The 70,900-nt window shown below is 39.9% G+C and overlaps 5 protein-coding genes across 7 annotated transcripts; 2 read left to right on the top strand and 3 right to left on the bottom strand.

Annotated features, from left to right (window-relative positions):
• Positions 1 to 28,691: 28,691 nt before the first annotated feature.
• On the bottom strand, positions 28,692 to 32,605 carry si:dkey-109l4.3 (uncharacterized protein LOC559137 homolog). The gene is made up of 4 exons (XM_053506368.1): positions 32,340 to 32,605; positions 30,341 to 30,532; positions 29,869 to 29,951; positions 28,692 to 29,166 (listed from the first exon to the last, which is right to left on the bottom strand). The coding sequence occupies exons 1-4, from the start codon at positions 32,491 to 32,493 to the stop codon at positions 29,128 to 29,130; spliced, it is 468 nt and encodes a 155-aa protein (XP_053362343.1). The 5' UTR covers positions 32,494 to 32,605; the 3' UTR covers positions 28,692 to 29,127.
• Positions 32,606 to 32,848: 243 nt separating this feature from the next.
• tomm5 (translocase of outer mitochondrial membrane 5 homolog (yeast)) lies at positions 32,849 to 34,283 on the top strand. Its single transcript, XM_053506352.1, has 2 exons — positions 32,849 to 33,049; positions 33,932 to 34,283. The coding sequence occupies exons 1-2, from the start codon at positions 32,929 to 32,931 to the stop codon at positions 33,964 to 33,966; spliced, it is 156 nt and encodes a 51-aa protein (XP_053362327.1). The 5' UTR covers positions 32,849 to 32,928; the 3' UTR covers positions 33,967 to 34,283.
• Positions 34,284 to 34,511: 228 nt separating this feature from the next.
• Positions 34,512 to 40,330, bottom strand: grhpra (glyoxylate reductase/hydroxypyruvate reductase a). The gene is made up of 10 exons (XM_053505339.1): positions 40,225 to 40,330; positions 40,034 to 40,118; positions 37,831 to 37,961; positions 37,219 to 37,291; positions 36,800 to 36,916; positions 36,616 to 36,704; positions 36,057 to 36,158; positions 35,754 to 35,889; positions 35,305 to 35,435; positions 34,512 to 34,728 (listed from the first exon to the last, which is right to left on the bottom strand). Exons 2-10 carry the CDS (start codon positions 40,114 to 40,116, stop codon positions 34,607 to 34,609), a joined length of 984 nt encoding a protein of 327 aa, XP_053361314.1. The 5' UTR covers positions 40,117 to 40,118; positions 40,225 to 40,330; the 3' UTR covers positions 34,512 to 34,606.
• A 782-nt stretch (positions 40,331 to 41,112) lies between these two features.
• si:ch211-203d1.3 (protein phosphatase Slingshot homolog 3) lies at positions 41,113 to 57,115 on the top strand. Of its 3 annotated transcripts, none has more exons than XM_053505338.1 (16): positions 41,113 to 41,518; positions 43,600 to 43,716; positions 48,589 to 48,626; positions 48,784 to 48,958; positions 49,923 to 50,038; positions 50,175 to 50,243; positions 51,576 to 51,641; positions 52,953 to 53,226; positions 53,622 to 53,750; positions 54,060 to 54,106; positions 54,232 to 54,378; positions 54,648 to 54,848; positions 55,124 to 55,301; positions 55,445 to 55,531; positions 55,902 to 55,997; positions 56,661 to 57,115. In XM_053505338.1, exons 2-16 carry the CDS (start codon positions 43,669 to 43,671, stop codon positions 56,826 to 56,828), a joined length of 1,839 nt encoding a protein of 612 aa, XP_053361313.1. In that variant the 5' UTR covers positions 41,113 to 41,518; positions 43,600 to 43,668; the 3' UTR covers positions 56,829 to 57,115. The 3 variants fall into 3 exon arrangements, with proteins under 3 accessions (XP_053361313.1, XP_053361310.1, XP_053361312.1); XM_053505335.1 differs by having other exon boundaries at positions 41,116 to 41,518; positions 55,124 to 55,310; XM_053505337.1 differs by lacking the exon at positions 41,113 to 41,518 and adding an exon at positions 41,960 to 43,483 and having other exon boundaries at positions 55,124 to 55,310.
• Positions 57,116 to 60,391: 3,276 nt separating this feature from the next.
• On the bottom strand, positions 60,392 to 66,156 carry mrpl18 (mitochondrial ribosomal protein L18). Its single transcript, XM_053505340.1, has 4 exons — positions 65,966 to 66,156; positions 63,662 to 63,836; positions 62,957 to 63,191; positions 60,392 to 60,527 (listed from the first exon to the last, which is right to left on the bottom strand). Exons 1-4 carry the CDS (start codon positions 66,048 to 66,050, stop codon positions 60,456 to 60,458), a joined length of 567 nt encoding a protein of 188 aa, XP_053361315.1. The 5' UTR covers positions 66,051 to 66,156; the 3' UTR covers positions 60,392 to 60,455.
• Between the last annotated feature and the right edge of the window lie 4,744 nt (positions 66,157 to 70,900).

Here is a 70,900-nt window from a genome sequence, read left to right as displayed (position 1 = left end):
TTCGTAAAGAGCGATTTCTGCCAGAAAATGGTCATTCTGTGACCGACAAGAAGTGGGTGTATGGATTTGAAGAGAGCTTTGAAGAGGACAAGGAGTTCTCAGCTAGCGTACAATGAGTTTGCGGTGAGAACGAGGAACAGCTGGAGATCTCATGGTTTTGTGAACGGTGAGAATGAGGAGTACTCGTACAGGAACGTGGAGAGGAGACGAGTGCTTGACGAGAGGCCATCGACTACGCGGAGAGATTGGCGAGAATGTGTTTTAAGGGACACAGCAGAGAATGTCTTCACTTTTTTTATTTTTCTGCCACAAGATGGGAAAATACTAGGAGATCCCAACGATTTAAGGGAGTGCCCAGAGTTCCAGGAGAGTGTTACTAGAAAAATCTTTTTTTTTACTCCTGAATAGTCTATGGATTAGAATTGGGATGTCCAATAATTTTGTAGCTTTTCGTTGAAATGGAAGAGAGTCTTGGGGAGTGTAAAGAGAGCTCTACAAGAGCCCTGCAGTTCCAGGAAATTTCCAAGAGAGTGCCAATTTCCTCGCCACAATCGCTCTCTTAGAGAACAGGAAATGTAACAATAAATGTATTTTTAAGATCTACTGTATATTTATAACACTACTCAGTAGACTAACACACAGTCTGATTCGGTTGGGTTGTATCTAAGATGTAGATAACCATGATTAGATATGATGAACATCAATACGGAGCTCAAACGTGTGAAGTCCACTCTGAAGAGACTCAGACATGAAGAACATTACATGAAGATCTTTTGTTTGACTAACGAAGCCATACATTACATGTGATTCTCCTGCGTCTTATTTAAAATTAGAGAATAAATCCTTTCCATTTGCAGGCTCCATGCTGTTCCTAAACTCAACCCAGATCTCCCGCATGATTAAACGTGAGTCTGGTCCTCCGAATGCACGCTGCGTTTTTGATTGATTTTCCTTTAGGAGGCGAAATGCCAGCACCTCACCGCTCATCCCTCATACAGAGCTGGATTTGCATAAGTGCATAATGTATGCGAGGTGCATGTCGAGGAGACAAGAAGCTCTTAAGAGAGAAGACTTATTTGCTTTTTTATATATATACATATGCACATGAGGGGAGGGGAATTCTGAAAACAATCATGTCTAAAAACGATGGACCGTGTCATTCCAACACAGAATACAGAACACACCAAACAGTGATCAATAAGAGTGGCTCTTCTCTTCATTGGCTGAGACAAGTTACAGTACAACCCTTTTCCCTGGACCAGGGTACCAGTCCATTGCAGGACACAGAGACATTACAGTAGACACTTGGTCTAATCTGCATATCTTTGGACTGTGGGAGGGAACCCACCAAGCACGGGGAGAACATGCAAACTCCACACATTCAGTACAGACCCGATTGGAACCCTCGACCCTGGAGGTGCAAGGCCACAGTGCTAACCACCAGCCTGTTGTGCTACCACAAAGATGATTTTTTTTGTTACAGAATAATATACTCTTTAATTTATAGTTTTAGCAATTACAATTATTTATAGAGTCTTTAGTAGTGCTTCATACACAATAAACTTAACAAATACACTACATACAGGAGGACAGTTTTATAAAACATTTATGTAAGGATTCTCCACTGTATTTCCACTATATTTAACAGTTCACTACATTCACAGTCTTTAGTACAGAGGAGTCATCATGAAATGTATCTATAAACACAATATGTTGCACTTTATTAAACAGTACAGAGTTGTTTCTGAACTGCTGCGGTATAAGAAGAATAAAATGCTTTTCTTCTGGAATGGTGCAAATCAACCCAACATATCACTGATTAATTTCCTGTTAACACAACCTGGTGTTCCCTGTCAAGACAGCTGTCAATTATTGTATTTATTATTATTATTATTCCATATTATTTTATATAGATTGCATATTTTAATGCATTCATCTTTATGTTGCTAATAATTGTTGTTAAAACAATAATGCAAGAAAAAAAAAATAATTTGGCAAATGGCAGTGAAGCGTCTTGTTGTTTCCCGGTACTTACTGATGACTGAAGCAATGATTTGATTGGTGCAAACGTTTTAAAGAAGGCTGTACGTCCATAAATGACAATGTAGAGAAATAAAGGGAATTTGTTCTACCGCAACTGTGTCCTGTTGTTCTGTACAATCTAAATTCTCGCTTTGACTTGAACGCCCCTTGTAATAAGCACTGATTCTAGAACTGTTCTTCTTCATCTCACCAAAGTCTAAAGAAACTTCCTAAAATTAAACAAAGCCCTTCCCCCGTTTGATGTGTGAAGTTCACATCAGGCATGTGAGTGACGTTATCCGGGTGTCCAAATCCCTGTTACACACTCCGCTGTCCTCAGCGCTAATGATATACAGTGCTTTGTTTGTTATACGAAATGAACTGTCTCACAGGTGTATTGGTGTTTGTGTTTCTGCCTATGGAATTGTGTCAGTATTTCGTAGCTGTTGGCTGAGGACAAGCATGCAATTGTTTTGTCCTCGTGCTCGGTGCGACTCGAGAGCCGGAGCTGATATCTATCTGCATGATGGATGACTGAGCCAGACTCGGGGGAGGGAAGAGGGCCGAGTTTGAGTGAGAGATCAGACAGATGGCATAGCAGGAGAAGAAGTCTCAGCAAGTCTGTTGGGGTGGGTGGAGATCACACAGACAGCATCAAGTTTGGGAGGAAAAAAAAAGTTCTTAGACACGTTTCTTGTGTCTTGTCCTGTCGGATGGGGCGACTCTGGATTTTATAGTAATCCAACTGTTATTCATTTAGCATCTGTGTAATGGCAGGGATGCAGGTTTTTTTTTTTAAATGTTGGAACTGTGAATTCCAACATTCTACAAACAATGCCTTATAATGACAACATGAAAGAACTTTGTTTAAAATCTTTACAAAATTATTTAAGGATCTCCTCTCTTCACAGAGAAACGCTGGAGCTCTTTCAGAGTGACCGATGGGTTCTTGGTCATCTCTCTGACTAAGGTCCTTCTCCCCAGTCGCTCACTTTGGCCAGACGAGTCCTGGTGGTTCCAAACTTCTTCCATTTATGGTTGATGGAGGCCACTCATCTGGACCTTCAATGCTGCAGAAATTATTCCATACCCTTCCTCAGAACTGTGCCTCGATACAATTCTGTCTGAGAGGTCTACAGACAATTCCTTGTAGTGATGGGAAGTTCAAATCATTTTAGTGACTCCGTTCTTTAAATCCTGTTCATCAAAATGAACGAATCTTTTTTTGAGTCATTCAGTTCTTTTAGTTCTTTTGATAAAAAATAAAATAAAATGTTGACTTTTCAACAAAAAGACCCTCAGTACGTCTACATACACAAATTCTGGCTATAGTTCCAGTAATGAAAATATTACAATTCAGCTAAGGACATATTATAATAAACCGAATGAGCAGCTCACCATCATATCTTCCAGTCTGAGTCGTTCGTTCTTTTGAATCTACAGTATATCGTCTATGGGAGTCATTTAAAAAGAATCGCTCAAGTCTGTTTCCTGTACATAACCTACGAGGGGGTTGCGATGATTTGCGCATGCGGGCCCAGTAGAAAATGAACGAATCCCTCTCCGAGATACTCGTTCTTCTGAGTCACGTTAAAGATTCAACAAATGAACAGCTCATGAACAGCTCATGAACGACCCATCACTAATTCCTTTGACTCCTGGCTTGGTTTGTGCTCTGACTTGCACTGTTAACTGTGAGACCTTATGTAGACAGGTGTGTGTCTTTCCAAATAATCTCCAATCAAATAAATTTACCACAGGTGGACTCCAGTCAAGTTGTAGAAACATCTCAAGGATGATCAGGGGAAACAGGATGACCCTGAGCATAATAGTGAATAGCATTTTTTGCTAGCTTACTAGCTAATAAGAGCTAACCAGGTAGGATTTCTGACAGAACTTTTTAAATCATATTCATAAGTGTTCATATTAGTTTTGCTAACGCTTACGCCTACTAACAGACATGAACTAACCTGACAGAATTTTAAAGTCAAAGACACAAATATCATAATATTCATGGCTAATGTTAGCTAGCTAATTAACAATTGTCCACTTACCAGGATTTCTAACAGGATTTTAAGTCATATATAAATATTTATATGATTTAAGTCACATAAATATTCATATTTTTAATGCTAACACTCGCTCAGAGGCATGATATTTTTATCCAGCTCATTAATAATTGGTCACTTAAAATTTCTGACAGGATTTTTAAGTCATATTTAAAAATATTCACTGTTAAAGCTTACCTTCTAGCTAACATGAGCCAATCTGACAGGATTTTTGACTGATTTTTTTGAAAGATATTCAGGATTATGCATACATTTTACTGCTAATACTAGACAACTCACAAACATGGAGGAACCTGACAGAATTTTACATCATATTCAGAAATGTTAAAAAGTTTCACTGCTAAAGCTAACCTGCTAGCTATCAAGAGCTAACCTGACCGAAGTTTTAATCAGGTCATAATAGTTTCATTAATGTTTATAGATAATGTTAAGTAAATAATTAATAATAGGCCACTTAACAGACATTTAGGACAGGATTTTTGACAGTCATAAATGTTTAAAATATTCACTGCTCAAACTAGCATGCTAATTAATATAAGCTAACGTGACAAGATTTGTAAGTCATACACATAAATGTTCATATTTTCATGCACAAAACTGGTCTACTAGCTAAAACCTTATTTTTAAGTCATATTTATTTAAATGATCATAAAATTTATTCCAGAAAGTTGGCCCTAAATTTTTAATAAAAACATTTCGGTAGTTGTAAGCCCTAATGCAAAACTAAAGACACCTTAAGAAACTTTAAGAAACATTTATAACCTTCTTGTATAATGAGGGTACATTTGACCAAACTTTAGCAAGAAATAATTTTCCATAGTCGTACCTGAAGTGAAAATGAATGTTTTTACATTCTCATGATGGACTCTCTTCATGGCCGAGTGCCGCCGTGTGACGGTTTTCAATCCCAAACATTCTGCTTATAATTAAAGTGTAAATGGATGAAGCGGCAAAACAGCAACGTGCTCATTTAATTCCTAACGACACAGCAGCTAAGTGGACGCGTGGCCCCCAAAGGCATTGCCGTGGAGGAAGCTCATTTAAAAATGCATGGCTGCTTTCTCTGTGTGTGTGTGTGTGTGTGTGTGCGTGCGTGCGTGTGTGGCTCTTTATCTGCCACTGCGATTAGGAGTGTGTTCAAAGGAAACAGCGGACACGTGTAGCCGAGGGGAAGCGCAGCAGGTGCTCCTGTTGAGCAATGCAAATGGGGGAAAAAGCAAATATAAGCCAAAAAGGCCCAGATGCCTCTGAAACACAATCCCAGTGCTTTTCAGAGAAAAAGAAAAGATTAGCACTGATTAGCAGTTTTTTAAAAGGACAAACTTAACATTCCTTGTTTATACATAGTACACTTTGAAGCAAATGATGGCTTCCAGTTTCTACATGGAAGCCTTCAATTAGGGAAAAAGGAAATATGCCGTTCATACATATGTACTGTACACTTTTATACACTGATAACAATTATCAGAGGATTTGTTCATTGCTAATGAGGGCTAACCCAACAGAATTTTGGATCGGCCTTTAAGTAATAATGTTTAGCAAAACCATTTATAATATTCACTGTTAATGCTAGACAGCTAACTAACATGAAAATACTCGCTAGATCTTCTAAACAGGCATAATGAACTTTCATAATATTAACGGTTAATTCATCTATTTTAAGCAAAGCTTGACAGGATTTCTTATCTTTAAAAAAATGGTAATCATTTTTAATTTCAACATTATCTTACAATGTAATGAGCTAATCTGACAGGATTATCAATCATCACTACTAACTGTTCTATGTTAATTTAAGCCTAGCATGTTAAAATTAGCTCATCTGACAAAAGGTCTGCCCTAGAAAAGAGATTATTTTTTTTCTTTTAAGAGATTTTAAGTTACAGTGGAACCTTGGATTACGAGCATAATACATTCCTGAAGTGGGCTCGTATTACATAATCCAAATTAAATTTTCCCATACGAACTAATGGAAACTCAAATTATTCGTTCCACAGCCTAAAAAAATAAATACATAAAAATTATTAACAGAAAATATTAAGTAAAAATAAAACAAATTAACCTGCACTTTACACAAAAAAAGTAAAAATAAATCCCAACAGACAAGTGTCTCCGTTTATGCGCGAAGGCGCTGTGTGTGTGTGTGTGTGTCTCAAATTACGCACGCACACACATGACAGAGGCTAAGACTTTATTACACAGTAAACCTTTCTTATTTGAATTTCACATAAATACACATTAACGGAAAGACTGTTTTGTTGGAAAAAGTATCAAGGAACATTCAATTCAATTCAATTCAATTTTATTTGTATAGCGCTTTTAGCAATTTTCATTGCCGTAAAGCAGCTTTACACAGTCAAAAGAATTATTTAAGTTTGTATGAAATGTGAATTTGTATGAATCAAAATGGTCAGTTTGTCCCTGGTGAGCAAGCCGAGGGCGACAGTGGCAAGGAAAAACTCCCTGAGATGGTAATAGGAAGAAACCTTGAGAGGAACCAGACTCAACAGGGAACCCATCCTCATTTGGGTGAAACAGAAAGCAGTAAATGATCTGCATTTATACAGTGTGTAGGGTGGGAGGCAGTTCAGCTATAATAGCTGATGTTAATTGATGTTAATATGGAGTCCAGGTAGTTATTGAAGACCCAGGTAGACTTGTAAGAAGTTCCAGTTATGAACTATCGAACTGTCAAGTCCCCAGAGAAACAGTTGCCAACACCAGTCAAGGCCAGAACCATTTTCTAGGTAGAGAGAATCATTCCCAGACACCGGACGCATCCCAGAGAGACACACGGGGCATCCATGTGACGAGATCTTCAGCCAGAAGCGGGGCACCAGGATGGGTCAGACAGGTCCGGAGGGCAGAGGGAGTCTGGATCACTGGCAGCTCAGGAACGACATGTGTAGCTCGACAGAGAGAGAGAGAAAGAGTGAAAGGGGGAGACAGAAGGAGAGAGGAAAAAGAAAGAGGGGGGAAAGAGAAGAAGAGGAGAGATGGCAGTTAGGTATGGTCACAGTCACACGATGTATAATGTGAATGTATATTAACTGTAGAGTGCAAGCAGAGACTCCGGCAGGACTAACTATGACAGCATAACTAAAAGGGAGAGCCAGAAGGAAACACAAACATGAGGGCTTCCTGACATGTAAAGCAAACAATCACCTCACCGTCAGCAAACCTGAGTGATCAATGAGAGTGAGGAAGACAGCATCCAAACATACCAGTTCACCATAATACTCTACGTCCATGAGTCCCCCAGATCTGCTCCTTTACCTATGGCAAATCTATTTATAAAAATGCTTGGCTAAATAAATAGGTTTTTAGCCTGGACTTAAACACTGAGACTGTGTCTGAGTCCCGAACACTATTTGGAAGACTATTCCATAACTTTGGGGCTTTGTAAGAAAAAGCTCTGCCCCCAGCTGTATTTTTCGTAATACGCGGTACTGACAAGCAGCCTGCATCCTTTGATCGAAGTAGGCGTGGCGGATCGTAAGACACTAGCAGTTCGCTCAGGTACTGCGGCGCGAGACCATTTAATGCTTTATATGTCAAGAGTAGTATTTTAAAATCAATGCGAAATTTCACAGGGAGCCAATGGAGTGAAGATAAGATAGGGGTGATGTGCTCATATCTTCTGGTTCTCGTGAGGACTCTCGCTGCTGCATTCTGGACTAGCTGAAGCTTATTTATGCATCTAGCTGAACAACCAGACAGTAAGGCATTACAATAGTCCAACCTAGAGGTGATAAAAGCATGAACTAGTTTTTCTGCGTCGTTTAGCGACAATAAATTTCTTATTCTGGCAATATTTCTGAGGTGAAAGAATGCTATCCTGGTAGTTTTATCTACATGTGCTTCAAATGAAAGGCTGGAATCAATAATCACACCAAGGAACATCACCAATGAAACTCGTGTGAGCGCTTAATAACTGCTGTAAAGTAAAAACAAACAAACAAACAAATGAACCAAAGTTTACCTTTGAAAGAAATCGCGACCGAGCAGTGTTTCTATGAAAAGCAGAAAGTGTGTGTGTAGGCGAGAGAGAGAGAGAGTGTGACCTGGCACAGTGTCAAATTACATGCGCGCACACACATAAGCTCACACAGGCTTAAACAGAGAGGCTAAGGGAGAAAATGGATTTTTAACCCTTTAATGAGACTTTTTTTTTTTGCTTTACACGTGCGCACACACGTGTGTTATAAAAAACAGTACATGCGCACTGTACACACGCGCTTACAAACACAAAGTAAAATATGTTTTACACACACACGTGGTCACAGTGTTATAGTAGGCAGTACACACATGCACGGATCTTGATTATACCAGTAAGAGATGGGCGCTAAGACCCAGCAGGGGAGAATATTTAACCACAATCCCGCAGCGCAAGAGAGAGAAAAAACGCTGACTCAATTCTGATCACGTGACGCTCGGCATCAAAGCAAGAAGCGCATGCGTGATACATGATACTCGGCACTCGTAAACCAAAACTTGCTCGTTTTTCAAGTCAAAATTTATTTAAAATAGTTGCTCGTCTTGCGGAACACTCGCAAACCGCGTTACTCGTAATGCGAGCCTGTTAGCTAACATGCATAAACCTGACATAATTTTATGCATGTTAGCATAAAAGCTAGCTGCCAGAATATTAGGACAGAAAAGTAAGTTATTTTTTTTTTATAAAACATAATTAACACTAGCATTAAAGTTTATCTTTATTGCCAAGACTAGCAAACTGGCTAACATGTGCTAACCTGGTATGATGAAATCACAGTCATAAATAATTTTCACTGTTAACGATCCAGTCTTCCAGCTAAGAGGTCACAACAGAGAGTTCTTTATCACCAACGGGACTAGCTTGGTTTTAACCTTTTATATATTCTCAGTTTTCTCTTTCAGTCCACTGTGTTTATCTATTTTCTTGTTTTTTTTTATTTTATTGCTTGAGATATCACATAATTTATACATCATTGTTTATAATAACAAAACTCCCTTTCTGTATGAAGAAAACTGATGATTCCAAGCTACGCGCTCTTACCTAAGATGTCTATTTTTCTTTCAGTTTGCCTCACTCCCATGCAATAATTCATGAGTGAAATAAAATATTTAGCACTATGCTAGCCTCTAGATGTTTGCCCTAGCGATTCATGCAATCGACCATGCTCTGAGATTCAGGTCAGGTTCAATATGAGCGCTGTAAAAAAAAAAAAAAATGATGCAAATGCTGAAAAGCCATAGACATGTGTCTATAGCGCATGCTATACAAGCCATGCATTATAAACAGGCAAAGCGGGAAGTCGTGGAATGAATTAGAAGAATGCGAAATAATTAAAGTGGAACGCTGTAGTGCTGTATTCCCACCACAGAGGTGAGAGTTAATATTTAATAAGGTGTCTGCCTCTTTACTCTTAGAAGCCAAAGCTTTCTAACCTCAAATCAAGCAAAAAAAAAAAATCAGAAAAGTTATTTTTCTCATTTCAGAAATGTACAGAATACATGTAGTCTGTGTGCAAATATATACAACACAGTATATAAAATCGCATGCAAGACCCCACACTGGCTCCTGAATTTTAACCACATGGAATCATAATACAGGACCCAGTAGGGGTTTCAGTTTTGGAAGGAATTTTAGTTGTGATCTAATGGACTACAGGGGCTTGAGTTATCCTTTAAGTAGGGTTCTGGACTTTATTCATGACTTAATGTACAAGTCATACCATATGTACTGCAACTAGGATCGTTCTGAAATGCAATTTATGCAGATTAATATTGATTGTAATACTTGCTTTCTTTCAATCTATTTGTTGAGAGAGGTTTTAGTAATGACATCATTAGGGTTTGGTTTGATCGTGATTTGATAATACATTTAATGGAATAAATGGTGTTTTGCTTATGATATTGTGTATTAGGACATTTATTCATGACAATGTACAATACTGAGCAAATCCCAGAAGCTTCCATTTTGTTTTGTCTGTAAAATGGTTGTTTGTATAATCTAGAATAAAAATATTTTTCTGTAATGTTTAATTTTGTGGTGGAATACTGGAAATTAGCCTTTTTTTTACCAAATAATAAAGACATAACAGGAAAAAAAAAACATCTATAACAGAGTAAAAAAAAAAAAAATCACAGATTGTCCAAGACTTTTGCACAGTACTGTATTTTACCTATGATGAAACATAATTAAAAGCAGTTATGGTCATAACATCGTAAACACTATATTTAAAAAATTACGTGCACTTCTGACCATCACATATAGTATATATGTAATCCTGTACACTAAAAAAGTGATGTCACTAATTAGTGTGAAGACACCGAAAAACTAACTGTGACCAAGTTGTTCAGCGCCTGGAGCTATGAGCCTGAGGCTTGGTGAAGAAGGCAGGAACAATCAAGAAACCATCTTCTGAAAATGATCATCAAGGAAGCAATCATGCTGGCATGGATTGAGCAATGAACACCAGACTACTGCAAACATCTTATTGTCTCTATACCCAGCTGCATCCAGCATGTTTCGAAAAATAATTGACTTTTGCCCAAAAGTGGGGCAAAAAAGTATTTAGTCAGCGACCAATTGTGCAAGTTCTCTCACTTAAAAAGATGAGAGAGGCCTGTCATTTTTATCAAAGGTATACCTCAACTAATAAAGAATTATTATTTTTTTAATGAAATTATTAGCAAATTATGGTAAATAATAAGTATTTGGTCAATAACAAAATTTCATCTTAATTTAAACACTTTGAATGTGTACCATTTGTTGGCAATGACGGAGGTCAAACATTTTTTGTAAGTCTTCTTACAAGCACACTGTTGCTGGTATTTTGGCCCGTTCCTCCATGCAGATCTCCTGTAGAGCTTTAGTGATGTTTTGGGGCTGTCACTGGGCAAAATGGACTTTTAACTCCCTCCAAAGATTTTTTATGGGGTTGTGATCTGGGGAACTGGCTAGGACACTCCAAACCTTGAAATGCTTCTTACGAAGCCACTCCTTCGTTGCTTTGGGCGCTGTGTTTGGGATCATTGTCATGTTGAAAGACCCAGCCACGTTTAATCTTCAAAGCCCTTGCTGATGGAAGGAGTTTTTCACCCAAAATCTCACAATACATGGCCCCATTCATTCTTTTCTTTACATGGATCAGTCATCCTGGTCCCTTTGCAGAAAAACAGCCCCAGAGCATGATGTTTTAACCCCCATGCTTCACAGTAGGTATGGTGTTCTTTGGGTGCAACTTGGCATTCTTTCTCTTCCAAACACGACAAGTTGAGTTTTTTACTAAAAAGTTTTATTTGTGTTTTATCTGGCCATATGACATTCTCCCAATCCTGTTTTGGATCATTCAAATGCTCTCTAACAAACTTCAGACGGGCCTGGACATGTACTAGCTTAAGCAGGGGGACACGTCTGGCACTGCAGGATTTGAGTCCCTGGCGGCGCAGTGTGTTACTGATGGTAGTTTTTGTTACTTTGGTCCCAGTTCTCTGCAGGTCATTCACTAGGTCCATCCGTGTGGTTCTGGGATTTTTGCTCACAGTTCTTGTGATCTTTTTGACCCCCGCAGGGTGAGATCTTGCGTGGAGCCCCAGATGGAGGGAGATTATCATTGGTCTTGTATGTTTCCATTTTCTAATAATTGCTCCCACAGTTGATTTCTTCACACCAAGCTGCTTACCTACTGCAGATTCAGTCTTCCCAGCCTGGTGCAGGTCTACAGTTTGTTTCTGGTGTCCTTTGACAGCTCTTTGGTCTTGGCCATAGTGGAGTTTGGAGTGTGACTGTTTGAGGTTGTGGACAGGTGTCTTTTATACTGATAACAAGTTCAAACAGATGCCATTAATACAGGTAATGAGTGGAGGACAGAGGAGCCTCTTAAAGGAGAAGTTACAGGTCTGTGAGATCTTGCTTGTTTGTAGGTGACCAAATACTTATTTTACCGAGGAATTTACCAAGTGAGTGAGCTTGTATATAAGTTGTTTATGGATTGGATTGTGGTTACCCTGTATTTGTAAAACACCAATTAGCCATAACATTATGATCACCTTCCCAATATTGGATACTTTCTCCCTTTTGACACCATAATAGTGATGCACTGTGTGTTCTGACATTCTTCTATCACAACCAGCATTAACCTTTTCCTCAATTCGATCTACTCTAGCACTTCTATTGAATTGGCAGCCCATGATTCTGTCACCAGTTCACCGGTTTTCCTTCCTTGGATCACGTTTGGTATGTCGTGACCACTGCAGCCCAGGAACATCTGACAAGAGCTGCAGTTTTTGAGTCGCTCTGACCCAAACTTCCCACCAACTTCCAGCTGCCCGTTTTGAAAATGTAGCTACTGTGAGATAGGCCAAATTGTGATAGCCAGACGACTGGGTCAGAGCCACTCCAAAGCTTCAGGTCTTGTGGGATATTTTCAGGCTGCAGTGTCAGGACATATGAAAAGTGATCCAAGAAAATTGAGGAAAAGGTTAAAGCTGGTTCCAATAAAAAGGTGTCAGAACACACAGGTCATAACTGTTTTGGTGGCAAAAGAGGGACCTACTCAATATTAGGCGAGGGGGTCATGATGTTATGTTATGGCTGATTGTATATGTACTGCATGAAATCTGACCTTTATCTTATGATGATGTAATGTAAAACTAAAAAATGTACTTGTTCAGATCCTAAACTATGCATTGACTTGGCTAGAAAACAACAAGACAGGATAAAGAGAAAGGCTGATCATGTGCTGAAAACTAAGACTTTGCACATTATAACCACTGTCACAAGGCACATCGTCAGTGAGACTAGTGAGCACTAACAGTCTTTTAACAGAACACACACAAAGAAACCCCCTGACCTTTTTAGCACGGTCATGTCAGTTAATCACTTATAAAACAAGCAGCGTGATGCTCGTGCAGAATATCGGCGCCGTCCCGGTGCCACTCGGACCTCATTATCTCTGGCAAATAAGACAGATTTGCCGCATGGCACTCCGTGGGCTACACACCGTAACGAGGCCAACACAGATAAACTAATTACAGCGTGCAGCTAGATGATGGAGTCTGATGAGCATGGGGTCTCGCATCACACTGCAGTGAAGCTGGGAACTCCAGCCCTACGTTATTACTAGTGGAGCATGAGTGAGTGAGTGGACGTGTGAAAACGCTCACCAGTGATACAGACTCGGGTTTAGCACATAATCTCACAAGCTTTGCAGTCTTTCCGTTTCTCTTCATGTTTTCCTCTAATTATGAGTTAATGGGCCGATCTGAGCTCATTTATCACAGCCAGTGGAGCAATAAAGAGGCCACGAATTAGGATATGACCGCGTAAAATGAGCTTAACCTTCTGTGACTTAAGCAAAAGGCGCTAAACGGTGAACTTGCAGCTGAAATCTACTGTACACTCAGTGCAATATTATGCAGTATTATTAGGACATTATACTATGACAGAAGAGCATTGGTGACCCAGTGGGAATTCTTTTCCCTTGCATTTTCGAAGGCCTTGGTTTTCACCCCAGCCAATGCCTGGCATCTCGTCACTGGATTTGTAGCCAGAGGTGGAAGGTAACTCAGTTACTGTACTTTCAGTAAATAATTCTTTTACTCTATTCAAACATACAGCAAATATCTGTACTCCTACTTAAGCTATTTCTGCATGGTGTTGCGTTGCATAACCTCAATGGTGTGGAGCATTTGAAGCACCACCTGCTGACTATTATGTGTTAATGAAACTAACATTTTGCCTTTCCTTGGAGACACGCTTTATAATGCAATAGCTGTGAATAGACAGCTGTTCTCTGAGGACTGATGACTGCCATCGCTCGATGGTTCAGGACTGGAGTTTCCTACAGTCTACTCGAGCCTCCAATAACAAACTGGCCTCCATTTTAACCTAAAGAAATTGTCTGTTATACTAAACTTCCAGCCTCCTAACACACACAGTATGAGTGCAGATCAATCCCTGCTTTTCGTTATCACCCAAATGAGGATGGGTTCCATGTTGAGTCTGGTTCTTCTCAAGGTTTCTTCCTATTTCCATCTCAGGGAGCTTTTCTCTCAGCATCGTCGCCCTCGGCTCGGTCATCAGAGACAATCTGAACATTCACATTTCATACAGACTTCCATATTTTCTTTTTAATAGGCGCTTTGCGACAATTACAATTGTTAAAAGCATTATATGAATAAAATGTAGGTACTTATGTATACAACTAAACTTTGATCAGTACTTTGATTTATACTCAATTAATATTTGCCCTATGGATCCTTGACTTTTACTTAAGTACAGTACAGTCTTTTGTATTTTGCTACTTTTTGGTTGGACAGCACCAAGTCCTAGATCACCTCTGGTCTCCACTCCTGTGCTTGGTGGGTTACCTCTGGGTACTCCGGTTTCCTCCCTTAGTCCAAAGAGTGTAGGCCTACTGGGTGTGTGACCCCCTTCCTACCCCATCCAGAATACACCCTACCTTGTGCCCTAAATGATCCTAAACAAGATAAACAGTGTGGTAAAATAATGGACGCATAGATTCAAGACTGCACCCCCTAATGGAAGCAACTAGAAGAAGAAAAAACGAACAACGGCAACATATACAATCAGCAGCCGTAGTGGAAAAGCATAAGCCAGGGGGCGCTGCAGAACATGCCCAGAACATGTTTTAAATTTATTGTATTTACATGGGTCATGCTCATCATCACTGGCTCACACATAACAATAATCAACCCCAGTGTGGTGTGATGAGGCGTTACACAAAGCAGAGTTACTGTTATCACCCCGAAGGTGATTGTTTTTCTTATGACTGCATCCCCTGACGTGATGTATTCCACTTTAAAGAGTTGCTGCATGTTTTTAAGCTTTATGGAAACTGTCATGACCAGAGCTACGCTGTAATCAGTTTCAAACTGACAATTTGTTCGTCTGAACGTGTTAATCATGTGTTGTATTTCTATCACTCATCTATTTTATCGCACTCATAAAGAATTCACAGTTCAGCTTAGGGGTTATCGTAGCTATACAGATGTCGTGCTGCAAAGCCTCAGATGAGCTGTTTGGCACGTAACGCTCACAGCTGTTTAAAAATAAGCACTCGAATCCTCTGTGGTTTCTGAGTGACATTCCAGGAAGACGCTTAATTAGTTGTCAGAGGAAATCAGATGTTTGGGGCGGAGGATTCTTTAAAATAAATGAGGAAATAGTATGAAGTGTGAGATGTAGAGCAAGTGTCCTGTAGCTCCAGATGTGAACCTGATTGCTCCATATTTTATAAAACAAATGTGACAGCCGGTTTTATAATATACTTACATTTTTAGTGTTTTCTCAAATTTCTCAGAAAATTACACAAGCAGTAATCCATAGTCCACACAAACCTCATGAAAGCAAGATAAATGAACAACGGCATGTCATTGTGTTTTGATTTTTTAAACATGTTTAAAATGTTATTCCAAACTTAATAACAAAATTGAAAATTAAAAACTTTTCATTCATTCATTCATTCATTCATTCATTCATTCATTGTAAATAAAGTTTCTTTGCCCACCTGTAGCGCTAACACAGTCCACTTTGTTACCATAGTGGTTTACTTTGAAGAAAACCACTATGCTTTTATTTTTATTTTTATTTGTTGTAGGAGTCTCCAGTGTCTTTGCGATCTCTAATTGCCTGACATCTTTTTTTGTTTGTTTATTTGTTTATTTCTCAAGAAAGTGAAAGCTCAGAGGAGCTGCTAAGGAGCTACACTGCGGATAAGTGAGAACAGGAGCTGACTTGTTTCATGGTCATTACATAACATTAAACATAATTATAAACTGATAAAATGTTCATATAGACGTTTTATAAATAAAAGTTGTTAGTGTTGGCAAACTGCTGTGGTATAAAGAAAGTAAATCAATGTTCTCTTATAGGTAAATAATTAATGATAGATTAGTATCAGAAAACAGTCAGAGGTCATTGATTATTTTCCTACAAATGCACAACACAAGGTGCTGGATCGCTCAGTTAATAGAAATTATTATTAATTCGAATGAAATGTTTAACATTTCTAAATGTCCTTGAGTTAAGTCCAGCTTACTACTGACTGAATTAACAGATTTAGGATTTAAATGTTTTGGACATTTGCCAAAAGAATTTAGAATATTTATTTATTTATTTATTTACGTTTGCATGAATGGAACACAAATCAGAAGGTCTACAGGAACAGAAAATGTCCTTGAGTGAAATAATAATATTCTATTAAATCAGAGTATAAGATTAAATCTCATAAACATAATAATTAAGTAAAAGTTTCCAAATAGAGATCTCGGGTTTATAGGGCAAAATAATGTTACTCATTTGTTTGAACTGTAATAAAGTCATCTTTATCTTTTCACCTTGAAATCTGTCTCACATCTACCTGCCTGTCTGTCTGTCTGTCTGTCACTAACCCTCTGTCATCTCATTCTGTCCAAATTACATCAATCATATGTGTGGTGGAACTTTAACACAGCTATACACATATTAAATTACTGTGTGTGTGTGTGTGTGTGTGTGTGTGTGTGTGTGTGTCTGCAATGTGTACAAGTAACTGAGAACACAATCTAGCTTGTTTTGGGGACTAAACATAAAATATAAGAAAAACCAAGCAGGAACTTTTGGTTGTCAGGACATTGTGCCAAGGTTATTTTAGTAACATTACACTGGACATTGGAACGCTGTTGGTGTTGAGTTGTTTTTACGATGACTTTGATTAATTGATGCCGTACCAACAGTGAGTAAGTGACATTGAGATAATAATGAACCAATCATCTAGACTGAATGTTGCAAACATGACTTTAAATTAAAATTGATTAAAAGCATTGATTTTTTTTATCTATTGTAACTGAAATACATCCTTGAAGTGCTGAACTCAGGCCCTGTTAGGGGAACTTGCTGCTGAGGAAAAGAACTCCTTTAAAGAACTCCTTTAATCCCAAACAACTGTAATTTACAGTGAGGTCTGTGCAGCTTACTGTAACATGTGAGATCTGTTCTGAGAAACTGGATGTTTTACAGCATGGACATTAAGGATGAGTCAAAAATTATCCACACTAAAGCTTCTGCTGGCCTGCACTGTCTTATCTGCAGTAATAGTGCAGTAATTCCTGTTCTTCTTTTGCGGTCTGAGGGTGTACAGTACGTGGTGTCGAAACAACTCACGGAAGAACATAAACAGAAGCGCTTGGATATCTCCAAATAAAAAATTTGGACTGATACGCTAAGAAATGTGAAAGTCTCGTAAAGTGAATCATTACTGGTGATGAGACACGGATTCATCACTACGAGCCTGAGATAAACGGCAGGGTATGGAACGGAAATATCGATCACTGATTACAGTTTTTAGGGATTCTCAAGGGCCAGAAGTATTGGAGCATTATCAAGAAAAAGGTTCAACAATCAACAGTGCTCGTTACAGTGAGACACTTATTGAAGAGCTAAAGACTAAACTTGAGATTAAACACAGAGGACCGATATCCGAGGGTGTCGTGATTTTGCGTGGCGATGCACGTCTACACACTTCTACCCAAACTGTCAATCTCACTCCATCAGACTTTCACTTGTTTGGTCCCCTGAAAGCAGAACTACGAGGACGAATATTGACTTCTGATGAAGAAGTGAAGACAGCAGTGCATTCGTGGCTCGCAGCTCAGAATAAAACATTTTTTAATGAGGGAAAATAGAGGCTTTTTGACAGTTTGACAAAGTGTATTGAAAAGCAAGAAGATTGTCAAAAAGTTATGTATTATATTGTATATAACACTACAACACCCAAGAGACACTCAAGCACATGTGTATGTGAGATACATGTGCTGTGTGCAGAAAGTTTTTGGTATTTTTGCGCTGTGTTACAAACATAAGGGATCGTTATAACGGGTCAGATGGACATACTGTAAACTGGCATAAATGAAATAAATAAGATTTAATATTATGTTGTTTAAAGGTTATATTTGCAACACTGTATCAGGGAATTTAATTTAACATTATCTTGACATTAGTTCATTAAAGTCATTCTAACTTTGAACTTTCAACATTGTCCCTATGTTGTGTTTGGCTGGATGATGTCACAACCTGATTAAAACTATATGACAATATCATAAAACGTTAATATTCTTGCTAAGTATGGAATATACGTATAATAAAGCATAACAGAGTTATTGTATTTCAATGCCTTGTACCATACACGTGAAATGACAATAAAGTTTAATCTAATTTAATTGAATAATGCTAATGCTAATCTAAAAAGTTTCAAATGTTGGGCTTTGTTTGTCAAAAATTCAGTTCATGACTGGAGTGTTAACGTATAAATATGAAGAAATATCCATGATACCAAGTCACTTGTTGAATTCAGGGACTTAACTTTTTCCCCCTAAAATATCTCAACCTGCTGCATCGTCTCCGCTATAAAACCTTTATCACGACAACAAACTACAAATCAATATAAAAGCATCTCTCTTATTCAGACTGGAGTTTTGGAAACCAGATTGTGGTTACGGACAAGTCCAGATGTATTAATGGCACGTTTATTCCCCGACCAGTTACGCGCATGACAGGTTATTTTCTGCATGGGCTCACAAAAGTCGATACGGCCGTGTAAAGACAAATACCAGATAGCGCTTCTCTCCTAACTGATGCCATTTTTCTGAGGCAACATTAATCAAAGAGGCTGGATGAGGCAGCCCGCCCAGTCAGTCTTTAATAAAGGAGGCAAGATGATCTATGAATGAATTCATAGCAGGAGCTGCCTTCATTACGGTGATATGCTGCTGAGAGTCGCCTGTGCTGAAGCTCAGATAAGGACATTCCTGTACAATAACTGGAATAAACTGCGTGATCTTCGTCCATTAATCTACAGCACAGCTTCCCAAATCCAATTCAATTTTATTTTGCTCTGGTCGCTACTGCTGGTTTACTGTAGCATCAATCGCTGGTGAGAAGGTGGTATATTGTCTTTAGTTTTTTTATGGATTCATTTTCATTATACATAAAGTGTCAGTTGCTGTACTAAAGCTCTACTCTCACCAAGTGAGTTTTCCAAACATGTGCTTGACGTCCCTTACATAAGTCAGGAACATTGTGCTGGACAATAATCTACTGTATGAAGGTCTATGAAGTGGACTGTTAGCCCTGAAGCTGATGATCTTCCTGTCTAGTGTTTTATTTCTCTTATACCACAGCAATTTGCCCAGACAGGGGTCGGGTTGGTGACCTTGGGCACAGTGGGCTGTGGTGCACTGGGTATTCTGGTGCCTTTTAATCTCTGCCAGCATTGAGTTCCTTTTTCTTGATTAGAAAGTGTTCAGACGTTGACAGTTTTTTCAGCCTATAAACACAGAGATTGTCGTTTTTCTCCAGTATTAGCACACATTAGCATATGGCTGCCTTTATATTATACACAAGCATAAATTTAAATATCTTCAGGCTGTACGTGTTTGTGTAGGTGTGTGTGAGCTTAATAGCCATGGCTCACAAGGCAGCTCACAAGTATTTCACTTTTTTTCTTTCTATCTTCCTTTCTCTCAATTTATAATCACTTGTTCTGAGACCTGATCTAAATACTTTTTAAGGTGGGGGGGGGGGGGGACCTTATCTTGGTTATGCAATAGCAGTTAGCTTAATTTATCAACTAACATAAAAGATAGAAAATGTGTATGGAGAATATAGTCTTCATATTCTTAATCTTGTGCTTAAAACTACAAGGCTGTAAACAGCATTATCTTAAAGCTAACACTATACAAACATTAGCAAATTGAATTAGCTTATCTCAGCCAACCAGCGGAGGTTAGCTTAGCTTATCTAGCAGCAAAGCCCTTATCGACTCGATGCTCTTTATTTTCCACTTAAAACTATAACAGCAGCTGCAGGAACGTCTTAAGAGGACAGTGGAGGCGGTGTAAGGACAACATTCCCGAGCTGAATGTTAAAGACGTCCTCCGATGTACACACTCGTTCTAATTGTGCTAATTGTGTTCGTACAGTACGCTCGAGGTTGTTGTTATGAGAAGTGATAAATGAGAACAGTATTGAGATTGGTCTCCTGAGCAAACTGGGTGTAATCATAATAATCATAATATTCATTATGATGACAATATTTCATGTATATTAGTCTTAACCTTATAAAGAATAATAATAAATGAGAGTGGAAAAAGAAAAGAGGTAGTAGTAGGTACATTTGTTAGTCAGGGCTGTGCGGATGTTAATGATGCGGATGGTAAAGAAAGCATTTAAATGTACTGAAAATATTTCTGAAGGCAAATACAGTCTACTTTACAGTCAACTACACATGCAGAATGTAGTGAAAAGTCATTTGTCCGCTATTATTCCATGTTATTCCATCATATATATACACTATATTGTCAAAAGTATTCACTCGCCTGCCTTCACATGCATATGAACTTGAGTGACATCTAATTTCTAATCCATAGGGTTTAATATAATGTTGGCCCCGCCCCCTTTGCAGCTGTAACAGCTTCAGCTCTTCTGGGAAGGCTTTCCACAATGGTTAGGAGTGTGTTTATGGGAATTTTTAACCATTCTCTTCCAGATGCACATTTGTGAGAAGCGCCTGGCTCGCAGTCTCCGCTCTAATTCATCCCAAAGGTGTTGAGGTCCGGACTTTGTGCAGGACCGCCGAGTTCTTTCACATCAAACTCACTCATCCATGTTTTTATGGACCTTGATTTGTGCACTGGTGCGCAGTCATGTTGGAACAGGAAGGGGCCGTCCCCAAACTATTCCCAATAAAGTTAAGAGCATAAAATTGTTCAAAATGTCTCGTTTTTTTTAGTGGAACTTAGTGGATCCTGAAACACAAACCCACAGCATAATCCCCCCTCCACCAAACTTTAAACTTGGCACATTGCAGTCAGACAAGTACAGTACAGTTCTCCTGGAAACCACCAAACCCAAACTCATCCATCAGATTGCCCGACAGAGAAGTGTGGTCCATCACACACATCTCCGCTGCTCTAGAGTCCGGCGGCGACGTGCTTTACACCACTGCGTCCGATGCTTTGCACTCCGCTTGGTGATGTAAGGCTTGGATGCAGCTGCTCAGCCATAAAAACCCATTTCATAAAACTCCTTACACATTGTTCTTGAGCTAATCGGAGGTCTGTAGCTATCGACTTTGGCCTGACACTTCATGACTGAGTTGCTGTCGTTCCTAATCGCTTCTACTTTGTTATAATACCACTAATAGCTGACTGTGGAATATTTAGTGGAAAGGAAATTTCATGACTCGACTTATTGCTCAGGTGGCGTCCTATCACGGTACCATGCTGGAATTCACTGAGCTCCTGAGAGCAACCCGTTCTTTCATAAATGTTTGTAGAAGCGGTCTGCATGCCTATATTTTGAATAACTGTAATCATGAAAGTGATTGGAACACCTGAATTCGATGATTTGGATGGGAGAGTGAATGCTTTTATAGTAATGGGTGAGTAAATACTATAATATCCATAATGTATAAAATAAATCCATAAAAAGCGGGATGCACAGTTTTGTTATTTTGCACATTTATGGAACGCTTTTAGGCTTTAAAAAATATTGAAATTGTAAATGTAAATTACAGCCTGAGTGTCTCTTTGAAGCTACTAATAAACAGCTTAAAATAGTGACATCCTGAAACACTTTTGCTTTACATGCAGAAAAGATGAATAGTTGACTTAGCAAGCCTACTGAGCGTATGTGTGTGTGTGTGTGTGTCTGCATATTCATCTTACGTTCAGCACCAAGCCTCCAGATGGACAAAATTAAGCACAAATCCGAATCTGAATATGCAGATGATTCATCGCGAGCTCTAAACACAAACAGTTCAGATGCTGAAGAGTTCTGTTCATCTAAAGTGCGATTAAAAATTAACAAACATGAAGCGAATAAATGTTCCCTCCTACCAGTCTTTAATTAAGCCCAAGTGATATTTACAGTATCTGCCAGCGAGACGGAAGTTCCTCAGGTTTGATTTTTGCCACTTCAGAGCTGGAGAAATTCCAAGCTGCAACTCCAAAAATCTGTCATTCTGATGAAATGCTCTCATTTAGAGCGATGCTGTGAGTAATAAACCTCTTTTGGCTATTAAATAGCGACATGTTTAGCGCTGGAAGAAACCTGTGAAAGAAAGAAAAAAAGACTGAGCAGCGGAAATTTATGGATTTAGAAACATTTAGCATTCACACAGTCAAAAGTCTGTTGATGTGAAAACGATGAGAAATGAGCGCGACATTCGTCTTTTGGTCTGAATATGATTATACGATTAATAAGCTCACTTAAAAATTAGGATTATAACAGAAAGTTAGTAGAACTTCATACAGTATAAGGTATTTATAGGGCTACATAGAGCAACATGGCTATATTTTACACACTATGTTCCTAAACTAACATTTAGGGTTAAACAGGTTTGTCCCCTTTAGAATTAGCAAATTTTACTTCCAATACTAAATATAAAAGTCTTATTTAAGCATGGAGCATTGTTTAGCCTTAACACAAATACACTGCCCTTCTTCGTGTTCGTCTGGTGTTAATAAAGGGTTGTGTTCATGGAGCTACATAGAGGTCAACAGAGCGATGAAGGATATTCTAGATACTGCAAGTGTTTAAAACAAGAATAATAGGTGATGTCCCTAGAGATACTTTAGGGACAGAGCTCCAGGCTACAACATATTCCAGATTCGACCCAGAGTCTTCAATAAGGGCTGTTATTCAGGCTCCTGAAAAAAGGGGTGTTTTCATAGAGCTATATAGAGCTTCTCAAGTAAGCATAACATGTAAAGGGTGATGTTAATAGAGCTGCTTAGAGCTACAAAGCTACAAAATATTCTAGATTTGTCCCAGATAAAAAAAAATAAATAAAAAAGATTTAAAAAATATTAATAAAGTATGGTGTTTATATGCCCACCACTATTGGTGATCAAATCCAGGATGATGTTGACCATTTTGTGTACCTTGGCAGTGTAATTAGTAAGACAGGAGGTTCAGACGAAGACATCAAAGCCAGAATCTCCAAGGCTCGACAAAAATCCAAAATCCAATATGGCAAAATCCAAATCTCAACGGGAAAACCAAATTACGGATCTTCAACACTAATGTCAAGACTATCCTGTTCAAAAAGATGCAAGTCTTTACCGATACCTGTTTAGGACAGATCTTGCACGTTAAATGGCTCGAGAAAATTACTAATAAAGAGCTTTGGAGAATAACAAAGCAGGATCCCATTGCAACCACCATCCAATCCAGAAAATGGAAATGGATTGGCCACACCCTACGTAGAGACCCACACAGCATTCCATGCCATGCCTTAGATTGGAATCCCTAACAAACAGGGAAGACCAGTCACAACATGGCGTCGCACACTCAGCTACGAGTTGAAGAAAATCCAAATGTCATAGGCAGAGGCAAAGAAGGCTGCACAAGACAGAAACAAATCGAGACAAATAGTCAGGGCCATTTGTTCCGCTTGGAATATAAAGGAATAACACACGTGGTGTTCATATATACAGTACGGCTACATGGAGATACATACTGTAATATTCCTAATTCACTCTGGACTCTCGAATGAATAAAAGCTGCATAGAGATAAAAAGCTTCAAGGTCCTTTTTTATACTTAGACTCTTCATAATAAAGTAAAGGGTGGTGTTGATGAAGTTTAATAGAGCTGCAAAGCTACGATATATTCTCCATTCTCCGTGAATGAAAATGAATAAAGAGAGCTACATAGAGCTACAAAGCTTCAAGCTGTTATAAATAGTACATAGACTTTTTATAACATTACTCCAGGATGGTGTTCATACCAAAAAGCTAAAGCTACAAAACATTTATAAAATAGAGCTGTAAAGACCTACATAAAGAAAAAAAAATGAAGATACTTCATATTGTACATATCACAGGTGGTGTGCATAGAGTTACATAGGTGTATACAGAGCTACAATGCATCAGGATGTTCTATAGATACTGCCTAGAGTCTTCAAAACATGAATAAAGGTTGGTGTTCATAGAGCTACATAGAGCTACAAAAATATTTTGTTGTTTGTAGAGCTACAAAGCTTCAGAGTATTCTTTATTGCTAAAAAGTGGTGTTCATATAAAATATTTGAAGATTCCACCTAGACTCTTCAAAGCACGAATACATGGTGGTGTTCATGGAGCTACATAGAGCTGCAAAGCTAGGAAATATTGTACATTTAGCTAATGTGCTTTAAAACATTAATAAACGATGGTGTTCATAGAGCTGCATAGAGCTACACAGAGCTAAAAGAAATATTCTAGATTATTTATAGACTCTATAAAACAAAAGTAAAATGTTGTGTTCATAGAGCTACTGTACATAGAGCTACAAAGCAGAAAATATCCTAGATTCAACCTAGAATAGCATAAATAAAGGGGGTGGTTATAAAGGTACTTCTGTAGTCTAACATAAACACACACACACACACACACACATTAGCAAGTATGAGATGCTTGTCGATCTGTGCCGCTCATTCAGGAAGTCGACCCAGAAAGCTTGAAGACGTACAGCCAGTGGCTCCCCGCACCTACATCACGATTTGAACGCAGTATAAAAAGGAAAGCTGTGAGAGCTTGTGACTTGTGAAATGTCATTTAAGCCTATTATTAATATTGGAGTAGTATTATTAATACTCAAAAAACGCTCAGCGCATCCATTTCAGGTCGTCTCTTTTATCGCTTATTTCACCCGAGACATCAGGAGAACATAATGAAGCCGTGATAAGTGTTCATCAGGCTCGGCTGGCTCGCGCTACCCCTGCGCACTTTTATAATGAAGCTTTAGAGACACAGCCAGAGAAATCAGATCAACCGTTAAAGTCCGTAATATCGGCGCACGCCGGGCTTCAATCAGGAGAGCAGAAAGAAAATGGGAGTAATCAAAAAAAATAATAAAAAATGAGGGCCGGCTCAATGCGGCATACTGTTAGCCTTAGCCGTTATCAAAATTTCACTTTACACCCACGCTCCACTTGACTGATGATTAATATAAATTGCACAGAAGGCAGAAGTGAAATCTTCAAGCTGGATCTTCAAAAAGCGTGCACAGAAGCACTAATCCTGGGGTTTATTTTATTATTATTCACATCAACCCAGGCCCAGGTTCGCTGATACGCTTCCTTTGTTTGACTCGCTTTCTTGCGACATGAAGACAAGCGCGGAGCTGATGCTGCGTGTTTACGCTGGCACCTTATCATCTTTACAGAAGATGCTGCGACGCTTAAAGCGAGGATGATCAGTGACAGAAAATCCTCCTCGGATGTAAATGCGGATGGAACGTGTGTAGGATCTCCGAGCCCTCACGGCGCGGTGGGATAACAAAGCGGTAATAGTGTCACCGTTTTCCGTTTTCTATTGCACACACACACTTGACCATAATCACACACTAATCATGCAGACTGAAGCCTCTGCCTGGATAATGTTTTCCCGAGACTGCCGCTCTAGAGTCCTCGGCTTAAAGAGGGGCAGCTTAAGAACACTTACGGGTTCAATAAATATGCAATCAGTGGAAGTCCGGGCGCTTAGGCATGAGACGGACACTGTGACATCACAATCTAAAATTAAAAAAATTTTTTTTTTTAATCCTTCGTCAAAAGAATGACATAACCATGTCATAAACAGGAATAACATGCAGGCTGATCGTTATCTGATTTAAACAGATATTTAAGTAATCGTTCGCTCTACTCATGTACAGTAGGCATGATGTCGTCAGATTCCTAGCAAAAAAAAGGAAAAAAAAATCAATCAGTGCACCTGAAATGGTATCACCTATTGGTCTGTAACCATGACAACAAGCACAGGTAATAGTTTCGGCGCAGTGAAATGAAAAAAAAAAAAATACACAGAAAGGATTGACTCATGGCCTATGGCGCATGGAATTGTTTTAATCAAAAGGACCACGGCCGAGAGCGCTGACGATGAGCTGTAACCATGGCAACAGTTATATAATGGTAGCCTATTAAAAATGTAGGCGGGACTATAAAGTTTGTTCAATAAAATCATAATGAGTTTAATTACAAGGAAGCAAAACACGTACAAAGGCTCCTTTTTAAGCGCTGGGAAGCAAGCGAGCGAATCAGGCGCAATTATCGGGGCGCTCCTTTCCCTCCATCTCGTCCCTTATTTCCTTTCAGTTTTCTTTTCAGAAATCCGATGCGAGTCAAGTGAGCTTGCTTTGATAAACATTTAGCTTGTAATAAAGCCAAGATTAAGCTACATATTTTTTTATTATAATATTTAATAAATGCCATCATTGTACTGCTACACAATTTGACAAAGAAACGTTTGATGATGCTTTTATGTCAATAGATTATAGACTGGGATCAGACTGAGGCATCCTGACATGAACTGATTACACACTCCAGGTGTAAAGAGCGTGTGTGTGTGTGTGTGTGTGTGTGTGATTGTTGTCAGTGAAGGTGTTCTGGTGTAACATATATTGGAGGTGAGAATCTCAGCTGATTAAACTGTACACACTTTTAATACGAAACTGATCATGTAAAGAGCTTGCTAATGAGCTGATGAGTGAAACCAGTTGTGTTAAATGAGGTAGGACTCGGCGGTGCTGTGTGTCAAATGAATGAACCCTGAATATGTGCACCAAATCCAAATCATGGGCTCATACTGTCACTGAACTATAGTGTTTTACTGAATCATGCTGTCAAGGTAAATCACACCAGCGCTGAACCACACCATCACTGTACCGCACCATCGCTGAACCACACCATCACTGAATTACACCATCACTGAACCACACCATCACCGAACCACACCATCACCGAATCACACCATCACTGAACCACACCATCACTGAATTACACCATCACTGAACCACACCATCACCGAACCACACCATCACCGAATCACACCATCACTGAATCACACCATCACTGAATTACACCATCACTGCTAAATAAAACGGTCACTGAATAGTTTAATCACACTGTATCTCTAATTTGCACTGTATTACTGAATCACTCTGTATCACTGAATAATACTGTGATTGAATCACTGAATCACACGCCTGAATCATACTATCTCCGAATCACCCTGTAATACACGAGTATAAAGTGGTATTGTCAATGAATCACTGAATCGGTTCACTGAATCATACTGTACCACTGAATCAAACCATAGCTAACTGTATCGCAGAATCACACTGTCTCTGAATCACCCTGTATCGCATCTGCACAGCTCTGCGTGACTCAGGACAGGAACACAGCACGAGCGTCAAGGTCAAATCCTTGGTATCTTCTGTCAATATCACCGATGCCTGTGGGCGACGCTGCCACTGTGCTCAAAAGCTCTTAAATATAATCTTCACTTTTCCTCTATTTATAACGACCTAAAGGGGACATGAGGGGCTCATCTGCTCCTAGCAGGTCATCACAACTCCAGCGTGCATGAATCCCTGGAGATAGAGATCTGGGGTTTAGGGATCGTCAGTTCTGCTGCCAGAGAGCAGGGAGCAGCAGGGCACTGCAGATTGTGTGGTCAGGTGGCGGCTGGTGTTGATTTGGAAAAGAAGGAGAAAGAGAGGGAGGGAAGGGGGGTGGGGGGGTGTAGAGGAAGTCCAATTGTGTCACTTCAGAGGGTGCACGGAGGTGTCAGCCATCGCTAATGAAGTGTGTTCACTGTAATGAGTACCGCACCCAAGAAACAGGGGGGAAAAAAACCTGAAAGACTCGAGCGGCCGAGAAAATATATCGAGGATCTCTTGCTGTTTAACACAAACGCACATGCAGAAAATGAATTACCCATTTAACAGCATTCAAGTGTGAAAGGAAGCTAAATAAAGCTCATTCTATATGACTGATGTATAGTAATGTAAGGATTTGTAGACATTAAATGGTTTTACTGCCATCTTGTGGACAATTCCAGGCATCACAGTTCCCAAATTCCACAGCAGCGCCTCATGATCAACAGTAAACCATAATGATGTGCATAATTCTAGTCAGGAATTAATTTCAACGTTTAAAAAAAGATAATAAATAATGATGTCGATTACACAGTGTTCGTTAATGACTCGGGAGAATTAGAGACGCATGTGCAGTCCATCTAAAACTGACAGCTGTGGGAAAATTACCGCCTCGATTTATGGATCCGAAGGCACGGCTAATTACGCCTAATGGATCTGAAGTGATTTCTGAAGTCATTACATCTGTGTTCATTTAAAATCAGACTGTTTATTTAAAACACATTTATAATTTTAACTCATTGAAGGTGGATTATATAAGAAAGATTCCTAACAATCCTTAATACAGTTCACAGTTTAAAGATTTTGTAAAACAAATAATAATAATAATAATAAAAATCTATTAATTTAAATAGATTTTGAGAAAAAAAAATTCCCCCATCTATCTGTCATTTCTATCTATCTATCTATCTAATTCCTTTTTTTTTTATTCACTTTGAAATGGCAGAGAGAGACCATGAGAACCTGCTATAGAGAAGTACAGTATATACTGTACACACACGTATTGATTTACAGCAAAATAAAAACGTATTTAAGCTGCAATTAGTACAGAAATGAATCACTTGGACAGAAATTCTATTTGTGTTAATACACTGTTTATTACAAAAGACGTACACGATAAACACAGATAAAAAAACATAACAAATAAATCGAACAAGGCCACCTTTGCAGATAAGAAACATAAATATGCAATTCATTTCAGTTTGATGAGAATATAAGGTGCAGGATGTGTGTGTTTTAAAGATTAGGTAACAGTACGATGCGGAGGAAAGTGATGCCACAAAAGTTTTGGCGCCCTCTGTACAGTCATATGCATTTTAATGCATAAAATGAGGAGCTTTCATTCAATCTACAGGAACTTTATTCTAAAATCTACAGAAAGAACACAGACTTGTCTAGAAGAACGGCGTGGATCTTTTTAAAGAACGTGATCAGAACCAGAAAAAACAATGAACCTGAACTGAACAACAAAGCTGGTAATATTTAGAGGAACCAAAAATGAAATGTGATCAGTTATGTGAAGTTTGTATGTGTGATTGTGTGTACACACACACACACGTGTGTGTCCTCTTTACAAACACTCGAGAGAGCTCAGCACCTCCTGAAACACCTGCAAACACACAAAAAAAAGCAATGATTTCACATAACACGATACACACACTACTGCATGTCAGAACAGAACTCGGCTAAATGTGTTGAAGCAACATTAATATCATGACACGTTATACGTCACACACGTCACACTACACTTTTCAGAAATATATAATAATAATAATAATAATAATAAATTATAGTGATGTCTTTGTTTTACAAACTATTTTCCAATATTTTAGTATTCTGTTTTTTTTTTTATAATTTTTCATCATTTGTTTCATCATAATAATGTCAAAATACTTTTAAATATTTAACATTATGGTATTAAATAGTAATAAACAGTATTAACATCAATACTGTTCGTATTTCTACACATCTTAAAAAAGGTATCGAAAAATTTCAGCTTTATTTTTTACATTAAATCTATTTATCATTATAGATATTGTGCTCCACAATAAAGTATCACGACATACGATATACAGTATAATATGATAATATGGTGCAGCCCTGTATCAGTTATAGAACATTGTTAATCCTCGTAAATGCCATTTTTTTATTTAACACAGTATTATTATCACTTTACATATCATGTGCTTTTTAAACATGAAGCGTTTAGACAGATCTGCAGACTGATATGGAGGACGATTAATAAATCTCTGGACAATCACTAACCAGGTCTGAGATTAAAATCACTGTGGACTTTTAACGCCTTACTTACATCAGTGTTTGTGAAGAAGTAGGACAGAGCGATGAAGAGTTTCCGCTCCGCTTTGCTGTATCTCCAGCAGTGAAGAGCCTGACCTGTGTGACAGAACATCACAAGAGCAAAACTGAACAGCTTTAGGAAAAGTTTAACATTAACAGCATTCTGCAAACGTCCTCATCCTGGGTGACTTACATTTTTATTTTATTTTACATCTAAAAGGTTGAGGGTTAAGGGCCTTGCTCAAGTGGCAACTTGGGGTTTGAACCTGGAGCCTTCTGATCAGCAGCCCAACACCTAAACCACTTAGCTACACCTACCCTAACCAAAGTGAAAACACAGCAGCGTGTCGACGTTCTGACTCGTTACAAGACGTTTAACAGACTTTTCTTTAACACCTACTACACACATACAGGACATATTTATGGCTCCTATATTTACTATAAACTGTTATTTGTGAATGGATTCTCCTCGTTCACTTCTTTACCTCGCACTCTTTGGTGGAAGCCTCCGGTATCGTCGCCGGTGCAGAAGTAGCCCTGCTCGAAGCTGATCTGTTCATATTTGCGCATGTTGGCGAGAACGGTGCCGCGCACTGGGAGGTACAGGGTGCTTCCGCTCCCCTGCCATCTCTCAGAGTAATACACACCCCTCTGACCGTCGATCTTCATGAAATGGCCTAAAAGCACAAAAACACCGCAGAAGAGAACATGGAGATGAGGAGCATCAGGAGACTGAAGACATTGACTTTTTTAGAAGAAGAAGAAGAAGACGAGGTAGGCAGCAATAAACTACCATAGATCAGAATTAAGATATTAAGGTGTGGTGTTTACCGGCGGTTGGCGTCAACTATGTTGCATTAGCGCCACCTTCTGGTCTTGATCAGTTTAAATCATCTTTTCTAGTCCTGTCGGCTCATCATGTGATTACCGTACGAGACATGCATCCTTAAACACCACTCATAACCCTTTCCACTGATGTATTTGATCAGATTTTAACTGCACAATCTATATAAATTGGTATGACAGTGATGTAGTGTGTAGTGATGCACCTTCGTCCTGGGTCTGTAGGGATTCCTCAGGGTTTTCTGGTTTCCTTCAACTTCCTGTATTATAGTCTATCAGAGATAGTCTTACCTTCTGACTCTCCCCTTTTAGTTATGCTGTTATAGTTAGTCCTGCCGGAGTCTCTGCTTGCACTCTACACTGAATATATATTCACATTATACATTATGTGACTGTGACCAGACCTAACTGTTATCTTTCCTCTTCTGCTCTCCCCTCTTCTGTTCTCTCTCCCCCTCTCTCTCTTCCCTCTCTTTGTCGAGCTACACATGTCGTTCCTGAGCTGCCAGTGATCCAGACTCCCTCTGCCCTCCGGACCTGTCTGACCCATCCTGGTGCCCCGCTTCTGCTTGGAGATCTCGTCACATGGTCGCGTCTGGTGTCTGGTTTCACTCTACCATGGAGACGGTTCTGGCCTCGAACGGATGTTGACAGCTGTTTCTCTGAGGACTTGACTTGGCTGCAGTTGCTTGATAGTTCAGGACTGGAGTTTCCTACAAGTCTACCTGAGTCTCCAATAACTACCTGGACTCCATATTAACATCAGTTAACAGAAACTGGTACAGCTGAACTGGCTAACACATTCATCTAACCTGATTCATGCAATCTCACATTCCATACAAACGTAAATAATTCTTTGGAGTGTTAAAAGCGCTATACAAATAAAATTGAATTGAATAGTCTGACTATAACACACTAAAAGTGTGTGTTCGTGTTTGTGTGCGTGTGCATATTGTGATGTGACTTTTCAATCAGGATGTATTCCCAGGACAGACTCTGGATTCTCAGCGACACTCAGCAGGATAAAGCGCTGACTGAAGATAAATAAAATAAGGTATAAACTGTAGAAAATACAATGTGTGTAGGACGCGTTGCATCATAAAATAAGGAAATGTCCAGATTAACAAATGCTCTAACGTCTAGAACAAATTAAAATGAGTTTAGCATTGAATAATTTAATCCTGCATAATGCACCAAATTTCATCCATCCATCCAGGAACCTCATAGTCCAACTAGGAACCTTGCAGGGCGATGGTGATGAACATTGTATCTATTTCTATTTCTATGACCGTAGTAGGACCTCCGGGTCATTCACACACACACTATGGCCAAAGTTTTTTTTTTTTGACTTTGGGAGGAAACCGGAGGACCTGGAGGACCTTGGAGGTGTGAGGCCGCAATGCAAACCACTACATGATGCTGTTGCAGAAACTACTGTATGGAATGCATGCACAAATAAATAAATAAATAATAAATAAATAAATAAATGATGAATGAATGAATAACTGAGATCTGTTAGTGATGGTCAGGTCTCAAACACACACACACACACACACAGACCTGTTGCTGTATCTGAATAAACAGATGGAGGATGATTATTTCCAGTGCATGCACCATTAAAGAGCACTTCATGTAACTTACTGTGACTTTTTATTGATTGTTTATCAGGAGAAACATCTGGACAGTCACTTCTCTCTCCAGTCATGTTTGGGAAATCTGCTCTTTTACGCTTTTGGGGTAAATATCCTGCAGCTGCATCACTGCAGGGGTGTAACCCGGACAGCTCCATGTTCATACATGCACATCAATCAGTGTGAGATCAGATGCAAATCTGTCAAAGCTGTAAAAATCTGGCAGAATTAAAAACAATTCATAAACAGCTCGTTTAAAAGCTGCACTGAACCGCGTTACGGCGGCTGCCTGAATCAGTGCCTGATTAAAAGTCTACTCTCGTCTACGTTTGCTAGATAACACAATATCTATGCTTTGTCGTGATTAAATTATTTAGAGCAGTGAATTTAATAAGCGCTTTATAAAATATCTTATTTTTAAACTCAAAATATTTGTATTTTAAATTAGGCATATTTATGAACGTCTAAAAAAACGGTCCTACCTAAAGGTCCTGATGTGTGGCGCAAACAGCGCATGCGTGTTGCGAACCCCGGAAGTCGTGGATACAGCAGTGTGTCGCTGCCGATAAAGAAAAACATAAAACAATTAAGCTTTAGTCATGTTTAAACTCGAAGGATTGGGACCGAAATTAGACCCGGAGGAGATGAAGAGGAAAATGAGGGAGGACGTGATCTCCTCCGTGAGAAATTTCCTCATTTATGTGGCTGTTCTGAGAGTCGGTGAGTGTCCCTGGGTGAAGGTTGTGTCTCATTCAGAATGCGGCTCGGGTTAAATTACTATTGTTATTACCGGTTCAATTATTATTATGTTTCAATTCTGTTTGCAATCCAAGTGGCCAAAAATATGTGCATCCCTAACCTTGACAGTCAGATATTGTTCTTTTTAGGCTCTTGTGTAAAACCTCTCTCTTTTTGTATATTTGTGTGCGCGGGCTGTAGCATTACAGTTGTGGAGATGAAGCCTCATTTAGGTCTTAAACCAATAATTTCACTACATTTCATAAACCTACATTTACTAGTTCGTTGTAATTAAAAAATCTGTCCACTAATGCCAGTACAATGAGCTCGTTGTAGTGACTAGATTTGTCCGCTAGATGTCACTACAACCACCACGTAGATTAAGCTTCAGCTCATTGTACCATCTAGTGGACAAATTGGGTGTAGCAGATACACTAACACAGCACTTACAAACTCATTCATTATCTATACCACTTTATCCTGTATTCAGGGTGGCTGGGGGCGGAGCCTATCCCAGGAGACTTAGGGCACGAGGCAGGGTACACTCTGGACAGGGTGCCAATCTATCTCAGAGCACACACACATTCACACGTCACGGGCAAACTCCATGCACACAGAGACAGGAATCGAACCCGGACCCTGGAGTTGCAATTACATTAGTGGAAGAAATTAGTTCAAAATGTTTACATACAGGGACATCTTTCTTTCTGTATGGGGTGCACATACTTTTGGACATACATACATTATAGTGAAGTTTCCCTTTTTCTCGTGTGTGAGGATTAAATCATCCTGTGCATGTTTCCAAGCGCGAGAGAGAAACGACATGATTTCAGTGTTTAATCTCGCGTTTCCCCTTTCTTTCAGCCCCGTACGTGTTGAAGAAGTTGGACAGCATATGAGGACATGGACTCGACTCTGGACCTGCGCCTGAGCTCATGGAACATCGCCGGGTTTCGCCTGAGTGCAGCTCCGTCCTTCATCATCATCATCAGAGTTTTATTTCCTGGATGAAGCTGAACTTGTGTAATTAAATTCGATCCTGTGTTTTTGTGCTTGTCGTGTTTAAAGCAGTTCATCACTACTGACGTGATGTGACGTGACAGACTGCCGTGTGTCGATCACATGGCCCGGACTACACAATACATGTTGACCGTATTCAACATCTCCTGTTCGTATTGAAATTAATCTGTGTGAATAAATGTCACTGTTACTCCGAGTGTGAAGTGTTGATTAATAATTTATTGTTTTTCAAGTCTTTTATGGTATGATTTTAATAATTATTTATTATTCCAAAGTACACCTTATCTAATATCTAAAAGTTTATTAGAATATTTAGTTTTAAAATAAATTACAGTAAAACTCAGTAATCCTTCAGGTAGTTTATTTAGAGATCTGATCTCAAAAAACTTTACACTGAATGTTAATCTTAATCATTATCACAATGAGTCTCTACAGTAGTTAATGGAGTTAACCCTGCGGCCTGCAGGACCGCGACGCTATGGGAGGAGTGCTGGTCTGAGGAGTGATCACTGGGAGGCGCTACAGCTGCAGTTCACTGGGCATGGCGTCACCCGTCAGGCCGCACAGCAGGTTCTGGGCCGTGAGCTCAGCCATGACGCCTCGCGTGGAGATCGTGGCGCTGCCGATGTGAGGGAGAACCACTAAAAGAGAGACATGAAATGGAGATTATTATAGAGGAAAATCTCAATTTCACACAATTATTACAAACTATTGAACAGAAGACGCTCTGAAGAACCCTGATGAGGGATTTCTTTAAAAATGTCAAGAACAGTACGAGGACTAGAATGTGTATATAAAAATAAAAGATGAACAAAATAAAAGCAAGATCAGTTATAATTAAGAACGCTAAATGAGGAAATAAAATGTTTTCCATTATAATAAAATGCTTTAAATCAAAATAATTATTATGCAAGGATGTGGTTTAATAAAGAATATAGTTATATTAAATATTTCTCAATCATTTAGGATATACTGTATTGAGTCAATATTTTTGTAGACTAATTCTGAATTTACATTTGCTCAGCCTTTATAAAAGTCTGTACTGTTATTCTTCTAAATAATGCGCACAATTTAATAAAATGATCGAACATTCGAAATAAAATATACTGCATGACCACTGTGAGGCGCCATAATCAATAAAATCTACAACACTTGGCACAAGCGCTCATGTTTACAGATGAATATTTATCTGTATTATAAATGTGGGTGATCCGGACCGCAGTTTCTGAGGCGCAGGAGCGGGTGGTCGGTCGGCAGCGGCTCGGGCGTTGTCACATCGAGTCCCGCTGCAGCGATCTGACCGCTGGTGAGGGCTTCGAGCAGATCCTCCTGGTTCACAACCGCTCCTCTACAGGAAGAAGAAGAAGAAGAGTGTGTATCAGTAATAAAAGTCTGAGTTGTTATTGTGTCATAATATTAAACAGCCAATTAGATTCTAATACACAAATACATAAATATCACTTGGGAAGGGGGTGGGGCTTGTCGGTTGTGCAGGTTTTTCTAATCACCTTTAGATTTAAAGATATGGATAAAAAGTGTTGGATAAAGAAACATCAAGTTTATCAGTGAGAACAGAAACGTGTCAGGAAACAGGAGGATGTATTATACTTGTGCACTTCTATGTCCTTATAGCCAAAGCGTGCCAAAACTTTTACACTGTGCTCACCTGCTGGAGTTGATGAAGACGGCAGTGTTCTTCATTTTACTGAAAAAGTCTTTATTACACAGACCCTGTGTGTCAGGGGTCAAAGAGCACGAGACCACCACAAAGTCACTCTCACACAGCAGCGTGTCTAACGGCACTGAGGGGCGGAGACAGAGAGACACAGGAGAGAGACAGGAAACAAAGAGAGAGTGACAGGAGACAGAGATAATCAGTCACTATGTTCTTTGTATTTCCGTATCTATCGAATATAAATCTAATTCCTCCTTTCCGTCTCCCCCCACCGGTGCTCGTCTCGTCTCTCACCGTGCTCCCCCTCCACCTCTTCAGCCTGCGGTTTCGGCTGCCGTCCTGAATAAAGAAGCCGTTTAACACCGAACGACTTCAGCCTGCGTGCGATGGCCAAACCTGCGAAACCCAAAGATTCAAACTGTAACACACTGAAACACATTTATCAAATCCCTAGCAAAAGTTTTACGGCACCCTAAAAGTTATGTAATTTCTTTATATTAAAAAATAAATAAATAAAAAATCCGACCCCAGAGCTAAAACACTGCATGAATAAATCTGGGAGATTTCAAAAATAGGGCCAATTCTTGAACACTAATTTTAGGGTGTCAATACTTTTGAAATGCATTTTTATTTTTTTTAAAGTAAAATATGGTTCAATTAAGAAAAGGTTAAAAGCTGACCCATAAGAATTCACTGTAATAATGTGTAATTTATGTACATTGTCCAGTTCCTTAAATGGTGCCATTATTTTTGTAGACTGTAATACTGTATTTAAATTTTGTCAGGTTTAATAAAAAATAGTATTATTAAAAATTGTCTTCTTATTAGTGTGTGTGTGTGTGTGTGTGTATACCTATACGCCCCAGGCCAATCACCCCCACTGTACTGCCGGAGAGACCGTAACCACACAACCACATGGGCTTCCACGAGCTCCAGCCTCCACTGACACATCAAGAGACATCCCATAATATTTACTCGTTAGTTAATTAGTATCTTTAATTTTCATCATAAATCAGGAGGATGGTTCCTGCACTGACCTTTTGACCTCCTGAATGCCCTCGGGTAGGCGGCGAGCTGTGGCTAATAACAGAGCAACCGTCAGTTCTGCTGTAGCGTCAGTCAGAACGTCAGGGGTGTAGCCTACCCTTATACCTCTAAGAGGGCGGGGGAGGGGACCAGAAAAGAGGGATAGAGATTTTTTTCATGTTATGTAAATTAATCAACTGCAGAACTCCGAGAGAGAGAGAGAGAGAGAGAGAGAGAGAGAGAGAGAGATGGACAGAGGACTTGAATCAGGATGAAAAATAAGATAAACAGACAGACAGACAAACCAGCTCTTTTAGAAGAACATCTGGAGAATCCATAAGAGAATGGAAATGAAGCATTAGTTTAGGCCCCGCCTCCTTTCTATGATCCAATCACAATCATTTCTGAAATTTCCTGGAGTTTTCCTCACCGTTTCTTGATCTCGTCAATGGCAAGGTGATCAAAGCCCACAGACATGGTACTGATCACCTTCAGGTTGGGTCCTGAACACACACACACACACACACACCTTACTCATATCCTCACTTTTTGCTGAATATCAATATATATTCTTATTAATTTAACCTTAGAAATGGAGAAATGATCTAACATGCTGTGTATAAAAGGAACACACACCCTCTAAAACACGCTGTTATAGAAAATTAATCAGCTTCATGATAAGAGCTCATCACAGCCTCATCACCTTATGCTGTTGATTATTTTGGCCTCACAGCCCGACGCAGAGGCTCTTATTGGTATTAGACGACGGACTCTGAGCGGTCTCGGTGCAGCTCTGTCACGTCGCAGCAGCGTTTCTCACAAGACGCTTCCTGTTTCTGCAGGACCTCAGTGCGTGCGAGTCGACTGAAAGCTCTGCATTAAAAGAGGAAGCGGCTTTGACGCGTTTCGCTCCACACTGTCTAACTTCCTCATTCCTCGTTCCTCGAGATGGTGGTGAAGGCCAGGCCAGCGCGTCCGGCCCATACACACACACATACAGAAAGAGAAACAGACACAGAGACAGGAGCACAAGTTCACGCACCTGCTGCATCCAGAACCTCAGCGTCGATCCGGTCCGGGATCATACACAGCAGGCCGTGAGCTCCTTCCACCTGCTTCAGCAGCTCCGCGCGCGGTACAGGTTCATCCGAGTCCCACAGCAACAACTTACATCTGAGACAACAACAGAAAAATAAAATAAATATTATTAATAATGCATTAATAAATCAAGTCGGAATATAAATGACGCCTGATTATTATGGAGCCTTTATTACAACAACTGGATCCAGAATACATTTTCCCTTTGCACCGCTCAGGTGTGACCACATCCCACTAAGCCCTGCCTCGCAGAAACTGAAGATTTTAAAAAAAAGATAATAAACGTTATAGTCTGAGAGTTATTTAATATTTTATCACAATCGAGCTTATGGTTACACAAACTATATTAATGGTTTATAATACAGGTTTGTTTTTGTGGTCTGAAGGTGGACCTGGTGTTGAAACAGAGGTATCTGAAAATCTGCCCCCAATATGTGGATTCAATTCTCTGAAGAATGTGAAGGTTTTCTTAAAGTGAATCGTTACCGATGATGAGACACGGATTCATCACAAGTCTGAAAGTAAACGGCAGAGTATGAAATGGAAACACCGACCGAGAAAAAGTTCAAAAGTCGACCATCAGCTGGAAAATTCATCAACGCTTCCAGTTTTCAGGGATTCTGAGGGGTCAGAAGTATTGGAACATTATCAAGGAAAAGGTCGAATGATCAACAGTGCTCGTTAAAGTGAGACGCTTATTGAAGAGCTAAGGACTAAACGTCAGATTAAACACAGATGACTGATATCCGAGGGCGTCGTGATCTCACGTGACAATGCACGTCTGCACATTTCTGCTCCAAACTGTCAACACTCTGAGATGTTAAAGCGTCCTCACTAAAGTCCTGATCACTTTCACCTGTTTGGTTCCCTGAAAGCAGAACTACAAGGACACAGAGTCACTTTTGATGAAGAACTGAAGACAGGGGTACATTCGTGGATCACAGCTCAGACGGAAACATTTTTTTAATGAGAGAATATGGAAGCTAAACAGCCAGAGTAGATACATATATAGCTACATTAGATTTATAATACAGTGGAACCTTGGATTATGAGCATAATTCATTCCGGAAGTGGCTCTTATTTCAAAACATTCATAAACCAAATCGAATTTTCCCATAAGAAATAATGGAAACTCAAATTATTCGTGCCACAGCCAAAAAAATAAATACATAAAAATAATTAATACAAAATATAAAGTAAAAATAAAACAAATTAACCTGCACTTTACCTTTGAAAAGAATCGCGATAGAGCAGTGTTCCTGTGTAGAGCAGAGAGAGAGAGAGAGAGAGAGAGAGTGTGTGTTTGTGTGTCTGTGAAGGCGAAAGTAGGAGGGGTCGGTTTGTGTGTGTGTGTGTGGGGCACGGTGTCCAATGACGTGCATGCACACAGACACAAAAAGCAGGATGAGCCTTGAGCAGAGAAAATGGATCTTTAACCTCTCTAATGAGACTTGCTTTTGCTTTACACGCGCACTGTAGACACGCATACAGACACAAAGTAAAATATGTTTGTGACTCGCACTAAGACGCAGCAGGGGAGACGATTACCCACAATTCCACAGAGCAAGAGAGAAAAAAAACGTTGGCTCAGTTGTGATCACGTGACGCTCGGTGTAAAAATCAGAAGCGCCTGCGTGATACATGATACTTGGTGCTCGTAAACCAAGACTTTCAAGTCGTTCGTTTTTTTAATTAAAAATCTTTGCTCGTCTTGCGGAACACTCGCAATCCGAGGTTTTACTGTAGTTCAATTTTATTACACTATCTGCACTAAACAGACAAATGTTTTATTTATTGTACTAGTTATATTACACTTACTCAACAGTCACACTAGTTATTTTATACTAACACTAGTTATATATAACTAATTAAAGGGGAAACTGTAAATAAGAAGAGAAGAAGCAGAAGGGCATCACGTGGGAAAAAGAGGACCTTTACCCACTATGACGTCATATTACTTGGGCCCTAATTAAATTTGTAATAATGAATCCATCACTGCCTGAGCACTGTGTGTATTAGAATGACGTCATGGGGTGATAATGACTCAGCACTCTTTGATCTGGTGTTTGGAAACTACTTCATATTTCCCGGAGCAAAAACTTCTGAGAGAGTGTGTATGTGTGTGTGTGTGTGTGTGTCCTGCGCACATGGCGGATTTCTGCAGTAGTTTCATTCCCTCCTGAGGGATCCGTCGGCTCACAAACACCTTCATCAGCGGACTCGCACTCATCCCTGCAGAAACACACACACACACACACACACACACAGGGTGTCACAAACCACACAGAAGAAATAAAGCACATAAACCCCCCTCTCTCTCTCTCTCTCTCTCACTCACTGCGCTGTGGGTCAGAATCCTCGGTGCAAACCGGACCGGAAACGCTGTAACACCGGGACACAGAGCACTTCCGGTTACACGTGCAGTCAGACCTGTGGTGACGAGGAGTAGTGCAGACAGACAGACTGATACAGTATATACACAGACAGATACTGTAGATATACAATATATACAAAGACAAGATAAATATACAGACATCTAAACATAAATACAGGATAAATAAATAAATATATATATATGGATAAATAGGCAGACATTTAGATTTTATGTCATTTAATTTTTTTAAACATGTATAAATATGTATTCCATATGTGCACTAGTTACTTGTTTCACAAATACATGTTCAAACAAATAAATGATAAATAAACATGAATAATTACAGTTATAAGTACAAATATACCATATACTAATGAGTTATTAAAATGCCTTTATTTTTTCAATTTTCTTTTCAAGAACACCATCACCAATAATAAGAATAAGAATAATCTGCATACTTCAAATACAAACTATACTACTGATGCATTATCATGACATTATTATTATTATTATTATTATTATTTAGTGAGTTTTTTATTTATTATAAATTGCCTTCCACGCCTTTGTTCACTACGCATGCGCAATACAATCACGTTAAAAACTATAATAAACATAACCCTTGGCTGTATGAAATGTCTAATCGTTTTTGCTGTTTTTTTCCCCCGTAAATTAGAATTAGTTTCTAAGATGCTCCACTCATGATGTAGTGTGTGTATTCCTGGCCCTTTAATAGAGAACCCGTTCCTCCTGATCCGCCTCTTCCATTTAAGGCCACGCGTCTGCGTTCAAGCCCCGGAGTGTTTCACACACACACACACACACACACACTCATATACTTATTAGTGCGCTAGTGTGCAAGCTGGGACTCGGGGGGATTAAACCTCACAACAGCTCGGGTTGTCTGTAGTCCTGTGTACACTGCTGGGTGTGGTAGTGTGTTTGTCATTGCGCACAGCCCATATATATGTGTGTGTGTGTGGTGTAGACAGGAGTGTGTGTGTACACAGTATGTGTGTGTGAGTGTGTAAGTGCGGTAGTATGAGCACTGCCTGCTGTTGCTGTGTTTTGCTTCCTGCTTCAGGACTCGATCTTCACTCCTCCTCCTCCTGTCCTCTTCTCCCCAGCGCAGAACTTTCATCCAGTCGGACAGCACGAGCTCGGCGCGCGCCAGAGCCCGCGAGCGTCTCTCCCTTTTGATTCACCGCAGAGGAAACATTGTTGCCGGTTTTTCTTTTTCTCTGGGGGACACACACACCAGGTAATGAGCGCTCGCGGCGGGTTTGCGTCGTGCGCGTTTTGAGGAACTGGGAATGGAATGCGCGTAGCTGGGGCAGAACTCGAGATGGGGCAGAACCAGAAATGCACCATCAGAGGAGACGTCTTCATTATAATGTTAATCATAAATCCTACATAATGAAGCGCCTTATATGGAGTGTGTATAGATTCTTCTCGCCTGTGTTTGTGTTTGCGGTTGTGTGAAGCTTAACCCTGGTGATTGCGTGATTGTGATCCAGCACTCGTTTGCATGGGCATGAAAGTGAACCCTGGAGCTTCCGTTACAGTGTGTTAGTGGAGTTGGGCAGAATGGAGGAATGTGCGGTATGTGGAGTCTGTTACCTGCTCAGGTGTGAACACCTCACTGGAGGAGGGAGGGAGAGAGGGAGGGAGGGAGGGAGGAGAGGATGGGTTCAACTGTTTAAACCAGCATTAGATTATTTGAGGTTTGACACAGATACTGGTCACATATCGAATCTCGAGTTTTATACAATACTGACCAGACCTAGGAGATGGAGGAGTGTGACAAGGGTGAAAATAAAAGGTATAGCATAGATGTTGGGTAGCGGTTAGATCAGTTGCATTACACCTCCAGGACTCTCACCTGGGCTAGGTTCTCATGTTCTCCTCAAACTTAGTGGGTTTCCTCCTGGCGTACTGGGTTCATTCCCCCGACCCTTTCCAGCTGTTAGATGTTTCCCTCTGTAGGGTGTGTGGTGGGGGGGTGCTTGTGGTCAAAGGCGTTGCTGCCTTAAGAAAGGTTCCAACCTCTTACAGGGGTAACTGACCAGCATGATGTCATCATCGGACGTTGTGACCAACTTTCAGATGTGATGATGGTTAATTAAAAGGAAAGAAGTCATATAATAGACATATAATTATTGCATATATTGTCTGTGATATCCGGAGTGTTTTGCAGTACTGTGGAGTGTAGATGATGATGATGATGATGATGCAATAGTGGGAGTGTACTTTGTGTAAGACAGTCAGGTATGTCAGTAATATTGTGAGTAAAGTGTTTGTAAGTATAGTGTAGAATATTGTGAGTGGTGTGTGTGTGAGTGTGATTTGCAATATCTGGATTATAGACCGCTATGTTAATATACTGTTGAGTATAGTCCTTGATGTTGTGGAGTATAGTCGCTGGCAGCAGCAGTGTGGAGTATGACCGGCGGTTTTGCGAGTATGGTCCATGCTGTGAGTATGGATGGTTGTTTTGTGAGTGTAGTCTGTGGTGGTGTAGCGAGTATTGCCAGTCATGACACAAGTGTGGCTTGGAATATTGTGAGTATATTTTGTACCATAAATATAGTCTGTGATTTCCAGAGTATGGTGATGTATATGTCAGTAAAATGGAACAGGTTTTGTGTCGCAGTGTAATGCTGTATCGGGTTGGACAGGATTCATTTAATAATAAACTCACCTTCTCCTTTTATCGGTGTCTGCTGAACTCACTGTCAGTTCACTGAAGAACAACATAAGACGGAAAGCTGACACTTCCAGCAGTGTGTCGTTTCAACAGTAAACATTGTTAGCAGAGCAAACATGCAGGAAGGTTTTGCATCACCATCTCAAATTTCACACACACTCTCTGCTCAGAATGCACAGACTAGCTTAAACTGGGGCGAGAGCAGAAGTAGAGGACAACGTCTCGACTAGCTTTATTGCTAAATGCCGGTGTGCCCTCGCCGGGTAAAGCAGGCTAGGTGAAGCACGAAAGGTAAACTAGGTCTTGTAAGGAGCATGATGTGTAGAAATGTTGATGTAAGACAGGTGACATGAAAAAACTTTCCAGGAGAAGTGAGACACGGTGCGTAAGGTGAAGTGTGCAGGCTTAAGTTCACCAGGTGATTCCACACAAGTGCCATGTGCCAGGTAACGTGTGCCAGGTGACGTGAGGCAGGTAACGTCTGCCAGCTCATGTGCGCCTAATGAACTGCCCTGACAGGTCCGTACAGTCCTCGGCTCTCCAATTACACCATCATCAGGATTTTTAGATTACACAATGTGCTTCACTGTAAATGCTTTTTCTTTGCTGATTGTCTCACCTGTGTCGTCCCTCAGCTGGCGTGTAAACACCTTGGCACCAGTCACGCCTCACCCGAGCGGTGTTTCAGTGAGCCGAGAGCCGGGATGGCGTTACTGACTCTGCACAGATCACCGTCTGTCTCCACAGCGCCTGTGAGTCCTACAGCAATGTGCTTACACAAAGTTTGGACGTTACGCCTCCACTAACGAGCTGTTTTTATTTTATTTAACGAAGACTTCATGATTATATCAGAATTCATATCATAATATCATATTTAGGTTGATGCAGTGTGCTACAAATACACACAGCTTAGAGACGCACGTCCTGCAGATAAAATGTTTGTGCACAATTCATTTAAAGACTTCATAATGTGACATAAACGTTCAGAACGCTTGTATATCCAGGCCTTCTGTCCTTCTACCTTTCTATCATATAGGCAAATTTTTTCTTTTCTTTTTGGAATTGTGTTTATTTGTAGAGTTAGAAACTAGAGAGATACAGAATATTAATTGATATTATTTTTTTGCTATTCATGGTGATTAAAGGGGCACAAACCTTTGCACTTAACTGTAAATCCATGCTTTCTTATTAGCATAATGTTGGAGTGGAAGATTAGCCTAGTAAATGAAAGCTAATTATTGTCAGGTATTGTAGGTCAGCTTTTAACGAGGAAAGGATTGTGTGCGAACCTAACACGAGCAATCAAACCTAGCAAGCGAAAGCTAACTCCAAAAGCTAGCAAAAGAATCTTGAGCAAAAAGAAAGATGGCTAGAAGGCTAACCTTGCATGCACAGCTAACATGGCCAGTGAAAGCTAATCTAGCAAGAGAGTGTACATAATGTTACGAGTTAAAGATGTTCTAGCTTGCAAAAGCTAGCCTAGCGAGAGCAAAACCTAGCGTAGCAAGTGAAAGCTAGCTAAACCTGAACTTGCTAGAGATGACGTAGCATGCAAGAGCGAAATCTAATGTAATTAGTAGTGAAAGTTAACCTAGCAAAGGGAATCTAACCCGGGGTCATCCCTATATTCCTAGGGTCATGTGACCCCAGATGTACAGTATATGGAGCACAGTGGAGTGTCAAAAAAGGTTCCGGTGTTCCCAGAACACTATGTTCCAAAGCTACCAGTTATTTATTTGATGAAATAATTTATATAGACCTTTAAAAGCAGATAAATCGATTACCAATGGTTTTATTTAAAAATGTTTGACATTTTTGAGGCCTGGTTTGAAATAAACTGGATAAAATACTGTGTGTGTGTGTGTGTGTGTGTGTGTGTGTGTGTCTGGAACATAGGATCTTGGGAACGTACTGTGTCAGTCTAACCTAGTTACCAGTCTAACCCTTGACTCCGGATTGTTAGTTGCTCTGGTGTTAGTAGAGGCGGAGTTTCAGGCACGGTGCTATCAATCAAGTGCTCATTAGGGTGTAATTAGAATTTCAGGCCACACCCATTCAAAGTGATCGCCACATTTTTATTTTATTACATTACTGCTTTTTTTTTTTTTTTTACATTTTGTTGTTTCTGGATGTTTAATTGACACTTGAAAATAATTTGCATTTGTATTTCATTATTATGTTTCTTATATTTTACACGTGTCCCGTTTGCAGTTTTGCGGATTTTTCTTTTTAATTAACTGATGAAATAAAAACGGCTCTGTTGTGGAGATCAGATGTAAGCGGACATGTTGTTGCATTTCTTGTTGTTGTTGTTGTTGTTGTTGTTGTCACTTTTTTCACTACATACCTAAGCACATCTTTTGCATTTTAATACACAACATGCTGCATGAATCAGTGATGCATACATTTGTATTTCATCCCTTCATCTTTTCCTGTCTTTTTTCCCTCCTCAGGCTTTCAGTCTTTCTTTGCTTCATGCTTTTTTTGGTTCTTTGTTTCTTTCTTTCAGTCTTTCGGCTCGTTTGTGGCACTTCTCTTTGGTATGTACTCATTTCATGTTGAGAAATTCGACACATGTTGTAACCCTGTGTGTTTTCCTCTGTGTGTGTGTGTAGGTGTGTGTGTGTGTGTGTGTGTGTGTGTGTGTGTGTGTGTGTGTGTGTGTGTGTGTGTATCTGTAGCGACGCTTGTGTAACATTTGTAAGAAAACAATCCAATAAGCCGGAAGTATTTACACACACGTTATGACGGTGATAAAACCGTACTGAGTGAACTTCTGCAGGATTTACCGTGTGTTACAGCACCAGGGCTCGACACGCCCGTACTCGTCCTCGCTCTCGTTTTTTTTTTCTCGTTTTTTTTTCGCTTCTCAGTCTGGACATGTCAGTCACATAACAGGTCGTGTTCCTGCCTCTGGTTTCTTCTCCGTCTCTCAGTGTGTTCCCTTATCTCCTTTTACACACACTTCCTTGGTGGCACGTCATGACGTCAGTAACCACACTTTCCTTTCATGTCTTTAGTTCTCTCTCTGTTGTATTACTAAAGAAAAGGAAAAAAAACACTTAAACACATTAAAAGACGTTTATATTAAATAATTGTGAAATGCATGGTGGTCTGTTGGCTCGATGCTGATGTGTCACCCTGCGTTCACACCACTGACGTGCAAAAGTTTCTGTTCTGTGTAAAGTGATTTTTTTTTTTCAGCTTTGTGCAGAGTGGTTGCAAATTTCACACCTTTTAAATAATCAAGAGTTAAATACTGTTAACTATCGATTAATCATTCATTACTAACAGGAACAAGATGTACTTTTTCTGATGATGATCTCAATTCTGTGAGACTAGTAGGAGCTTTATAAAGTCCAATTTAAGCAAAAAAAATTATATAATAATAATAATAATAATAATAGAGAAAAGCAATAATAACAGTGGTGTAGCGGAGCTCAGTTGATCCACTGATCCATGATGCGTCCAGATCTCTTCCCCACGGTTTGTCAAGCATGTGAACTGCGGATTAATTGCAAAGATTATTATTCATAGTGCTTAAATGTACTTCCTTTAACTCAGTGACCATGCACGCATGACGCCTGTGTAACGTGTGTTTGTTAAGTGTAAATTGTAAATTGTGCACAGAAATTAACTCATAAGGTTAATTAAGTGTCCACAAGATCTAAGTATCTTGGAGACGTGCTACCAGGTTTGCAGAGTGTCACCATGTTTGTTTACTTCATGCAAAATCATCTGATTAAATTCTCTGGTCTTCGCCCTATCGGAGTCTTTCGGTAACACACACGGTATAAAGGTAACAGGGACAAGAATCACCAGGTGGAGCGCCTGGTCCGATATTATCACAACACCTCGGTGTCGATTAGAGTTGCGACTCTCTCTCTCTCTCTCTCTCTCTCTCTCTCTCTCTCAACAAACTTTGCAAATGATAGAATAGTTTGAAGTGTGCCACCTATAGGACCATACAGGAACTGCAACAGGTTACCACCTCAATTGCAAACATGCATAAATGAAAAACTAATTTATAAAATATCGATTCTGGATTTAGTGTGGCGATACGTGAATTTGTTACTGAATCAAATCGTAGTGGGTCCCTCAACTCTAATAGACACGCATGTAAATACACTCAAATGGAATCAGCACACAAATACAACTATCTCAACTATCTACACTACCGTTCAAAAGTTTGGGGTCACTTTCTAACTCCATGATGGTTCCTGACTTTTATTTCTTTCTACATTGTAAAGGAATGCTGAAGGCGTCCAAAAAATGCATTAATCTCCTTTGAACAGTTAATGGTGAGATGTTTCTGCTCTGTAAAGACTTCATAACGCCTCTAATCTGAGGTGCTGTTAATTGGTCATTTTTCAGGCTGATAACTCTAAATGAACTTCTCGTCTGTGGCAGAGGTAGGTTTTGGTCTCGCCCTCCTGGGACGGCCTTCATGAGAGCCAGTTTCATTATGGTGCTCGACGGATTTTGCAAATGCACTTGACACAATACTGTTCTTGCAAGAACTATTACAGAAAGGCTGACCTCTGTGTCTTAAAATAACAACTAACTGTTGTTTCTCTTGTTGTTATGTAATTACCTAATCCCATATGTGTTATTTTATAGTTTTGAAATCCCCAGTATTGTTGTTGAATGTAGAAAATAAAGCTCAAACTTTTGAACGGTAGTGTGTGTGCCTACATCTTTTTACTAAAATGAGCCTAATTTTGGTTACACCTCAAAACAACTAAAAACAAGTAATAAAAGTAGCCCAGTTAATAGAAAACACCCGATCTGGCACAAATCAATCAACTTGGCCACAGCCTGATAAACTCTGATCATCTCTCTCTTTTCCAGAACATCAATAAACACAACGTCCGATATTGTGAGTGTGTTCTCGTGTAGCGTACCAGATAATCGATACTATACAGAGCTACTGATCTGAGCAGACGCTATCGGTTTATACAATTTAAATCGGTTAAATTCTTAGCAGTGATTAATGATTAATTATTAACCTGCATTAATGTGTAAGTTCAGGTCTAATTCTGTATCCCGTCAAACATGAACAATGGGCTTGAATGAGTCCTCTGATAATGGAAAGCTAGCCAAGCAACTACTGTAAGTGATAGGCTTTAGATGTAGCTAGCTAGAAAGAGAAGCTAATCTAGTGATAAGAGGGAGCGTTAACTTTATCTGCCTGAAATCAGGACTGTAAAGATTGGAAGTCATGTGATTTGTGGTGTTCAGACTGAAGCAGAACTACAAATTCGGGACATTTTAGACTGCAGTGTGAACAGTCAGTGTGACTCAGGTGCTTCGTCACTTGCTAGTGTGAACGCGGCAGCATCGTCTAGCTTCAATTCTTCCAGAATGCAATGCGGGTATACGAGTTACAGCAGGGACCTGGATCAGATGTTGGCGATTCTGATTGCGGTGAGGTTTCAGGTGTAGAAGCATTAAAAAGCACTAAAGTGCCGCTGCATCGCAGCTGAAACGCATTTATTATCTGTAAATGTTTTAATTCAAGCACAGGTTGTTTCTGGTAAATTTCTTCTCTTATTTCTCCTGTATTGAGCTTTACACCGCCGTCACGCTGCCCTTCTTAATTAAACGCTTTTATTTTGTTTAAGGACGAAGCCATTACAAGACGACAGAGACTTCAGAAAAGGTAAATGATCCTGTTTTGTTTCTGTTTTAGATGACGGCGCCTCCAGTGTTAGTGCTCTGTAAAACACATCAACAGATATTAAGTCTTCTTTTTTTTTAAATAGATATTAAATTGTAATTGTTGTCAAAATGACTTTCTTGTGTTTTCTTCCCATCAGGGAGAGCTTCGCCTTTGTCGGAGGCGCGGTGCTTTTACTCGAGGAAGGAGCGAGGAAGGGGCCACATGTAGAAGCCACGCCCGAAGAAGAGCTTATAGGCGGAGCTTCCGATAACAAGAGCAAGCATTTACATGCTATGATTTCGCGACTGAGACCTGAAGACACCGTCAAACTGGTGAGACATCGACGAGTTCTATTAATTAAAAAAATATCACAAAGCACCTTTGATTAGGTGTTTCATTAAATCTAATCAACTTAAAGCAGAATGTATGATAATGTTTTCCAACAATTTATGTAAAAAATTAGTATCTTAATAGAGTTTGGATTTAGAATTTTTTTTTTTTTCATGACAGCTTAAGAAAATACACACCCCTCTCAGACACTGTTTTTTTTGGGGGGGGGGGGGTTGCCTCCAGCGCAGCTTGATTGCAATGTTTAACCACCAGAGGGCGAGTTACAATTTTACTGGTGTTATATTTGGGCCGCTTCCTGAGCAAAAGAAAATACACACCTATACACACACTCTCACGTGCACACTCACTTTGTGCTCAGCAGGGTTGCCAGATCATGCTCCCAAACTCCAGCCTAGGCAGTGCTGAAACCCCGCCCACTCTAATACAAAATAAATAATAATACATGTCCTGTAACTCGGTTATACCTGCACAATTTAATAACATTTGACAGTTATTTTCATTACCTGCTCAAGCCAGAAGATGAAAAAAGTAGCCCTATACAACTATACTATAATATAATATAATATACTTTTTAAAAGAGGTTGGTACTTTCTTTTTTTAAATGATAGTGGATAAAGAAAGCATGTGTGTAAACATCATTAGAGAAGAATAATCGAGCCTGATTACTGCATTCAGGTTAATAATGAAATATTGTTGGACATCTTGAACATTGTTACATGTCAGACCAGAGGTGAGGTTTCCTTGCTTGCAGCGGTATTTAAGTTCTACAAGTAAAAAAAATGAAATAAAAATATTATCCGTCATCCTCGTGCAGAAAATGAACCGATCTGTGACTTAGAACATTTTTATATGATATGAGGTGTGTCCAGATCTTTGGACCTGGATTTTGTTAATAAATATTTAATTAGGGGTTAAAATGCTGATCGCCTTGCTGTGTGTTTCCAGGCTGTCCGTCTGGAGTCAGTAAACCCCGTCAGAGTGAGATATTTAATTATCGTCTCGACCACCAGCCGCAAAGAGGAGAGTCTTCTGCTCGGCATGGACTTCCCAAACGTGAACAGGTCCTTCACGCTACATTCTTATCTGCACTCGCGTCTAAACCTTATCAATAACCGCTTCCTTGTTTTCCGGTTTATCTTATCTTATCTCTTATTCGCTCTCTCTCTCTCTCTCTCTCTCTCTCTCTCTCTCTCTCAGTGAGGATTGCACTATCGGCCTGGTTCTGCCCATATGGAGCGACACTCAGGTTTTTCTGGATGGAGACGGGTAAGACTGAGAGATCGCTTTGAACCTCTGCTGATGTTTGATGAGTTTTGGTTAGCGTGGTGTGTGTGTAGACGCCCTGATACACAGACTCACAGATCACATTAGGGGTCGATCAGCTCAAACCGATCGGTTATAATGAATCTCTCTGTATCGGATGATGGACACCGTGTTAACTTGTAAAATGTTTTTCTGATCAATTTTCCGCTGCTTCCATGTTGTCGGTCAACACTGATCTGATCTACTCAGCAGAAAAGATCCAATCACTAGCGCTATAACGCCACTCGATATCGACACAGCCCCTTTTGTTACCGTTTTAACCTGGCACGGTGTAGGAATGAGGAAGAGCCGGGACTTAGCAGTAGCCCCAGGATAGACGATTAGCACAGAGACAACCACTCGCTCCACACTGTACCTTTTATTCTCACAAAATAACATTGTCTAGACGAGTCCAGTCTCCACGACAGTACAGTTCTCTACACCGTTCGCTACGGAGGACAATAATCAGGGTGGAGGTTGATTTAGAGCAACGGTGTAACGATCTTCTTCAACTCTAATTTGCTATTACAGAACAATAGGTGTGCCACCTTGTGGTGTTATTTAGCATTACAGTATATCCACATTTTCTAAACGTTTAATGTTTACAACGTTCACGTGAGAACGTATTCTGTATGAAACACACAAGAGATGTAACCAAACAAGAAAACATCAGAATCGGCCAAATGATCATCGGCATCTGTATCAGCGCTGAATTTCTCACTCGGTGCATCCTTAGTTATGACACGATTGAACTGAGCACGACACTTTTATCATGAGGTCACAGCTTCGGTAGATATCGTCACACACCTGCTGCATCATGATTCCCCTGCGGTCAGCGGGTGTGACGGCGAGAGCCCACTTCATCTGATGCCCCTGATGTCATTACCTTATACCACAGCTGTGTGTTTCAGCGTGATGCGTACAGATTTGTGTTATTACACAGAGCAGTGTAAAAGTACCCTGAGTACATTGTGTGTTTCTGCCAAATCTACAAAATATTCCTCTGTACATTTCAGACTTGGGTATAAAACCGCACTGTTCTGATCCCCAGGTCACATTAATTATCGGGTTCAGAGCTCAAACCCAAGCTGGGCCCTAGAGAAACGTACAGCTTTTACTCTCAGAGCTACATTCCACTGGACTGTGCGGAGTGTTCGCGTGTGTATAAATAGAACGAGTGCATGACTGGATGTGTTTCTGTAATGATTAATATTACTGTTGCAGCCACACACACACACACACTGGCTGTGATATCAGATCTGCTGTAAGTAACGCGTCGTTGTCTCTCCTCCTCAGTGGCTTCAGCGTGACGTCTGCAGAGTATACGAGGATATTTAAACCTGTGTCTATTCAGACCATGTGGTGAGTCTTTTGTTCACAACCAAGCTGTTTACGCTATCGCCATGGCAACAAAAAATAATTACGGAAGTCTGGTGAATCCAGGGGCGTGAAAACTTTTATTACTGTTGATCAGGCGGAGAGAAAAAAAACACAGAGCACCTTTTCTCTGTCAAAAAAAAATAAATAAACATTTATTTAGTAATTTTATTCTATAGTAAACAGACTGGATTTATTGTTTGGACTTTGGAAGGTTTGTACCCCCACACATCCTGGTAATAAAAATGACTTACTCACGATACAAATGTATTTTTCCTGAAGTGCGAGTGTTCTATTGTTGGACAATACAGTGGGGCAAAAAAGTATTTAGTCAGCCACCCATTGTTCAAGTTCTTTCACATAAAAAGATGGGAGAGGCCTCATCATGGGTATACCTCAACTATGAGAGACAAAATAAGAAACTTAAAATTAAGAAAAAATCCAGAAAATTACATTGTAGGACATTTAATGAACTAATTAAAAATCTTTCGGTTAATTAAGTATTTGGTCACCAGGGACTCAAATCCTGCAGTGCCAGACGTGTCCCCCTGTCCAGCCCCATCTAAAGTTTGTTAGAGAGCATTTGGATGATCCAGAAGAGGATTGGGAGAATGTCATATGGTCAGATGAAACCAAAATAGAACTTCGTGTTTGGAGGAGAAAGAATGCTGAGTTGCATCCAAAGAACACCATACCTACTGTGAAGCATGGGGGTGGAAACATCATGCTCTGGGGCTGTTTTTCTGCAAAGGGACCAGGACGACTGATCCGTGTAAAGGAAAGAATGAATGGGGCCATGTATCGTGAGATTTTAAGTAAAAAAACCTCCTTCCATCAGCAAGGGCATTGAAGATGAAACGTGGCTTTTTGTCTGTCATAGTTGAGGTATACCTATGATGAAAATTACAGGCCTCTCTCATCTTTTTAAGTGGGAGAACTTGCACAATTGGTGGCTGAATAAATACTTTATTGCCCCACTGTATATCCACATTTTATTTTCAGAATCCTGAAGTCCGATGATTTGTACATTAATTGTAATATAGAGGTAAAGGTTTGTTTCTCCCATTCAGAAACTTGATGGGGTGTGCAAACTTTTGCCCGCGACTTCCATTAAGGGATAAATAAATAAATGCTTTTAATATTCATTTTATATGTATTTTTTATTTTACATAAAATACAGTTTTATTTTCGGGGAACAAACAAAAAACAAATAAAAAAAATATATATCAATAAATAAATAAATATCTCCTAAAGATTAGATTTATAATTTAAGTGTGGATATGTCCGTGCACGCAGGTCCGTGCTCCAGGCGCTGCACGGCTGTTGCGAGCGCGCGGTGAAGGGCGCGGTGATCCCGGGCTGCGGGCTGGACTGGGCTCAGCACTACAAACAGAACACGGACTCGGACCAGCAGTGTGTGAACGAGTGGAAGGCCATGATGGGCCTGGAGTCAGTGCGCAAGAACACCAAAAGCCACAGCACGGAGAGAGAGAGAGTGGAGAGAGAGATCAAAGTCCAGCTCCGAGACATCATGAGAACAGTGGACCTGGAGAACATCACCTCTAAAGAGGTACGCAAACGGGGCGTGGTGAAGGTGCGGAAAGGAAGGAACCCGTGTTGTGGAAGGTGAAGGTGTGGAGAGTACGGAGTGAAACATACGGTGTCATGATGTTCGAGGCGGAGTTACTCTCCTCACAGTGAAGGATTTTAATCCTCTATCAACACGGAGATTTCATGTTTTTCTTTTATTCACTAAGGAACGACACATCCTGTGTTTTATGTTCATGCCAGAAATGTTTAGGTTACAGCTTTAGATCAGCACTGAAACTGGAGACTCCTTCCATGTAATATAAACATGTTAGTCTTTGGAGGATTTTATAATATAAATGTTTCTGTGAAAGAATCTGAGCTTCTTTCTTCATTTAACACCTTTAATGATCTGTGTGTGTGTGTGTGTGTGTCCAGGTTCGAACTGCTCTAGAGGAAAGGATCGGTTTAGACATGAAGAACTATAAGGAGTACATTGACAATGAGATGATGGTCACCATGGCTCAGATGGACAAACCGTCCAAGATCCTAGACTACCTTTACCTGGTAACGCTCAGCATCGCGGCATGCCTCTCATCTCCTCTTGGCTGTTCTATGACATCATTCTTTTTACTAATGACATCATCACGGGGTCCAGCTCGCTTACACGTCTTAGTAAATCACTGAAAATTCTGATTAGATGAACGTGCTACACCAGACCTCACTGAACGCTGACATTCTAACAATATTAATTATTTAGATTACAGGTTTTTGAATAATTTCACCTTTAGCTCAGATTGAAATTGTCCTAGTTAGCATTTTGTAACGCACGACACTTTCTTATCACAGTAACGATATCATTGGCTCTCCTCACAGGGCTCCGAGTGGAACGCAGCTAACTTCGAGGAGCTTCAGAAAAACAAGTACGCTAAGTCTATACAGTCGTGTGCACACACTTACACTTACACACTTACACACTGAATATAAAGCAAATAATAATGTTAGATGGTTTAACCAACTATCTGAGTGTGTGTGTGTGCGATTCCAGTGTGGGTTACATCCTGAACGTCACCATGGAGATCGATAACTTTTTCCCAGAATCCTTCACCTACATGAATATCCGAGTGTACGACGTGGAGTCCACGGATCTGCTCTCGCACTGGAATAACACCTACATGTTCATTAGCGAAGCCCGGTAAGTAAATCTATCTATCGATCAATCAATCAGTCAAGTAGTATTAAGTGTGAATCAGACAGATTATTGATTTCGTCTTATTAAAGAAGCAGTTTGTTTTTTTCTGGGTCAGAATAATATAAAACTAGTTTAAATAAAAAAATTGAAATAGAATTCTGATCATCAGCGTCTATAAACACTTGACATCCCAAACCTCACCTTCGTCTCCACGCTGAGCCCCAGGATGCTGTGACGTACTCGTGATGTTTCTCTGTGTTGTGTTGATGTAGGAACACCGGCCAGTCCGTATTGGTGCACTGTAAGATGGGCGTGTCTCGCTCCGCCTCCACGGTCATCGCGTTCCTGATGAAGCAGCAGGGCTGGACGTTGGAGGAGGCGCTGAACCACGTGAGGGAGCGCAGACCCATCGTTCAGCCCAACGACGGCTTCCTCAGGCAGCTCCAAACCTACAGCGGCATCCTCAATGCAAGGTCTCACACACACACACACACACACACACACAGCTTTTGGACTCTAGCGAGCTCTACAGTTCAGCTCTGTAGGAAGTAAACGGAGTTTGTTTTGTTTTATTCATTTATTTTGCCTTAATGATTCAGACCGTCTTTTATTTATTTATGAACAAAAATGTATGTTTTTTTATCATGGTTTTACATTTATTCATTTACCCATGATTTTTGTAAAAAAAAAAAAAAAAAAAGATAATAAAAAATGTATTTAAAAATGATTGTAATCCTGGTGATTGCAGTAAACAGCGGCACAGCTCCCTGTGGAAGCGCAAGTCCAGAGCGGAGACACTGAATAAACCGGCGCAGAAGCGGGATGCCGAGGGAGAGGGAGAGGGAGAGGGAGAGCGAGGAGACGATGAGCATGAAGACGATGACGTGCCGAGTCCAGAAGAAGAAGAAAGCACAGATGAGGATGAGGCGAGAGATGTAACTACACCCTGTACTACAGTTAACGATATCGTTAATAACAAATCAATTTCACCTTATTGATTCTCTCTCTCTCTCTCTCTCTCTCACTCTCTCTCTCTCTCACTCTCTCTCTCTCTCTCTCTCTCTCTCAGGTGTTCACTGACTCAGTGTCTGGTCTTCTCCCTGATGCAAAAGAAGAAACAACAAACCCTCTAATCACCATCCAGGACAGTGACATGGTATGAACCGTCACCTTTGTACCCTCCAGGCCGATGGAATGTCAACAACATGGTGTTGCGTTGAATCAGAGTTAAAACTATAAGAGTGTTTTACTTATTAAAGAGCAACATACAGTTTATGCGTTTATTGTTACATCTAATTTTAACTCGATATGAGTGCGCTCCAGTCTTAACGTGCATGATAATCACTCGTTCTGTCAGCAGTCTCCCTTACTTTAATTCTCTCAAAGAAAAAGATTAGCCAGAATCGAATGAGACAATCAAATTTGTCTCGAATAATCAGCGCAGCTTGTCCTGCGATACGAGAAACCGCAGGATTCAACATCACTGTAATAAAAATAACGTGTCTTGTCTTGTTTTTGTCCCTCAGGTGAGCCCGAGTCCCAGCAGAAGTGGAAGAATGGATCTGTTTTCTCTCATGCAGTCCATCCAGCTGGATGACGAGGAGCGACTGAGTGATCTAGAAGTACGAACACATTTTACGCTTATAAATTTTAATAATTTCCGTTTCGTAAAGTCTCTCTGTCCAGGGGGAAACTTGGGAATATATCTTAGCAATTGTTTTCAGTCACAAAAGACCAGGTGTAATACGAGTTGTTTTCAATTTAACTAAATTTATTCTAAACATACTGTAGTGGTTAGCTCTGTCGCCTTGCACCTCCAGGGTCTGGGTTTGATTCCCGGCCAGGCTCGATTACCGTCTCTGTGTGCATTGAGTTTGCATGTTCTCCTCGTGCTTGGTAGGTTTCCTCCGGGAACTCTGGTTTCCTCCCATAGTCCAAAAACATGCAGATTAGGCTAATTAACGTCCCCAAATTGCCCATAGTGTGTGAATGAGCGTGTGTGTGTGTGTGTGTGTGCGCCCTGTAATGGATTGGCACCCCACTCAACATGTACCCCGCCTCGTCCCCTAAGTTTCCAGGCCCACCGCAACCCTGTATACAGGATAAAGTGGTATGGACGATGAGTAAGAGAGTGAGTGATGTAAATATGAACATATGGGATCAGAACAGACAAGCACGATGAGATGTGTTTATTGATTTAACTTTAAATTCTTCTGATTTTTTGTGCGTTTTAAATGTAAGTATCATGGCCAGGACTGAAATTGAAATTTCTGTTGTTGATTCAGAACGCTGCGGCTCAGAGGAAATCTCCGGCGCAGAGGAGACGCAGCAGTCACAAACGCAGAGCTCTGACTCACCAGAAAGCCCACGTGGACGTTTCTCCAGACCCGAAAAGCCTGCCACACAGCAGGGAACAGGAAAACCCAGGACTCGGCACTGGCAGTAACAAGTAACAACGAGGAAAGGAGAAAGGACAAAAATAGAGAAGAGGAAGAACCACACCTCTGGAACAGACTGGTCCTGATCGAGATCATTTTAATGAATCATGTGAGAATAATGGTGAGGGATTTATTCATATTTTAAGTTTAGGGGTTGGCTCGAAAAAGACAGGATCACACACACACACACACACACACAAATGATTTCCCACATTTACTCATTTTAATGAACTTTAGTGCATAAACTGTGCAGTATAAGTGGAATAAAACAGACACACACACACAGACACACACACACACACAATACATTGTGTGTTTCCTGTTTTAATGTCAGAAACGATGCAGTATGAAAACTTTCCCAGCGTCACTCTGTGCCTTGTTTGTCCTTCACACACACACACACGTTCTGAGCCGTATGTTCCACACACACCTCGCTGATTTAATGCAGTATTAAATAACAGGAAAATCATAAACGTGAGCATTACCCAGCGATAAGAAACGTCCCATTATTAGTATTTAAATGATTAGTATTATTAATTAGCAACAGGTGAAAATAGCTAAAACTATTTTAAGTTTAAAGGGAAAAAAAAAAAAACATTTGCACCCTCATTTAGCAACACTATTTGAGCTAGCCAGCTGTCTAAACACAAAACTGTGCTAATGCTACCTCTGTAGTCATGCAACTTTGCTAACAAGCTAGCTAATTTTAATGTTATATTATTAAATTACAGAATTTAGACAGAGCCACGATGTATGTATTAAAAGTATTCACATTTTCTAGCATATGCGTAATTGTTCTGTAAAGAGAATTACTAACTAATTACTAAATAGCTAACATTAAGCTAACTCATACTATGTAAACCAATATGCTGTGGTTAGCTAACTTGCTAGCAAGTTGGCTAACAAATGCGTTTAGATTATATAGAACAGAAAAGACTGCTAACAAGCCCGCTAGCATTACCCTAGTTTATTATATTGTTTGAATACTAAAAGCCAAATTCACTAGCAAGCTAGGCTAAGTATCATATTGTAAGAACCTACAGCTAGGATGCTAGCATGTGCAATAAACTGCGAGAATTAGCTAAATGATAAGTAAATGAAAACTTAGCCTGAGACTAAACTGAGTGCAAATAATAAAGATTTTCACCTGGATGCAAAAACTATTATTATTATTATTATTATTGGGAGATTTCTTTTTTAAAAAAGACCAAGTTTCTTTAATGTTTTTTAATTAACTTTTATTTTGTTGTTGTATTCCCTCATTCCTATGCAAATAATGTAATTTATTTTAACTTCCTCTCTCTCTCTCTCTCTCTCTCTCTCTCTCTTTCTATCCGCATGAAGCTTGAATTGCTGATTTCTCCATTCTGTGATCTCTGCTGACTGCCAGTCAAAAGTTTTAGCACCCTAAGTTAATGGATTAAAACGTTTGGGCTCATTTTAAACAGACTAAAAATAATTTGCATGTCTATAACTCTCGAACAATTCCGTCTCCCCAGTGTTTAGTGTGTGTGAGCAGAACCGAATGTGTAGGTGCAAGAACAATCTGCTATGAAGCGAGAAAGTGATCAGATTCTGATTTGATCGTGTGCACGCCGTAAATCTGCAGCATTTTTGTAAAAAAAAAAAAAACTTTTTCTTTTCCTTTGGAAGCTAACCTGAGCCAATGCACAGAGCTGTAGTGCTGCAGAAATGCCAATGGTTTAATTGGGTCCAGTTTGGAACCCAAACTGGAAATTTGCTCGAGCGTTAAGATCTGCAAAATGCTTTTAATCAACACTAGTTTAAGATTTTGTTCTGTTCATGACATCATGATCAGGACCTCCAGGTGTTTAAAAGCGTCTGACTGGCAGTGCAGTAAATGTTCACAAATTATAGGGTTTCACAAAATGTTCGGGGGACAAAAGCATTCGTATCGTAGGCTTTAATTTGGATTTAGTTTGTGAAGCCACGTGACTGATCGGCTTCAAATTGTATCATTGTCGATAACGTACTGAGATTTTATAAACTAATATATTTTAAATACACACCTATTTAACAAACTCCTATTTTAATTTCATGATTCAATGATTTAAAACCGGAAGCAAATCCATAAGTAAATACAAATAGGACTAGTTATTCAGGCCATTCAACGAGGACAAAAGTAATAGCACCCATAAAAAGACGAGGAGTCGCTGTGTGTCTGTAATAGTGAACATGCTTAAGTGGCTGAGCTGCAGTACTGAAAGCTGTTTAGGTGTCATTTTTGACTCTTTGCCTTTTATGGGGTTTTGTGGGTGTGGCTAAATATTTCTGTGCCATGATCGTGTTCGGTGGTTTACAGGCGAATGGTGTTTTTCAACATATGAACATTGGTATGGGAAAAAAAAACTTTTGCAAAACTTTTATCTATTAATCTGATGGGAATTTTAATTTTTCAAAAATCATTTACACGTTTTATTAACATTTAACTTGCATATTGCATTTTCTGGGCCGAACTCATGGTAACATCTGTCATACACCAGTAAGATGTGTTTTTTTCATGTGTTTCAGTTCTGCTGCACAGAACCGAAGTATTAATGTAACGGTTCTGTACCTGGGGGGGAGGGGGGAGGGGGGGGGAATCCTTTAAGTGCTGTAATGACGCCTGTAAGGCGGAGTGTTACTTGCAGAATAAACGCACACGTGCCATAACTGAATTGTGACGTCTCTGCTGTAGCAGGTCGACTCTCTGTCCCACAATCCTCCTGTCTCAGTGCCTTCGGTCTGGACCAAAACATCATGTTTTCTGGTGTTTTTATAAACTATAGGATGTATCTAAATTGTGTATGATGTCTGTTTGGTATGCGAGTGTGTTCCAGCATGCTTTAGGATGGATTTATATCGCCTGGGTATTTATTATGCGCGAGTGTGTATCACTGTATTTTTATTTCCATGCAGTATTTTCTCCTTTTTTTTCTACTGTGCTGTGTGTTAAACATGCAGATGGTTGCCAGGTTGAAGCCAAAATCACCGTACTGAGAACAAAAAGCTGGATAAAATCCATAGGTGTGCTGAGACGATGGAAAAAGAATTGTGGAATGTGAAAATAACAGGAATAAAAGTGCCATGTCTGTTCCTTTTAATCCTGATGCTGTTTTTATTGATATCAGGTCAGAGATCAGGTATTAAATATTAATGCTGTTGCCTGTTTTTTTTTTTTTATCGCTCTTATATGGTCTGGAATTTTTCTTTTCACATGCATTTCGAACAGGGTTGCCAGATAATAAGTGTATTTATAGTTCCAATGGTAAAGGGGAAATAAACTAGTTTAATTAAAAGGGTTTTCAAGTCTAATCTGGCAACCTCAGTGTTTTATCTTTTCCTGATGTATCTACAGTGTGTATGCGTCCTTGCTGTAGTAAAAATAAATCTAAATTTATTAAAAGAGTTGTTGTGAGCTGATTTGCTGATCCTGTGACTGCTTGCATCTAATTTGATTTAAAAATGTTTATAAAAATATTAATAGTGTACACTATACAAACTCTAACACGGGAAAGGTCAAACTAATTAAATTGATTAATTACTTAAAATACCTTAAGGTAAAAAAAATACACCAGTATGTTTATACAGATCTTTATTCAGAGCTTCAGGCTAATTAGAAAAAAAAACAAAAAAAAACTTTTAAATAAATTTGCGTTTGGGTTCGCTGAGCAGCACGCCTCCCTCCTTCATGGCCGTCCAAAACGTCTGGATCTAAAACAGATTAAAGAGTCAGAAATATTATTTAAATCTAAATCATATCTTCACTGTATAAAAGATTATTATAATACAAAACTCAATTTAATAAAATTTTTGCTCTGTATGTTTTAAACACCTCGAAAAAGGAATTCTGGAAGGAAAAAATAGCATTGCAAGGAAACATTAGGAAAAAATAATCAGCACCGAAGTGGTGGAACATTTCAGAGAAAATATGAGAATTGACTCGATAAAAGTCAAATTTTAACAATTAATTATAGAGACTTAAATTATTTAATCTCACAGAGAAAATATATTTGATATAGAAAGGTTTTTTAACAAAGTATTTTTTTTGTGTGTAATAAATAAGGTACAGTGCTGGTCACAGTTATTGGCACCTCTGGTTATAATGTGTTCTAAGGCTTTTAATATATTTTTTTATTGCAGAAGCCTAATATCACAGTGGAAATTGTAGAAAAATCTAACCTTTAACTTAAATGAAGTAAAAGTTATTATCCCCCCCCCCCAAAAAAAAAAAAATGTAACGAGCATTTTTGCCATTTTTACTGTAAAATTGATCAGAGTATCTAGAAACATTTAATTAATAATTTATGACTTCCTGTTTCCCTGTGGTATAAATATGACAGAGGTCTTTCTCTTATCTACTCTTGGGAAGTAGATGGGAACTACTCAACATGGGAAAAACAAGAGAACACTCGATTCAGGTAAAGCAGACGTGTGTTGACCTTCATCAGTCAGGCATAGGCTACAAGAAAACAGCAGCTCACCTAAACTTATCCATATCTACAGTAAGAGGAATCATTAAGAAGTTTAAAACAACTAACAGCGAAAAACGAGGCTGGACAAGGAACCCAAGTTTATCTTGCCACCAAGATAGGAGGATATAAAGAGAAGTAAAAAAAAATTTACAAAGCTCATTGCTAGAGAAGTGCATCAAAGAGTGGCATCTTGGTGTAAAAAAGTCTCCATGACAACCATCAGATGCTATCTACATGCCAACAAACTGTTTGGGAGGAATGCAAGGAAAAAGCCTTTTCTCACCTACAATCACAAACATAAATGTCTGGAGTTTGCTGGGACTTCAACTGGGACTGTGTGCTGTGGTCAGGTGAGACTAAGATAGAGCTTTTTGGTAACAAACACTGTCTGGGTCTGACGTAAAACAAAAGATGAGTATGTGGAGAAGCACCCCATGGCCACTGTGAAGCATAGTGGAGGATCTGTGTTGCTGTGGGCCTGTTTCTCCTCCAAAGGCCCTGGGAACCTTGTTAGGGTGCATGGGATCATGAACTCCTCAAAATACCAGCACATTTTAAATCAAAACCTGATGGCCTCTGTCAGAAAGCTGAAGACGGGTCGTCATTGGGTCTTTCAGCAGAATAATGACCCAAAACGTGGTGAAATCTACACATGGTTCTGCACACACAAAATCAAGCTCCTCTCATGGCCATCTCAGTCCGCAGACCTCAAGCTGAGGAGGAGAGAGCATGAGGGAGGACTCAAGACTCTGGATGATCCAGAAAGACTGTGCAAAGAGGAACGGTCAAATATCCCTCTATCGGTGTTCTACAATCTTGAGAAAATGTTATAGGAGGAGATTAAGTGTTGTCTTGGGCTTGTATGAAGTATTAACATCAGGAGTGACAAAAATTGTGGCACACATGATTTCATGTAAAAAAAATTAAAATCTTAAAGTGGGATTTTTTCCCACTGAATAATCGTACTTCAGTTAAAGGCTGGATTTTCCTCTGTTTTTCATTGTGGTTCTATATGTTTAAATAAAACATTTATTAGAAGCCTAAGAACACATCTTAACCAGGGGTGCCAATAATAATAACCAGCACTAAGAACACTGTAGATTAGTTACTTCTGAATTAATGTTTTATAATCCTGATCAAGAAAGTAAGGAAAAAAGGATTAAAATGAATTTAAATAAATTAAAATATATGAAACTTTTTACATATAACAGAAATATACAGATATTTCTTAAAAATAAATATTTTTTATAAGTTTTTTTTTTAACTTGGTTATGACTCATATGAAGGAGATCATGAGGGATACAGAAAATTAATATGTGAATTAAAAAAAAGATCCAGATACTCTAGACTGTTTATACAGTATGTAGACAATAAAGTAAGTTTATAAAGCATTCTAATTATTATTATTCCAAAGATAATATCAAAGTAGTTTATTACAAATATTCAGCTTAATGCAAAAGAATAAATTAAGTGTCATATAAATCCTTAAAAAATTGTTTTTTTTAGAACCCCTCGTGTAAAGTTATTTCATTACTAATAATTATTTTAAACTTGAAAATATTATTTATCTAAACCATTTTACATCACATTGCTGGTAAGAAATAATTTTTTCTGTGCTAAAGGGTAAATAATAATAATAATAATAATAATAACAGGGAGGAAACTCACGGCGTCTGAGCGGAAGCTCCAGGGAACCTCGCGGTAAAAGAGGCGCGTGATTCCGGCCTCACGGCATCGCTGAGCTAGGACGTCTCCCACGGCGCGACTCGCCGCCACCGAGCACGTGGAGCTCAGCTGCTTCTTCAGAGCCCACTCCTGCGTGGAGCACGTGAGCACCGGGACGTCTGAGTCTACCGAAAACACCGTCGCTGACACGTGATGCTGCGAGCGCTTCAACACCAACCTGAGACAGAAGAAGAAGAAAGACACTGAGGATGAGTTCGACACCTCCATCCTCAACGAGTAAAAACACCAGTCTGAAAAAGAAATAACAAGAAGAGAAGAGAGAGGAGCATCACGGAGCAGAGACGCACCGACACTCCACCTCTGATACTGAGCGTCTGGGTAAAATGAACAGGTGAAGAAATCTGTACGAACATGGGGTAATGCTCTAATGGTAATGTAGCTCTAATGTTTACTGTCTGATTCTGTCTCAGGCTGCTAAATAAATTTCTAATAAATTTCTGCCAACCTCTTGCACCACACTCCAGTCCAGTAGGTGGCGGTATTGCATTGAACACTCATAAACTCAAAAGAAGCAGCAACAGCAATAATCTGTCAAATTGCTCCCCAAAAGATGCTTCACATGGTATATTTCATGCGCAAGATGTATTTCTCTACATCTCTCTCTCTATCTCACACACACACACACACCTGTGGTAGTACTCTCTTTTGGGCCAGACGGTGGCCCAGCCCCTGTCCTTCACAGCGACAGCCATCTGCTCCAGGTTTCTGGGGTTTCGGTTCACAAACGTCTCACTGACGTCTTCGTTCTGGTTCTGGATCTCCGGCACCGGATCAGCTGCAGCTCTGCTCAGACTCCGAGTACCTAAAGTACAGAAACACAGCCTGAGTGCAAATTTACAAAGTGTGAAATACAAACAGCCTGTGTGTGTGTGTCCATCATTAGTGCACTTCACAATCTGCACAGATCCACAAGATCTGCATGAGAGCCATCCTGAACCTTCAGAGGGTAAAACACAAGCACTGACCCGTGTGCACTGCACACTCTACACATGACACTGTTTAGTATTTAGTACACTATGTAGTAGAGAAGGGGAAATCGTGATTGTTTTGTGTGCGGATTAACATATCACCACACCGACTCCAAAACCGGTTATTAAAAAGTACGTTCACATTCGATTAGTCACAAACATAAGCGTCTCATAATTCGTGTGCGGTAGAACCCATGCGCTCAGTGTCAACTTGAGTTTTGAGACTCTGGAGGTGTTCAAGGCGGTAAAACGTAGTGACTATTTCCACATTGGGATCCTGTGAGGTAGGAGTGAATTTGTCTAAAAAATAATAATGATGACGGATGACAGAGACACGCGCTGCTCAGTAACAGTCTAGCTTTGTGTTTAATTTAATTTAAAGTTAAATGTTAAACTCTTGTATTTAAAGTTAGTTTGTAGTGTTTAAACGCTGCACTTGGTTTTTAAGAGAGAAAACTAATGTTATAAGGAATGAGCTACATTTTAGGGCTGCAACAATGAATCGATTAAATCGATAAAAATCAATTACTAAAAGAGTTGGCAACGAATTTCATAATCGATTCGTTGTGTCGCGCGACGCGGAGACATTTGATTATTAAAAAAAAAAAACTTTAGTTGAGCGCGGAGTGAAGTGAACACACTCGGTCTCGCGCATTGATGCTAGCAGAGTTCGGCGCCTCATAGACAGGGCGGAGCAAAAAAAATTTAAAAAACGAGCGGGTGTAAAGGAAAGATACATGGCGGAGGCAGAGAAATACGTAACCGGGTAAATGTCTGCCCTGCTGGGTCTTAGTGCGCGTCTCTTACTGGTATAATCAACATCTGTGCCTTTGTCTGTACTATTTACTATAACACTGTGACCACGTGTGTGTGTGTGTGTGTGTGTGTAAAACATATTATATTTTAAGTCTGTATGTGTGTGTGTGTGTGTGTTAAGTAAAAGCAAGTCTCATTAAAGAGGTTAAAGATCCATTTTCTCTCTCTGCTCAAGGCTTAGCCTGCTGTGTGTGTGTGTGTGTGTGTATGTCTGTGTGTGCGCGCGTCATTGGACACCGTGCCTACACATATACACACACACACACACACTCTCTTTCTCTCTGCTCTACACAGAAACACTGCTCTGTTGCGATTCTTTTTTAAGGTAAAGTGCAGGTTAATTAGTTTTATTTTTACTTTACAGCAGTGATTCCGTTAGTGTGTTTTAATTCTTTCAATTTTAAGTTTTTAAGCCGGCTTCTGGAACGAATTATGCTCGTAATCCAAGGTTTACTGTATATATTTAGCAGATGTAAAACATACATGTCTATTTTTTCTGTGCTAGTTTTTATTTTATAGATTTTAGTTCTGTTGAATAAAGGGTTGGAAATGAACGCTTTTCTTGTTTTTTGTTTTAATCCGATTCATCGGTCAATCGGGGAAAAAATAACTGACCGATTATTCGATTATTCAAATAATCGCTAGTTGCAGCCCTACAACATTTAATTACTCATTTTCAGATTTTCAGTTCACATGTCGAATAAAGACATGTGATATAAAACTTCCAGGTGTTAAATTGTAACCGAATCAGAATGAAACCCTCGACACCGCCTGGTGCTCTGGTGATATTAACAGAATGAACACTGAGGTATCGTGATGATGTCGTTCGGTGATGTTTATGTTTATCTTATGATTCTCAGCCCTAATACTCTGTACATACAGGGTGATACAGAGGGCAGGCCATCCTGTGCCCTTCCTAGGGAGCGACCTGAACTACATCACCCCTATGTAGTGCACTCCATGTTTCAGCCACTTCCTGTCTCTGTAAGTGCACTACATAGGGTGTGAGATAACAGCTTGTGTCCCCTGTTTAGTGTATTAATGAGTCAATTATAACACCATTAAAAGATAAATCCCTATCCAACCCCAGTGCTGTGTGTGTGTGTGTGTGTGTGTGTGTGTGTGTGTGTGTGTGTGTGTGTGTGACCTGTGATGTCCCGGCTCCATGTCCCGGTGTGTTTCTGCCCGAGCAGTAGACGGACGGAGCGATAAAACCCTCTAACGGCCGCCATGTCAGTCAGTCACAACGCGCGAGCACAAAACTCTTAACTACACACAGAAATATAAAGACACTAGCGCTCCGACCCCGGCGCGCGCCTGTACGCCGCCATCTTGCTGTGTGTCACACTGATTACAGTCCGGCTGAGGCACGAGGAGCGTCAGTCTGAGGTTCCGCCGACTGCGCATGCGCTGACAGGTGACTAACGCATTGTATTTACTGTCATCAGTGATTTGTCCTGAAACATGAGAATAAACTTCATGAAAAACAATTAAAAACCAATAAATAAATAAACACTTACATGAAGCTATTTTTATTGAATAGTACCTCTATTATTAAAAAAATCTATATTTTTGATTAAATTACAAATGATGACTTTGTATGTAACTTAATTTAATGCATTAATAAATCATTTATGAAATATACATTGGTTTTATTTTATTTGTTATAGGATCATCGTAAACACATTTCATTTAAACTAAGGAAGAGTTTAATGAGATTAAACTCATCAGCAACACACACACACACACACACACTTGTAAGCCCAGTTCGGTTTACAAGTGTGTGTGTGTGTGTGTGTGTGTGTGTGTGTGTGCGTGTTGAGTTAAGTTGAGTTGCTGATGAGTTTAATCATCAGCAACGGTGTGTGTGTGTGTGTGTGTGTGTGCGTGTGTGTAACGGAATCAGGACAGAAACCTGATAGAATTGTACAACTGTCCTCGCTCCTAGGCGTGTTCTGACTCTGTCCTTGTCTCTCTCTCTCTCTCGTCTCTATTTGTATGGCGTTATATTCCTGCCACAATTCTGAGCGCGCGGTTTGACATTTTGAGAGCAGACAATGCACTCTATGCGCGTGCAATGTCTCCACTGCGCGCTCAACAGCTCGATTCTGCGCGTGCAATGTCTCCCCTGCTCGCTCAACATGTTCTCCGCGCGCGCTCGACTCTGCCTGCACGCGCGTGCAACATTTATTTTCTGTGCGCGCTCGACTCTGCCTGTACGCTCACACAACTTTGTCCAGTGTTACAAAACTGCCACAAAACCAGCCAATCACAGACATCCACACACTACTTCTGATCGGTTGTTTCTCCACCAATCAAGTGGCACTACTATCGACCGCTTAACGGAAGCGTTGTAAATAAAGGTTTATAAGTAAAGTTATCCGATTTGAATTTTAGTCGATGTAGTTTAACAATGAGCTATATGGTAACGTAATTAGGTACGTAAATAAAAACACACAATGGGCAAACGAAACTGGTATATACTAATACTTCATTAAATAAAAAATAAATACTATAATATTTGTTTATAATATTTATGAATAAAAACTTTATTTACATTGCTTCCCTTATATAATTTATTTTTATATAATTATATATAATTTAAATTTCTTATCATTTTATTTTGATTTTGTAAGGCTGCTTTGAGACAATGGCCATTTTAAAAGCACTATACAAATTATAGTATGCGTTATGCGGTCGATATTGCCAGCTGATAGAGGAGGAACAGCCAATCAGAAGTAGTGTGTGGATGTCTGTGATTGGCTGGTTCTGTGGCAGTTTTGTAACACTGGACAAAGTTGAGTGAGCGTACAGGCAGAGTCGAGCGCGCACAGAAAATAAATGTTGCACGCGTGCAGGCAGAGTCGAGCGCGCACAGAATCGAGAAGTCGCGCGTGCGCGGAGAATATGTTGAGCGAGCAGGGGAGACATTGCACGCGCAGGATCGAGCTGTTGAGCGCGCAGTGGAGACATTGCACGCGCATAGAGTGCATTGTCTGCTCTCAAAATGTCAAACCGCGCGCTCAGAATTGTGGCAGGAATATAACGCCATATATTTGCTCTAAATGACTGTTGCAGGAGCATGTCCCAGACCACACACACACACACACACACACACACACACATACACTTTTCTCTATACAAGATAGGGCACATAATTAACATCACAAAGCATTTACAAAGTGGCCTGTCAGTGAGGGAGAGAAAGAAACAGAGAGAGACTCGACAAACAGGGAGACAGGTGGACAGACAGTTAAACAGATAGAAAGATAGACAGACAGGAATATACAGAAGGAGAGACAGATGGAAAAACAGACAGAGCCCTAGACACACAGGAGACAGACTGAGTGATTGGAGGGACTGAAAGCAGACAAACAGACAGAAGTAATGTCATAAAGAGATAAAGATAAAGAGAGGGATATATAGTCTTTCTCTCTCTGTTTGTCCACTGATTTATGCATATCTATATCTGTCTGTCTGTCTGTCTAAATAGCACTGACTGCCTGTCTGTCCGTCTGTCTGTCTACGCCTCTGACCATCTGCCTGTCTGTCTAAGCATCTGTCTGTCTGCCTGCCTGTCCATCTCTCCGTTAGTCTGGTGTGAGTAACAGACACACACAGGGATGTGGACATGTTCGGGAATGTGTGTGAGACGTGTTGCTATGCAACAGCAGTTCCAGGAAGATTGCCGAGACACTGCAATTGAGATGGGGGCGGAAAAGTAAAGACACACACACACACACACACACACACACACACACACATACACAAATCTGTTTCAGACAAATATGTCAGGATAAAAAGATCACTGATTAGTTCATGTAACAAACACACACACTGACAGCCAGAGACACACACCCAGAGCCACAGAAGGAGAGAGAAATAGAGAGGGCAAGAGAAAGAGAGAGAGACACACACACACACACACACACTTGTCCTCATTTTCACTCCCTGTCTGTCACACACTCGAGTGTGTGGTCATTAAGGCTGAGAGTGTTTAATGAGCACTAATAAGGGTGCAGACTGCAGCACGCTCCTCAAGCAGAAAATGTCTTGGTGTGATCTCAAATGCAGAATCCACCCACACACACACACACACACACACACACACACACACACACTAACACATCTCATCAACCTCAGCAGCTTCACTTGTCCTCCAGGTGGCAGCGTCTCCCTACTTTTTCACTTTTTCATCATCGTCATCATCCTCATCATCACTGCTCCGTCTCTTTTTTCTCATAGTTTTTTTCTTTTGTATTATATTTTTTTCACATTTTGAATCAGTGGGATTGACGAGTGTTGTGCATTAAATCAGAATTAAATCCTAAACAAGCGTTGAGAGGCATGACCGGCTCCTTGTGATGTGAGCTGGTGGCTTCAACATCTGTAATCCCTTAGCTACTGGATATTAGATACATATAAATATAAATCTCACCACGAAACAAATGAAAGGCCTTACGATGTTCTCTCTGGGGAACGCGCTGCTCATTCTGATTTCTCTTTTCTTCTTGATTTTTCTTGATCTCTGTAGTGAAAGCACAAGCGAGCATTTTGTACACATGTACAGAAGTGCGCACAAACATTAAGGAAGCCTTAATAAAGCTTACATCATCATCATCATCATCATCATCATCATTATCATCACTGCTGATCCCTGCGCTCTGATTGGTCGGACGGTGTTGATTAATTCTCTGTAACAGAATCTTGGACTTACATTAATGCGTTCACTCTCCACATAAAGGGATTTCAGCTATGGTAATGTTTTCTGTGAGGAGAGATGTGTTTCTGTATCATCAATGGAAGGAGTCTCCAGTGCGAGCGATGTGTCTAAGTCAGAGGTACAGTAAGGCCGTGGAACTGTAAGTTTTCTCAAATTTAATACTGATTAAAAGCCTCGCCTTGTGAGGAACAAGACTTTACATTACAGCATAATGAAATTATTTTCCTCGCATCTCCCAGCTTGTTAGAAAGTGAGTCAGAAGTGAGTGTGTTTGCATGAAGTCACACACAGAAAGTGAAAAGCTTTTGAATATTTAAACACACAGCAGGTTCGAGAAATGAGATTAGACCCGAGCCTCTGCAGCGTCCCCGAAACACCGAACCGTCCCTCTTTCTCTCTCTCTCTCTCTCTCTCTCTCTCTGTAATGCTGGAGATGGAAAGTGACGGCGGATCAAAGGCTTGTAAAGCTGACGAGCAATGTGTTGGCCATATTCCCCCCCTCCCCCCCTCTCTTTCCCTGATGATTCTTTATAGCATGCATGATAAATAATGAAAGTCATATGTAGCTCAAGGCTGAACAGAAAGAGGCATCGTGGAGAAAATCACAGATCTCAGATCAAATGATCAGAATGAAGAATCGTTCCTCAGATTGTGAAAAACGAATCACCAGGTTGGTCTTATTTGTTTGCCTCCATTCAAAAACCTTTTAACCCCTTTAGCCAGACTTAACCACAGATTAACTAAACAATTAGAAAATATCTAAATAATATTTAAAAAATGTTTATCTCTTTTCTAGTTGTTTAGCCATTAAAATTTGGCCCATCTCACAGTAGCTACATTCTCAATATCTCATCACACCGGCGGCTGGGCGTGGGTGGGATATATTAGGCAGAAAGCGAACCTTTTGACGTGTTGGAAGCAGAAAAAATGGGCAAGCGTAAAGATTTGAGTGACTTTGACAAGAACCAAATTGCGATGTCTAGAGGACTGGGTCAGAGCGACTCCAAAACTACAGCTCCTGTCAGATGTTCCTGGTCTGCAGTGGTCACGACATACCAAACGTGATCCAAGGAAGGAAAAGCGTTGAACTGGCGACAGAGTCATGGGCGGCCAGGGCTCAATGATGCACGTGTGGATGCACGGTTCGGAAGATCCCAGGCTCAAACCCCACAACCACCAAGTTGCCACTGTTGGGCCCTTGAGCAAGGCCCTTAACCCTCAACTGCTCAGATGTATAATGAGATAAAAATGTAAGTCGCTCTGGATAAGAGCGTCTGCCAAATGCCTAAATGTAAATGTAAATGAGTGAAGGCTGGGCCGTGTGGTCCAATCCAATAGAGGAAGAGTAGATTGAAATAA

The sequence above is a fragment of the Clarias gariepinus genome, chromosome 10, assembly GCF_024256425.1.
Source record: "Clarias gariepinus isolate MV-2021 ecotype Netherlands chromosome 10, CGAR_prim_01v2, whole genome shotgun sequence".
Lineage (NCBI taxonomy): Eukaryota > Metazoa > Chordata > Actinopteri > Siluriformes > Clariidae > Clarias > Clarias gariepinus.
This window is presented reverse-complemented; position numbering and strand designations above follow the sequence as displayed.

What these genes read in the sequence shown, in the direction of transcription:
- si:dkey-109l4.3 (XM_053506368.1), bottom strand. Translation starts at nt 32,493, where the DNA reads ATGAACATGGAGCTGTCCGGGTTACACCCCTGCAGTGATGCAGCTGCA. An exon ending in ACAATCAATAAAAAGTCACA is followed by an intron (nt 30,533 to 32,339) that starts GTAAGTTACATG and finishes TTGTGCTTTTAG; the next exon opens with GCCATTTCATGAAGATCGAC. An exon ending in CTTCCACCAAAGAGTGCGAG is followed by an intron (nt 29,952 to 30,340) that starts GTAAAGAAGTGA and finishes TCTGTCACACAG; the next exon opens with GTCAGGCTCTTCACTGCTGG.
- grhpra (XM_053505339.1), bottom strand. Translation starts at nt 40,116, where the DNA reads ATGAGTGCGAGTCCGCTGATGAAGGTGTTTGTGAGCCGACGGATCCCT. An exon ending in ATTGACGAGATCAAGAAACG is followed by an intron (nt 36,917 to 37,218) that starts GTGAGGAAAACT and finishes CCGCCCTCTTAG; the next exon opens with AGGTATAAGGGTAGGCTACA. An exon ending in CCTGCGCCTCAGAAACTGCG is followed by an intron (nt 34,729 to 35,304) that starts GTCCGGATCACC and finishes TCTCTCTTTTAG; the next exon opens with TGGTTCTCCCTCACATCGGC.
- si:ch211-203d1.3 (XM_053505335.1), top strand. Translation starts at nt 43,669, where the DNA reads ATGGCGTTACTGACTCTGCACAGATCACCGTCTGTCTCCACAGCGCCT. An exon ending in CGACAGAGACTTCAGAAAAG is followed by an intron (nt 48,627 to 48,783) that starts GTAAATGATCCT and finishes TCTTCCCATCAG; the next exon opens with GGAGAGCTTCGCCTTTGTCG. An exon ending in AGAACATCACCTCTAAAGAG is followed by an intron (nt 53,227 to 53,621) that starts GTACGCAAACGG and finishes GTGTGTGTCCAG; the next exon opens with GTTCGAACTGCTCTAGAGGA.
- tomm5 (XM_053506352.1), top strand. Translation starts at nt 32,929, where the DNA reads ATGTTTAAACTCGAAGGATTGGGACCGAAATTAGACCCGGAGGAGATG. An exon ending in TGTGGCTGTTCTGAGAGTCG is followed by an intron (nt 33,050 to 33,931) that starts GTGAGTGTCCCT and finishes CCTTTCTTTCAG; the next exon opens with CCCCGTACGTGTTGAAGAAG.
- mrpl18 (XM_053505340.1), bottom strand. Translation starts at nt 66,050, where the DNA reads ATGGCGGCCGTTAGAGGGTTTTATCGCTCCGTCCGTCTACTGCTCGGG. An exon ending in ATGGAGCCGGGACATCACAG is followed by an intron (nt 63,837 to 65,965) that starts GTCACACACACA and finishes TCTGTACTTTAG; the next exon opens with GTACTCGGAGTCTGAGCAGA. An exon ending in AAAAGAGAGTACTACCACAG is followed by an intron (nt 63,192 to 63,661) that starts GTGTGTGTGTGT and finishes CTTCTGTCTCAG; the next exon opens with GTTGGTGTTGAAGCGCTCGC.